General features: G+C 45.5%; 1 protein-coding gene across 1 annotated transcript; it reads right to left on the bottom strand.

Moving 5' to 3' along the window:
• Window positions 1–9,119: 9,119 nt before the first annotated feature.
• Fbxo32 (F-box protein 32) lies at window positions 9,120–56,818 on the bottom strand. The gene is made up of 9 exons (XM_004661356.2): window positions 56,510–56,818; window positions 50,001–50,113; window positions 48,826–48,875; window positions 46,516–46,608; window positions 25,012–25,105; window positions 24,074–24,258; window positions 17,539–17,721; window positions 15,896–16,039; window positions 9,120–14,922 (listed from the first exon to the last, which is right to left on the bottom strand). Exons 1-9 carry the CDS (start codon window positions 56,623–56,625, stop codon window positions 14,833–14,835), a joined length of 1,068 nt encoding a protein of 355 aa, XP_004661413.1. The 5' UTR covers window positions 56,626–56,818; the 3' UTR covers window positions 9,120–14,832.
• Between the last annotated feature and the right edge of the window lie 14,876 nt (window positions 56,819–71,694).

A 71,694-nucleotide genomic window follows, 5' to 3' on the forward strand; every position in this document is an offset into this window, starting at 1 on the left:
GCTGGAAAGATTGCTCAGTGGTTAAGGAGATGGCTGCAAAGCCAAAGGACCTGGGTTCGATCCCCCAGTACTCATGTAAAGTCAGATGCACAAAGGGGAACATGCATCTGGAGTTCATTTGCAGCAGCTGGAGGCCTTGGCATGCCTATTCTCTTCCTCTCTCTTTCTCTTTGTCTCATTCTGTCTGCAGATTAAAAAAAGAAACATTTAGGGATGGAGAAATGGCTTAGCAGTTAGGGTGCTTGCTTGTGAAGCCTAAGGACTCAAGTTCAATTCCCCAGTCCCCATGTAAAACCAGATACACAAGGTGATGCATGCTCCTGGAGTTTGTTTGTGGTGGCTGGAGGCCCTGGCATGTCCCATCTATCTCTTTCTCATCTGCCTCTTTCTATCTCTCAAATAAATAAATAAAATATTAAAAAAATTATTATTGACAAATTCCATAATTATAGACAATAAATCATGGCAATTCCCTCTCCCTCACTTTGCCCTTCACAACTCCACTCTCCATCATATCCCCTCCCCTTCTCAGCCTTTTATTTTGATGTCATCATCTTTTCCTTCTATTATACTGATCTTGTGTAGGTAGTATCAGGCACTGTGAGGTCATGGATATCCAGGCCATTTTGTATCTAGAAGAGTGCATTGTAAAGAGGTAAAGAGTTTTACCCTTCCTTTGGCTCTTACATTCTTTCCGCCACCTCTTCCTCACTGGGCCCTGAGCCTTGGAAGTTGTGATAGAAATGTTTCAGTGCTGAGCACTCCTCTGTCACTTCTCAGAACACACACGCGCGCGCGCGCGCGCGCACACACACACACACACACACACACACACACAATTTAAAGTAAGGACTGGAGAGATGACTTAGTGGTTAAGGCATTTGCCTGAGAAGCTTAAGGACCCATGTTTGACTCCCTAGAACCCATATAATCCAGATGCACAAGGGGACACATGCATCTGGAGTTAATTTACAGTGGCTGGAGGACCTGGGGCACCCATTTTTTCTCTCTCTCTCAGAAATAAATAAACAAACAGAAATAAAAAACAAATAAGCAAAGATGGCCTGGCATGGTGGCAGATGCCTTTAATCCCAGCGCTCGGGAGGAAGGCAGAGGTAGAAGGATTGCTAAGAATACAAGGCCACCCTGAGACTACATAGTGAATTCCAGGTGAGCCTGGTCTAGAGCAAGCCCCTACCTTGAAAAACAAAACAACAACGACAACAAAAGTAAGCAAAGACTAACATTGTGGGGGCCAATGGTTGGTTGTTTTTCTTTTCTCTCCCAGAGCACAAAAGGCAAAATAAAATAGAAAGTAGACCAAATAAATAACGATAGCTATTTCCATAAAGCTTTTTCCATCTCAAATAACCACATGGAATGTATCTAATCACACAAAACCCATTGAGTCAACTGCTCCTCCCAGCAAGGGTGGGTGACAAACATTGTCGTCATACCCATTTTTCAGATGGGGCGGGTGAGGCAGGATGAGGTGTGGCATACTGAATGAGCTAGGAGGCATGGGCTGCCTCTACAGTTAGCTTTCAGTGCTCTGTTGCCTCTTGGAAGGAAGTAGGGAAACTTTAAATAGTTTTGAAGTGAAGAAAAGGCTGGAGAGCAAAATAAATATAGTTAAGACAATTGAATGCAGGTTTAACAAGTCCGGGAAGGGAGAGTCACAGCACATTTTTTTTGTAGGTCAAGAATGGCTCTGTTGTCACTCCCCTTGTCATCTGCCAAGCATGATTTCTCAGGACGTGGTGGCTGGCTGCTTGCCTTTTGTGGCCACTAAATTCTGCTCTCCCTTGTCCTTTCCTCTGTGCGCTCAGAAGCTGTCCATAGACTTTCTTCGGCCTTGTTCTCTTTCTAGGAGTAGGAGTCAGGGTTCTCCAGAGAGACAAGCGGTGGGCTGTGTCTGTATCTGTCTGTGCAGAAATAAATACACAATGTTTTCTTTTTTTTAGTATATATTTATAGCTTTATTTTGATATAATTTTATTCTTTAGACTAAAAGTCCCAAAGTAAAAAATTTTTTTAAAATTTTTTATTTATTTATTTGAGAGAGACAGACACAGAGAGAAAGACAGATAGAGGGAGAGAGAGAGAATGGGCGCGCCAGGGCTTCCAGCCTCTGCAAACGAACTCCAGACGCGTGCGCCCCCTTGTGCATCTGGCTAACGTGGGACCTGGGGAACCGAGCCTCGAACTGGGGTTCTTAGGCTTCACAGGCAAGTGCTTCACCGCTAAGCCATCTCTCCAGCCACCAAAGTAAAATTTTAATCCTTAAGATAAATCTTGGGGCTGGGAGATGGCTCAGTGGGTAAAATGCTTGCCATCCCAGCATTTTGAGTTTGGGTCCCCAGAACCCTTGTAAAAACTAGGCATGGTAGCATAGGTCAGTAATTCCTGCGTGTCATGGAGGTGGAGACTGGAGGCTCCCTGGGACATGCTGGCTGGCTGGTTTAGTCAAATTGGGTGAGCTTTGGGTTCAGTGAGTGACCTTGTCTCAAAAAAAAAAGTAAGGTAGGATGTTGGATGTGGTGATGCACGCCTTTAATCCCAGCACTTGGGAGGCAGAGGCAGGAGGATTACCATGAGCTACAGGCCATCCTGAGACTACATAGTGAATTCCAGGTCAGCCTGGGCTAGAGCAAGACCCTATCTCGAAAAACCAAAAATAAATAAATTAATTAATAAAGTAGATAACAATTAAGAAAGCACCCAATTTGACCTCTTGTCTTTTAAAAAATAATTATTTATTTGAGAGAGAAAGAAGCACGCTCACACTTACACACACAGAGAAAGAGGCAGATATATAGAGAGAACGGGCACTCCAGGGCCTCCAGCCACTGCAAACGAACTCCAGACGCATGTGCCATCTTGTGAATCTGGCTTACGTGGGTCCTGGGGAATCGAGCCTGGGTCCTTAGGCTTTGCAGACAAGCGCCTTAACTGCTGAGCCATCTCTCCAGCCCTAGACCTCTTGTCTTCACACACAAATTACACACACACACACACACACACACACACACACACACACAGATAAACATTAAAGATGATAAACCTTGAAGAGTCTACATGGTCATTACTTACTTTTCGAAGTAGAATTCCAAATTCTTTTTCTGGCATTTCTGCTACGGAGGAGTTGAAAGCGTGGGGTGTGTTGTGGTGGCTGACTGTCTCTTACTCTTTGTGTTACTTGGTTGTGACTCGGGTATTTGTGCAGATGGATGTTTTTCTCCATCTTTTATTTATTCCCCCTTTCTCCCTCTACTATATTTAGCTATTGCTTTTGTCTTCTGTAGTCCTGTTAGTTTCCCATAGATGTATATTTCTATGAGTTTTTTAGGAGGTAGGCCCAATGCTGAGTCCTGAAGCTATTATTGCCAACATACTGTTAGAATAGCTTGGCTACTAGAACTTTAACATTCATATTAAAAAACAAGCAGGACGTGGTAGAGCATGTGTTTAATCCCAGCACTAGGGAGACAGAGGTAGGAGGATTGCTGTGAGTTCGAGGCCACCCTGAGACTACATAGTGAATTCCAGGTCAGCCTGGGTTAGAGTGAGACCCTACTTCAGAAAACCAAAACCAAACAGAAACAAACAAAAGAAAACAAAACAAAAAAACTAACCAAACAAACAAGGGGCTAGGGAGATGGCTCAGCAGTTAAAAGTGCTTGTAAAACCTGTTGGCCTGGGTTTGATTCCCCAGTACACAAGTAAAATCAGATTCACAAAGTGGCACATGTGCCTGGAGTTGGTTTGCAGTAGCAAGAGGTCCTGGCCTCCTCATATTCATTTTCTCTCATAAATAAATAATAACAACAACAACATCAATATAAAGTAAGACGACTATAAAAACCAAATCACTAGGGCTAAAAAGAAACACAGAGAGAAGACAGAGAAAAGGAAGGAGAAAAGACTAGCAAGAAAAAAATAAAAGTAACCAACCAAACAAATATGTTTATCTCTACTGATAATTGTATTTCAAGCTCACGCTAGCCTACTGGGTCAGGAGAAGGCCACAAGGCATCTTCTTCTTTGTTAATTTCACTGTCGTCAATTATACTTTTTAGTTCTTTCATTGCACTTTCATGCACATAAGCCCTTTTTTCTGATCATGACATCGTTTTGGTCATTGCTGTTGTTGGCATATCTTAGTTTCATGTCAGGTCAGATTCAAACTTTAGGAGCTTCTTGACCAAACTTGCCTTTGTGACCCACATAGTAAAGTAACACAGAAACTATACATGGTCAGCAAAGGACAGTCAAGGCCTAAGTTTAGGAACAGACCATATTCCCTTGTCTGTGCTCTGTACCCATGTATAGAGCATGCATGGTGGGTGGACTAAAAAAACTCTTGCTGTTCAATGCAGACACACCTGCTCATTCATGTTGACTGAAATACTTGGCTGTGGCCAGGTTGTGTACTCAGCCTATGTGGCTAGTAATTGATAAATGGACAAAGGAAATGTGGTTTATATCCACAGTGGAATTGTATTCAGCTACAAAGAAGAACAAAAATATGCTATTTTCAGGCAAATGGGTGGAATTGGAGATCATCAGAAGTGAAGTAAGTCAGACCCAGTAAGAGAAATAGAGCCTAGGTTTGACATATCATATGTATTCATTTATTCACACACCTACATGACATCAAGATAGAAGGAGGCTATTTGGGAAAGGAAGGGCTAGGAACGGGGGAAGGGAGACAGGAGAAGGTAAGTCATCAAAGTTCATAATGCACTTGAACAAAACTGCCATTATGAAACCAATCTTGGGAGCTGGGGAGATGGATTAGTGGTTATCGATGTTTGCTTGCAAGCTGGCTGGTCAGAGTTCTATTCCCCAGTACCCATGTAGAGTCAGCCGCCCCCAGAGGCACGTGTCTAGAAGCCCAGTGGGCGTGGAGCCAGGAGAAGCTGCAGCTCATGGGCCAGCTAGACTGGTGCACACACACACTGAAAACAAGGGAGGCCTTGTCTCAAGCAAGGTAGGAGGAGAGGCAGACACTTAGAGGTGTCAGACACATGCACTGTGACATGCACGTGACCCCCCTCCACATAATACACGTATACACACATAATAAAAACCCTATATTTTGTGGTGCTTTGAATTAGATGTCTTCCATAAACTCATGTGTGCTGTATTCTTTTTTTAAAATTTTTTTTTGTTTATTTTTATTTATTTATTTGAGAGCGACAGACAGACAGGGAGGCTGGCCTTGATCTCATGGCGAACCTCCTACCTCTGCCTCCCAAGTGCTGGGATTAAAGGCGTGTGCTAGACACTGGTAGTTTTTAAAGAAATAAAATATGCTTATGCTTAATTGTTAAATTTGTAAGCTATAAATTAATTTACTTAGGAGTGCTTGGCTCATTAAGGGTGTAAGTGTATCTCAGTAAGTTTTAAAGTGTTTTAAAAAGCAGGTACATTAGATTTATGACTGGAGTGCTAGAATTATTATGTTTCAATTATAAATTTATTTAGATTCATAATTGCAGCTTTAAATTAACATTTTTTGAATAAATTTGTAAGACTTATTTTGTAAAGGAACTTTGGTCTGTTCAATTGGAGCTTTAATGATAGCAACCAAATGCTCTCTTTTATTCTATTAAAATCTACTAGACTTAAAAATAATTTACTAGACTTGTCAATGGAATACCAGGACTCATTAGTTGAATGCAAATGTTAATGAAAAGTAGGTGTCTATGGTTATTACTTGACTAACTCATGGGAATATTAAATCAGGAGACCATAAAAATTGTGTTCATGCCTATAAATAACTTCACACTGGTTCTTCTTCTTGTTAAGGGTTAGTGTGCGATTATGATTCTCCCAAGAGCATAGTATGAATGTATGTGTGGCTTTATTTTTATTCTGTGCTAAGCTATTGTTATGTAGTCCAAGAGTTCACTATGTAGTCCAGGCTAGCCTCAAATTTGAGATCCTTCTGCTGCAGCCTCGTAATGCTGGGAATGCAAGAGTTCACCACCATGGCTGATTTGGGCTCATGAATTTATTCAGCTCAGGTACTGTGCTAAGTACAATGCCACCATTACAAGTAAGATGACAATAACAAAGCCTAGGGACACAGGGTTGTGGGAGATGAGATGTATTCAGTTTGGGAAGGCTTTAGTGAGGAAGACGCCTTCCAGAGCAACAGGTGCTAAGTAGACAGACTACTTATGGAGGGTGAGATTTCGTGATCCTAGTGGAGTTTAAAATGATCTCCAGGGGCTGGGAAGGTGGCTTGGTGGGTAAAGGGCTTACCTCGGATCTGAACTTGGATCCCTAATTCCTATGCAGAATTCTGGCATGGTAGTACATGCCACTAATCTTAGCCCTGGGGAGTCAGAGATAGGGAATCTCTGGGACTTGCTGGCTAGCTAGTCTAGCCAAATCAGTTCAGCAAGAGACCCAGTCTTAAATAATAAGGTGGAGTGGGCTGGAAAGATGGTTTAGTGGTTCAGACAGTTGGCTGTAAAGCCTAAGGACCTAAGTTCGATTCCCCAGTACCCATGTAAGCCAGATACACAAGGTGGTATATGTGTCTGGAGTTTGTTTGTAGTGGCTAGAGGGCCTCACACACCCACACTCTCTCTCTGTGCTTCTTTTTCTCCCTCTCTCAAATAAATAAATACAATGTTAGAAAAAAACAAGGTGGAGCGAGATAGACACTCATCATAGACTTGTGGCCTCCACATACATGTGCGCATATGTCCACCTGCATGTGTGCCTACACACATATAAGCATACCACACATATGTAAAAATAGTCTCTAATTTCTCTCATGTACCTGCATGCCATTTTCTGATGGAGAATTAGTGGTAGGATCTGGGTGTGTTTCCGAGTGAAAAGTATCAAGAAAGAGTTCCACCAGTAAGCAAGCTGTTTTAAGTCACAGCCAATTGAGCATATGCAGTTCCTGACCCAATTCCCAACTCTGGTTGCTCAGGGAGTAATAATAATGAACACTTCACGAGTTCCTCTGGTGTGCCTGGTTCTAGGCGTTTGACACGCATTGATTCATTTAACCTTCTTGTGGTTTGAATGCGAAAAGTCCCCATAGGCTCATGAACCCTGCTGTCCCCATCTGGTGGCTCTGTGCTGGAAGGCTGCAGCCTTATTAGAGGAAGCCACTAGGGGCGGGCTTTGAGTTTGACAGCCTAGCTCCACTTCCGGTAGCTCTGTGCTGCTGCTGCTTCTTTTTTTTTTAAAATTTTTATTTATTTATTTGAAAGCAACAGACAGAGATAAAGAGGCAGAGAGAGAGAGAGAGCAGACTGGGCACGCCAGGGCCTCCAGCCTCTGCAAACGAACTCCAGACGCGTGCGCCCCCTTGTGCATCTGGCTAACGTGGGACCTGGGGAACCGAGCCTCGAACCGGGGTCCTTAGGCTTCACAGGCAAGCGCTTAACCGCTAAGCCATCTCTCCAGCCCTATTTTTTATTTTTTAAATTATTTATTTATTTGAGAGCGACAGACACAGAGAGAAAGACAGATAGAGAGAGAGAGAGAATGGGCACGCCAGGGCCTCCAGCCACTGCAAACGAACTCCAGACGCGTGCGCCCCCTTGTGCATCTGGCTAACGTGGGGAATTGAGCCTCGAGCCGGGGTCCTTAGGCTTCGCAGGCAAGTGCTTAACCACTAAGCCATCTCCCAGCCCTGTGCTTCTTGACTGTAATTGCCATGTGACTCATGCTCCAGTTACCACCCCTTCTCCAACAGCCAGGACTGCATCCCCTGTTAAACTGAAAGCCGAATAAACCTTTCTTTCATTTGCTTCTTATCAGGCACGTTGCTACAGCAATGAGGAAAATAACTGATACACGTCCTCTTGATAAGGCGCTCTCACCATCACCATTTAGAATCCAGGAGACTGTGACAGTGTGGTTAAGGTGAGAAAAATCCCACTGCAGGTCAGTGGTAGGTCCATGATTTGAAACTCACAAAAGTGGTTCATTTTTCTAGAATTTTTTTTTTCTCTTGGTTTTCTGAGGTAGGGTCTCACTCTAGCTCAGGCTGACCTGGAATTCACTCTGTAGTGTCAGGGTGGCCTCGAACTCATGGCAATCCTCATACCTCTGCCTCCTAGGTGCTGGGATTAAAGGTGCATGCCACCACGCCCGGTGTGGTGGTTTGATTCAGGTGTCCCCCATAAACTTAGGTGTTCTGAATGCAGGTTCCCAGCTGATGGAGATTTGGGAATTAACGCCTCCTGGAGGGAGTGTATTGTTGGGGGCGGGCTTATGGGTGTTATAGCCAGTTTCTCCATGCCAGTGTTTGGCACACTCTCCTGTTGCTATTGTCTACCTTATGTTGGCCAGGGGGTGATGTCTACCCTCTGCTCATGCCATTGTTTCCCCCTGCCATTGTGGAGCTTCCCTTCAAGCCTGTAAGCCAAAATAAGCCTCTTTTTTCCACAAGCTGCTCTTGGTTGGGTGATTTCTACCAGCAATGTGAACTGGACTGCAACACCCGGCTAGAATATTTTTACCCGCATTGTTCGGAGGCTCCTGAACTATCAGGTCTCAGCTTCCTCAGATATGAAGTGCCCAGCCCGCCGCAGACAATCTCCTGGCTCATCCCCCTTCATAACACTTATTACAAGTTATTTTTGTCCACTTAGTTCTATTTACTTTTTTTTCTTAATCTTTCTGACTATAATCCAAATTCTGTCAAGGCAGAGACCATTTCTGTCTTGCTCACCACCTGATTCTCAGTGCTTTACACAGGTGTAGCATACAGTAGCTATTTTATAACTGTTTGTTGGTGAATAAACAGTACTGACTTCAATTCACTTTCTTCCAATAATTCTACTACACAAACAGTACATGGAAGTACCCCACTTAAGCATAATGCTGCATTTTGGACTCTGGTTGGTATTTAGCCACAAGCTTATTTTTTTCCTTGTATATTACTGGAAATTTTCCAATCTTGGCAACTAGTTTCTGGGAGAAGGAATATAATTCTCAAAGGCAAAAGACAAACACGTTCATTCTGATAAAAAGCCAACTTGGATTGACACACACAAAAAAGACACCAGGGTGTGTTGATGGAAAACATTTATTGCAATTCAGTGTCAAAAAAATTTTTTTACAAAAATATGCCACTGTCTGGTACAAACAACTTAAAAAAGTCAGTTTATCATGCAAGAAAAGTGTGCAAATAATTTATATAGGACTCAGATCACACAATATTAAATAAACCTCTTTGTATGTATTTGGTCTAACCATACAGTTTCAGTTACAATGTTCAACCCACTCGAATATTTTTCATTAAAAAGTACAGCAAAGCTTCTAAGCTTCGACGGGCTATAACATACACCCTCTTTGACCAGAGTGATTGACATTTGCTAAGATAAAGACTCCCAAGTGTAGAACAAGGCTTGGAGCCTTCTTTTTTTATACCTTGTGCATTATTAAACAAACATGTCTATACCCAAAGACAGAACAAGCCATGTTCAACTTCCAGAAGTAATCCTGCATGTAGCACACTGAAGCAGCCATCCAGCCATTTTTGACCAAATGGAGAGGGCGTAGGTTTCGAGATATTTCTCTGGAAGCTTTGCTTCCTGAATCCAAGGACACTTGGAAAAAGGCCCTGCAGGCAAAGTCATGGGTGTCCCCATCCCTTATCCTTGCTCTCTCATGGGACAAACTCTTTGCTTACTGCAAGTGAGGTTGAAAAGTGAGCTTCCACTCAGTGGAGCCTCTCTGGATCTTGCAGCTGGTGCCAGAGGAAGAGGGCAGGGGATGGATGGCTTAAATGAACTTCTTAGTCTCGGGGGAGAAGACCTACTTGGTAACCAGCCAAACCTCAGTTTCCAGCATGCAAGCTGCTGCTCAACCCTTGTCTGTTTTTATAAGGTTCACGTTTGGAATTAAACTGTTAAGTAGCATGTAAGCGGCATGCTTTTCTGTTGTGGAAGTGTTTGTTTCTTGCTATATGGTCTAGGTTGGAACTGGAGATTCTCCTGCCGCCACTTCGTGAATGTTGGGATTTCAGGCCTGTACCACCATGTCGATTACCTTATAGCAAGAAGACTATACATTTGAAGACTCTAATCACAGCAGTCAGATAACGTAACTCCTTAACATCTCCACTAAGAATCAGAGACTTAAAAGGTTTGGAAAACTTAGTGACCCATCACATGGTGCTCCTCCCTACCTGCCACCGTAAGGGTCTTGAGGAGAATCACACTGGGTGTCACGTTCCTTTAGCTATGCCACAGAACGCTTGCGTGGGAGGTGGTGGACTGGCAGCCCTGGCTCAGGAAGTTCAGGTTTCTGTCCAGCTCCACCACTGAGTACCAGGGGGTGCTGGGGCACATGCCCTACGGATTCTGGACAGGGTCCCTCATCCTGAAGGCGGGAGTGTCAAGAGTCCATCCTCTGCTCACAACCCTTCCTGGTATATAGTCGGGGGAAGCAGTTTCTTTCATTTGGAAAACCACAGGGGTTTTATCCTTTTCAATAACACAGGGAAGAAAACCTCTGCAGAAAACAGCAAGTTCAAAGGAATTACGACCTTATTTGCTGAAGCCATCAAGGGCCCAGGATGTATCCAAGAGCAACGTCTCTGCATTTATTTACTCCAGAGCTTCACGTGTTTCTGTCTGCTTTAAGCACTTAATAGGTTTCAGGCCAGCATCCAGTCAGAGGAGATAATTCCCAGACTCAGAGAGTTGGAAACAGATTAAATAAAAACAAATCAAAGCATAACAAAAAAAAAAAAAAAAACCAACCCCAAAACACAACAGATCTCAACATAGAAAATGATGAATTTAGCTGAAAAATGCACACGTAAAATGTTAGCTAAAAACCTCGCACATAAGATAGAGTGTTTGCATAGCAAGATGTTACTGCCCTACAGCCTGGCAGAAAAAGAAAAGTAAACCCAGGTGCATGCTTTGTAATAAACACCGTTGAACACTGAGGATGATATGAGAATGATATAAACATGTCCTGCAGTGATTTACCTCCGTGGGAATCATACCGCTTCCTTGGGCAATCAAATTGCCAGCCCTTCCTCTTCCTTAGAAAAACACCAGAAACAAGGAGCCCACGCTCGTCACGGAGAAGGGCTTGGGAGTCGCGTGGATGAGGCCTGTGGCCAGAGCAAAGGACGCACACCAGCTGGCTGCACAGTTGCAAATCGACCCACCCTCAAGTTGAGTTTCTGCAATGTAAATCCCGTCTATTAAAAATGCATCTCTGGGTTAGAGAGATGGCTTAGCTGTTAAGGCGTTTGCCTGCAAAGCCAAAGGACCCAGGTTCGATTCCCTGGGACCCATGTAAGCCAGATGCACAATGCGGTGCACACATCTGGAGTTCGTTTGCAGTGCCTGGAGGACCGGACACGTCCATTTCTCTCTCTCTCTCTCTTAAATAAATAAAAAATAAAATATTTAAAAAATGCATCTCCTCCTTAATATCAAATTTGATCAAGAGTAATTTTGCCTTCTGTAAGAACAGAAAAAAGATTCTGCTGTCTCTTCCTCCCATTCAACTGATTTGCCAGCTCAAAGTAGCAGTGTGAATGATACGATTTAGTTGAAAATGTCATGGATTTTTTTTTTTCTTCCTGGCTCTTGATATTACAATGAGCACTTCTAGACTTCACATATTCTTCTCTTAGGAGGAAAGATCTAGACTGACTGTCCTTGACCCTTTGAGTAAGCAGCCCCTTGGATTTACTCATAGGGCTTGGGTAGGAGCTTCTCCTTCTCTAGAGATCAGAACTACTTCCTGACGAACTTCTGTTTCTAGTTTACCCGGCGCACAGCATGGAGCGTCCCGCATCTTCTCTCTCCTAGCAAGTCCCGTAGCTCTGCCCTTCCGCCTTCTGTACCGGTATTTCTGAGATTCTGGGATTCTTAGTTTTAGTGTTGTAAGGCTAGTTCGGGTGGGTGTGCCAAAAGGAATGTTAGGAAAAAGAATTATTATTAATTTTTTTGGTTTTTCAAGGTAGGGTTTCGCTGTAGCCCAGGCTAGGCCAGAATTCACTCTGTAGTCTCAGGCTGGCCTCGAACTTGCAGTGATCCGACTACCTCTGCCTCCCGAGTGCTGGGATTAAAGGCGCGTGCCACCACGCCCGGCAGAATGATCTTTTTAACCCCCTTTTTATGCGAGACTTTGGACGTGGCCCAACAGATGTCTTGCCTGCCTTGGGCTCTCCATTGTCTCCCACAAGCCACGGTATCAAGGATACACCGCTTCTATTCTGCTCCCTCGCCCTCTCCACCTGCCATTTCCTTCCTCTTTCTCCCGTCCCAGTGAGAGACCCATAACTGTTCGTTTCTTTTTCATCCGTAAAAAAAATTCCTTCAACTGCATCACACACCATATCCAATCACATCAAACGACATGGGAGAATCTGCCAGTAAGTATTTTAGGAAGCCAGGGCCCCTCCCTTGGTGCTGGGGCCATTTTTCACAGATGGAAGTTGTTGCCTGGGGTATGATGTGTGATTGTCCTAGCTGATACTCTCAATGACACTGGTTCACTAGTTTTGTGCTGACAGTCTGAAGATGTCCCTGGGACTGTGAACCCCAAGGTACCCACGGCTCTCCATCTCGTGAACAGAAAGACAGAGCAGAGGCCACAAGTTGGCAGAAAAATGTGAAAGGCCATGATCTCCCAATTCTAAAAGTGTTACTTAGGACTTTCTGTAGCAATGGCAGATCTAGCTCCACCCTACGCCACGAAGGAAGGTGAGATATTTGAGAGAATTTAATAATTATGGGAAAGTGACTTTTTATGTAACAGTCTAGGTAGGCCCTACATTCTTGTTTTTTTTTGAGACAGGGGTCTCACTCTAGCTGAGGTGGACCTGAAATTCACTATGTGATCTCAGGGTGGCCTCGAACTCACGGCGATCCTCCTACCTCTGCCTCCTGAGTGCTGGAACTAAAGGCGTGCGCCACCATGCCTGGCAGGATCTACATCCTTAATGTAAAAAAGATTCTGGGGAGAAGTGTGAAAGAACAACCCCCCCCAAAACACCCTTTAAGCTGTCACAATGCTTGTAGCCCTCCAAAGTTCAACCTTATAATCAACATATGATTTTTTTTTTTTAGAAGGAGAATTTAAATTTAATTTCCCTCCTGGTGATGCTGAACAAGGAAATACTGAGGGGTCCTGGGGCACACGCCAGCACACACCATGGGGGTACCACAGACCCCTCTCCTCAGAATGCTTGTGCGTGTGCGGGCTGTCTGCTATCGGAGGGAGGCCATGGTGAGGTGCTCGCTCACTAGCTCTCTCTGCCTCGGATGCGGGTGTGCTCGGCCATCTTCCCCTCCTTGGAGGGTCACCCCAAGCATCTGTGTCCCTCGACATGAACATGGCCCAGATCTCTATTTCTGTTTCACTTATTTGCCAAGGGCATGCAGAGTGGCAACTTTATTTGGAAAAAAAAAAAAAAAAAGAATACAACTGCAAATATATGTACATTGTAGAAAACATTCTATAACATTCTATAAAAAGTAAAAAATGAACACATTGCCCCCACCCCAGGAATATCTGACAGTTAACTCCGTAAGTCCTGAGATTTCCTTTCTTCCACAGTGACTTGCTCATATTCACCTCAACAGATCCCCCGTGATCTTTTATGTCTCAGCTCTCTCTCTGTTAACCAGCCGGCCCTGGAGCAGATTTAAGATGAATTCATCTCCCCGTGTGGCTGGGTCATTTGAAATTATGCTCGCAAAAAATCCCAGCTCAGGATGACTCAAGCTTGACGCCGGACCTAAAGAAAAGCACTTCAGAGCTCATTCCCCTGCCAAGGGGCACGGCAGCTGGCAGAATGTTTAACTGGCTGGTACGTAAAACTTGTCTCTCCAGCCCTGCACTTGGGCTCCAATGGGCTCACAGTCATCTGCTTATCCATGAAGATACCCAAGAAAGCCCCGCCAAGCCTGGCAGGTAGGCTGGAAGCGTCCTGTGCTGGCAACAGGAAAGAAAGAAAGAAAGAAAGAAAGAAAGAAAGAAAGGAAGGAAGGAAGGAAGGAAGGAAGGAAGGAAGGAAGGAAGGAAGGAAGGAAGGAAGAAAAAAAAAGGCACGGGTACTTTGAGGAAAGAAAGAAGGTCTTATTTGCTTAAGGAGGAAGTCTGACCCAGGAAGAAAGTTGCTTCTAATAACATCCTTCCCATCTGAAAATTGCTTTTTAGGCAGATGAAAAACTTACAAGGAACACAGACGTTGCCTGCTAGGTCACGCATGCTGTCCAAGAGCACTCTATGCTTTCAGAGGTAGACCACGGTGTGGCATCGTCATAGGAGAGGACCTTGTGCTCATGCAGGTTCGGGGTGGGTGACACTGTCTTGCCTTCTTCCAACAAGCCCAGGATTCAAACCAAAGCCCAAGGCTTTCACTTATTTCCTCTTCCTCCTCATTTTTGTCTTGATGAAATTTTACATTGTAAACAAAGAAGATTCTAGCTTGCGTTTTAGTTTTTTTTTTTTTCTTTTTTTTTCTTCCTAGGGAGCTACAAAGGAGTTTCCATGAACATCAAGAGAATTCCATTTGCACGGCTGACACATACTTCTTGCCCTTATAGTCTTGCTGGCAAGTTGTTAGGGGGAAAAAAAAAGAAGTTTATTTACAGTAATTTCTGCTTTTCCGTACCAGTTCTAACGTGAAGTTCACATTTGTAAATCCCCATTGGCAACTGCGCCTCTCCCCTCCAACATCCTCCTCTTAGTGACCTCTCTGAGAAGTTTCAAGCCAATGTTTGAAATGTACACTATTTACAAATGAAGGGTCCAAACTCCCCGACATCCGATCAGAAGGGGACCTTGTGAAGTGCTGTCACGTGCTCGGGTTCAGAACTTGAACAAGTTGATAAAGTCCTGGGGTGAAAGTGAGACGGAGCAGCTCTCGGGGTTGTTGGCTGTGCAGGGATGGTCAGTGCCCTGGAAAGTTAAGAGTGTTCTGGTCAGACTTGAGTTCTCAGAGGCAGCTGACTGTAATTTTGGCACTGCAAGGCATTGCCCAACTTCAAAACAATTCTCTGTCAAGAATGCCACAGCCACTGGGGGGTGGGGGGTGGGGGTTACGGGAGACTGGTATTTTGGCAGGTAAAGTCTTTGCCTTGTGAGCATGAAGATCTGAGTTTGGGTCCCCAGTACCCACATAAAAATGCTGGATGTGCCTGTAACCCCACCATTGGAAAGGCAGAGACAGGAGGATCCCTAGAACTCACAGACCAATGAGAGACCTTGTCTCAAATGATTAAAAAAAAAGTAGCTGGGCGTGGTGGCACAAGCCCTGAATCCTAGTACTCAGGAGGTTGAGGCAGGAGGATCACCATGAGTTCAAGGCTAGCCTGAGAGTACACAGTGAATTCCAGCTCAGCCTTGGCTAGAGTGAAACCCTACCTGAAAATAAACAAACAAAAAGTAGTGGGTGGTCCTAAGGATAAGAATATGGTGGGATGAGGGGCTGGAGGGATGGCTTAGCGGTTAAGGCGTACGCCTGAGAAGCCTAAGGACCCAGGTTTGATTCTCCAGGTCCCACGTAAGCTGGATGCACATGGTGGCGCATGCATCTGGAGCTCGTTTGCAGTGGCTGGAAGCCCTGGCGTGCCCATTCTCACACTGTCTCTCTATCTCCTTCTCTCTCCAACTCTAATAAATGAGTAAAAATAAATCTTAAAAAAAACGAATATGGGATGAGTGGGTTTCAGAGACAAATCAACATAAGGGGGAGAGGGAGGTGAAGGTCTTGGAGTTTGTTTTTTCTGTCAGTTTCATCACCCTCTTGGGCTGGGGGCTGAGACAGCAAAAGAATAGGAAAGCATGGGACAGGATCTGGCTTCTCATCGCCAGCACTGTAGCCTCTGAGGACTGGTTCAGTGCCCGTGGCAGTCACCTCCGGGATGCCTACCTTCCAAGAAAGAATGTGGCAGTGTTTGCAAAGCTGCAGGGTGTCTCCATACTGCTCTTTCCGTGGGTAGCATCGGACAAGCTTAAAATACATCTTCTTCCAATCCAGTTGCCCTTTGTCTGACAAGATTAACCGCTTGCGAATCTACAAATCAAGCGAATAAATGTGATTTCAGCAGCGATCACAGAAACGATAGTGTGGGGTTTTCTGGTTCCAAAAAGTTCCGTTCACACTTTCTTCGCCCTCCTACCCCCACACTCCCCCCTTTTTTCCTTTCAGATCTATGCCTTGCAGTAGCCAGGGAGAAAACTGTCACGATATAAATCAGTACATTTGTAGCTCCTTCTATGCATTCAGTAGCTTTTAACCAGCCTGTGAAAGAAACAGGTGGCTGGTGACACCTTCCTAGTGATTGCTAGCTACTACAGCGCCTGTGGAGAGGTCTTTAAAGTTGAGGTCACCTTCCATGGTGGTTTGATTGAGGTGTCTCCCACAAACTTAGGTGTTCTGAATGCTAGGTTCCCAGCTGATGGAGATTTAGAAATCAATGCCTCCTGGAGGCAGTGTATTGATGGGGGCAGGCTGATGGACGTTATAGCCAGTTTCCCCTGGCCAGTGTTTGGCACACTCTCCTGTTGCTGTTGTCCACCTGATGTTGGCCAGGAGGTGATGTCCAGCCTCTGCTCATGTCGTCATTTTCCCCTGCCACCACGGAGCTTCTCCTCAAGTCTGTAAACCAAAATAAACCTTTCTCCCCCCCCCACAAGCTGCTCTTGGTCGGGTGATTTCTGCCGGCACTGCAAACCTGACTGCAACGCCTTCATAAAAAGACTTCAACCTCCCCTTGCTGTGAATGCCTAGTTCTAGCAAGATGCAGTTACCCGCACTGGGGCTGTTTTATACTGAAATATCAGTGGCTTCGTGAAAAGAACCACTTGAATTCATACATCTAAAAAAGTTGGAAAAACAGAAAGCCCTTGTAACGAGAACAGGCAGGTCTAGGATTGATATCTGAAAGACTAAATTTAAGTTCAAGGTGATGTAAATGCACAAATTTGGATATACTGCTTCATGATTTGTGGCCTTAGTCTTTTCATCTGTTTAAAGTGGGCTTGATAATGCCCATGCTTCTTGGGCTGGGCCAAAAAAAAAAAGGACATAATGCTATTAAAAAGCACCATAAAATGTATTTGTTCTCTCTCTTTCTCTCTTTTTATCTTTGTTTTTTTGAGGTAGGGTCTCACTCTAGTTCAGGCTGACCTGGACCTCACTTTGTAGTCTCAGGGTGGCCTCGAACTCACAGCGATCCACCTACCTCTGCCTCCCGAGTGCTGGGATTAAAGGCATGCACCACCACGCCCAGCTCTCTCTCTCTCTTTTTTAAAAAAGATATATGCCAATTTGTGAATTTTGGGGATGAGTTGTAAAATATGATTAATAATAAATAATATAAAGAACAGCAACAGCAAACCAAGAAGCAAAACCCCCACATCCCCATTTAGAAATTCCTTACGTAGATCACTGCTTCCCGGTCAAAGCAGGCAGCCCCACCTCATGCTGGAGAAGGACCGGGGCTCAGAGGGGCACCGACTGGAGCACAGCAGGCTGTGCCCGCCCCGCGGCAGCCCACGGGGCCCACTGACCTGCCGCTCGGAGAAGTGGTACTGGCAGAGTTTCTTCCAGAGCAGCCGGTCCTCGCTGAGCATGTGCAGGTCGGGGGCCGCCTGGCCCAGGCTGACCAGGTCGCGCCCGTCGCTGAGCCTCTGCATGATGTTCAGTTGTAAGCACAAAGGCAGGTCGGTGAAGGTGAGGCCTTTGAAGGCAGGCTGCAGGGGAAAGGCAATGATCAACTGGGCGCTCCAGGGAGGAGCCATTCTCCAGGTGACATCCCCCCTGGGGAAGAGGACTCTGTCCCCTCAAACTCCAACTCTCAAGCTATTTTGTCAACTGGAAACCAAACCTGGTAGTGCATGCATGGGTCCTACACGCATGTTGGCTGAGCATCTCAGGTAACAGTGTGGAGCGGCTTGTGGGGGCTGCTGCCGATGTTTGTCTCACAAAACCTACAGTTCTAGAAGGGTCCCTGCCTTGGAGGGAGAGCTCAGTGTGTGTGTCTCACTGCCTTCGTGTGTGTGTGTGTGTGTGTGTGTGTGTGTGTGTGTGTGGTGTGACCACGGTTCCCTCCACTTACGGGTACTCACTGGCACCCACATATAGCTGGCTTACATGTGAGCAATACCCTTGCCCTGTCACCTCTCCCGTCCCTCAGATCCACTTCAAGCCCAGTTCCTGTGACCAACTTTTTCTGCTTATGCAGCTCCCTCATGCCATGTTCATTGTTTTATTTACCCAGAACTCCTATGATCTCCTTCAAACACTCTCTGCAACATCCCCTTTTCTCTAAGGTAGCACAATTTAAAGAAACCCAGAGTGGAACATTCCTTCCAGCACTTGAGCTCTGCGAAGGCAGGTACCTTCATATTGTTCCACTGTGCATGTCCCTGGTGGACAGAGAGCGCTCAGACATACGCAGACACACAATAAATGAAATATGTCAACGAGAACAATGTGTGTGAGTGTTCTTGTGTATCTATGTGCACGTATTGGGAATGGCTGGACCAGAACCCTATCAATTGAGGAAGCTCTGTTCAAACCTGGGGCTCCATGGAAGGTTTTAGAAACTGCTGATATATGGATAACAGATTTTCAATTTGCAATAAGCTTAGAAATTAAGAAACTTCTACTACACCCCCATGCTTGTATTTGAACCCTTTATCATCTTACATTTTTCATGACCTCAAGATACTTCATGCAGACCTACAGCCTTGAAGGCAGGACCTAACTTGAATGACCTGCAGAAGAGCCCAACACAACCGTTTTAGCACTTACTATGGCCTGGTGCTGAGCTGCTATGATGAGCTCTTCCAAAAAATAAGCAAGAGACTCAGGAACTGCACCTTTAAATGTTGCCACAGAGGGCGACAGAAAATGCAAGGGAACAGTCTGCCCAGGGCGATCCTTTGCTAATACATCATGAATAGCCACAGGATGCTGCATTCAGAAGTGAGCCCACCCCTTGGGACCAAGATTCCCTGCCCTGGCTAGTTCGAGGTGTTTGTCAATTTTGGACCACTGATATTTTTAGTTCAATGTTCTTTCACATCTGAGAGATTTCCAGGAAAAAAGAATATAGCAAAAGAAGCCTTTCCTTAGCTCATGGGCAATACCCTGGGAATGGGTATTATTTCTCTCATCAAGATCTTAGGGAAAGAAATTGCTGGAAGCACAACAAAGCGTAAATATATGGTGGGGGAAGGCTTAGCAATTGCTTGTGTCCCCCGTGAGGCAAGACGGGTGGGGCTAGTGGGGGGGCAGTGGAAAGAGCCACGAGAAGGGGGGACTGTCGAGAAGAATGGATGGAACATCAGACGGACAGTCAGCAGATCTGGCTGCCGGATACCATAGGGAAGTCTGGGTTTGGGTTTTCCTAGGTCCTGAATGTCTGGCTTTAGAAGACTGGCTGATCCCTGTAGCTCAAACCATCTTGGACTTGCAGTGACTTGGCCCTTTAGTTTTGTCAGAAGTGTCTGTGAGTTGACAATTTCTCCCACTCACTTCTCCCCTGGGCTGCTGGGCTGAGCTTTCAAGTTGTTTGCAACATTCAGGACTTTGGTTGACTGTAGCAAGCCCTTAACCTATTTGTCATTTATCATCTGCTGCTGATCATATGAGCTAATAAAACTGCCATGAGCTATTCTTTTTGCTTCCAGCACTTCAAAGCCTCTGCTTTTTTTGGTTAAAACTCCTAGGCCAATTATTACATTAACTCCTATTAAAGGCAAGTCGGCTTGGCAGAGTTCGCTCTGTCAAATTTTCAAACCTGAACATTTCCAAAATCCTTGCCCAGACCCGATGCCAAGCCCTGACTCCTGATAAATGGTTAACTGCTTGCATACCTTCTTCTTTTTGAATATAAACATATAAAAGAAAAATATGTCATCATGCTTCTCTAGTCAAGCATGTGGCTAGAATCCATTTATGTCTACCTCACCCTCCACTTTCCAAAACACTACTTGCCCACAGAAAGATAATTATATTTCATTTCTCCTCTGCAAACCAATTCTCTTAACTTTTCCCTTCATCCTTCATTATATGAATTACATTTGCCAATAAAAATTGGCTTCAAAGAATTTGATATGAAGAGTTTGAAGGAAAACAAGATTATATGCGGGGAAGATATGGGCAGGACCTTGGCAAACAGAAAACATTCATTATAAAAATCACCTTAATATTTTCATGGAATAACATATTTCTGTTTGAGACAAACTGTTGAAAAATATGTTTGATTTTAGTGCAGAGTGAAGTAGTTGCATTAGAGTGTGTGTTCTTTCTTTCATCCCTCTCCTCTCCTTTCCTCTCATCTCTTTTCTGCAGAACTGGGATTGTTTTTCCCTTTTGTTGGAGACAGTGCCTCATTTAGCCCATTCTGGTTTTTTGGTTCTTTTTTTTTATTTATTTATTTGAGAGCGACAGACACAGAGAGAAAGACAGATAGAGGGAGAGAGAGAGAATGGGCGCGCCAGGGATTCCAGCCTCTGCAAACGAACTCCAGACGCGAGCGCCCCCTTGTGCATCTGGCTAACGTGGGACCTGGGGAACCGAGCCTCGAACCGGGTTCCTTAGGCTTCACAGGCAAGCGCTTAACCGCTAAGCCATCTCTTCAGCCCCCATTCTGGTTTTTAACTCAATATATAGCCAAGGTCGTCTGCCTTGAACTCCTGACCCTCCTGCCTCCAGATTGCCAAGAGCGGGGGTTATAGGTACGCTCCACTTTGCCCTGTCAGAGATGGGAGTTTATGTGAAAAGCTCTCCTGGGATCATGGGTGTTTGCATAGCTCTCAGAGTCTTGTAGAGCTGAACAGAGGCTATAAAGGAGAACAGTGGATACAAATGTGGCCTTTAAGCCGGGTGTGGTGGCACACACCTTTAATCCCAGCACTGGGGAGGCAGAGGTAGGAGGATCAGCGTGAGTTCGAGGCCACCCTGAGACTACAGAGTGAATTCCCGGCCAGCCTGAGCTAGAGTGAAACCCTACCTCGAAAGACAAAAACAAACACCAAAACAAACAAAAAACAACCACTATAAATGTGGCCTTTGTACAGTTCTGTGGAGACCCTACCCATACCAGTGTGGGGTCCCCAGCAAAATTCACACTCTGTCCTCCATATCCTGGGGTTCTGCATCCTTGCATTCAACCACAGATGGAAAACACTGAGAAAAAAAAAATGCCTCTGTACTGCACATCTACCCTCTTTTCCTTGTCCTCAACTTCTGTGCCCATAGCTTTGATTATGCACTGAACGTGGTCTAAAGGAGGCGTGAGGTGCAGAGGAGGATGCGTAGGTTGCACAATCACTCTGCCCTTTTTTATAAGGCACTGGAGCATCCACAGGCTTTGGTATCTTCAGGGTGTCCTGGAATCAGTCCACTGTAGAGACTGAGGATGACTGTATTCTTAACTACTCAGTCTAATTTTTCTCATTTATACAATGAGGAAATGTATATCTCCCAGTGTTGCTGGGTAGAGCAGATGAGATAATGCTTAGAAGCACTTAGCCCAGTCAATTAGTGCCCAGTAAACTTTAACCACTCATCTTAATTACAATTATTCACTGAGTTAAGTAACGCATGTGAAAGACAGAGTGTGTGCACAGGCAAGCCCTTGATAGTAATGACATCTAACACATTTATATTACATACTAGGCACCAGACACCGTTCCAGCTGCTGTCTACATACTAATGCACGGGTTTACATACCTATGTGAACTCTCACACTGAGGTGGGCACCCCTGCCCCTGTTTTCCAAATGAGGAATGGAGAGAGTGAATAGAGAAAAAGATCATGCACTTTCCTTAGAGGGTTTGTAAACCAGTGGGTGGAGATGGAGGACAGAGGGCATGAGATCATTTCAGCTGGTGCTGAACACCATGTGATAGGTGCTTTACTAATTCAGGTGGCCAGGGAAGGTGGCAAGCTAAGAGGCCCCAAGGCAGTGTGGTGAGGAGTGGGGCTCTGCTGGACCACCTGGAGGAGAAGGGAGAGGAACTTCTGTGTTGAATCCCTTCTGCATAGGGTTTCACTAGATTAAAACATTTTGTTTTTCTAAAAGCTGGATCAGTGGATAAATAGTTGGAAGAAAGCTAGATGGGGAAAAAAAAAGTTTGGAAACCACCGATGTTAAGCATGCTTGGCCATTTTAGGAATAAGTAGTCCAGAGTTCTGACTTCAGATCTAGCCTAATTGCAATGTCACACTGGCAAAGCCACTGGGCTTCTCGAGCTCCCTACTCCATCCCTGTCCCGTGAAGGGTAATAGTAACTACAATGGCTATCTCCCATGAGTGGGTAGGAAAGTAAGTCCCCGGAAGTGCAAGAAATGGGAGCCAAGAGGGGCTCCTATGAGGGGCCCAGAGGGAAAAGGGTAAGCTCCGGGTAAGTGGGAGCATCTAAATGGATGTTCGAGTTGCTGGCGGGAAGCTGTCCCTAGAACATATAGGACTTGTTCATTTCCATTACTGGCTGGGCAATTCCTACCTGCTACTTAGACAGCAAATATTATGTCCAGGTCACAGAGAACCCTAGCAATTAAGGAGAAGGCATAAATGGATTTTCTGTGTAGAAGAATGGAATTTTGGATTTAAATATACATGATCAAATTATGTCTATATTTCAGAGATGAAAATGGAGTGTTTTCAGAGTAAGTCAGGTTAATCAAAATAACTGCTTAGGGCTGGAGAGATGGCTTAGTGGTTAAGCGCTTGCCTGTGAAGCCTAAGGACACTGGTTTGAGGCTCGATTCCCCAGGACCCACGTTAGCCAGATGCACAAGGGGGCGCACGCGTCTGGAGTTCATGTGCAGTGGCTGGAAGCCCTGGCATGCCCACTCTCACTCACTCTCTCTCTCTATCTACCTCTTTCTCTCTCTGTCATTCTCAAATAAATAAATAAAAATGAACAAAAAAAATAAAAAAAACTGCTTAATTCTCTTGGGATAATCAAATAATTGGGGTAGTTTCTCAAAGATGTTCTACATTTATACTCTCCCCTGGGTGTACATGTATGCGCATGCATGTGCGTATGTGGGTGTGTGCATGTGGGGGTGTCGGCCTAAGTGACCTTAAGGAAGTCCCATAACTCTGAGGCTTCTAATTTCCCCCCTGATTTGAAGCTTAAGAAATCAAGACATAGAGAAGTCACTGACAGGGAAACAAATAACACTGCATTCAAAAACTTTCCATAGCAGGCTAGTGATTTATTTATAAGAGGTGTGTGTGTGTGTGGGGGGGGGGCTGCATGCTACCTTCTCCTGATACACAGTTCAGCTCCCAGCTTTATCAGCGTGGGTCCTGGGGAGAAGCCACTTCACCAGCTCCGTGGGCGATTAGATAAGGGAGCAAAGCACTGCATGAGCTTCCTGAGCATGTCAGTCCCTACCCAGCCCTGAGCGATTACGCCTGTGTCTCTTGTGCGCCTCAGGCTTCCTGCTCCCCATTAAGAGGACAAGATTCAGAGGTGAGCTATATTCGAAAGCCAAAAGAAATGATAATTACATATCAGTCATCTCTTTTGCTTTTCAAATCTATAGTGCCACACTTTGCTGGGAATAGGGATTTTCTTGCTTTGGGTTGAGAACTGATCATCGTTTCCCAGTCTTGAATCCAAGTCTTCCTTTGTTGTAACTGCCAACGAGCAGAACTAGCATTTTGAAAGGCTGGTTACCTGTTTCCCAAGCCATTACCTTCCCAGTCTATTGCAGTCTGTGGCATTCATGGCAGCATCCCCAAGCTGGAAGCAGCTCTCTCTTTATTAGGAAGTGGGAGAGAGATCCTGAACCCTTACTGAAGACAGCCAGCAACCCTATTCCCCTCCCCCTGCCTCTGAAAACCATGCTCCCGCTTTCCCGTGATGTTCCAGTTGGCTGTCAACTTTCACTTTCTTTGACCCTGTTCTTCCCACCTCCCTTTCTCAGGAAGCCCCCAGGCCACACACAGCCCTGGCATAAGGTATAAAATCAGAAGAGACCAGCTCCTCCATCACCAGGATGGACTTGAAGTCCTGGCCGGCTGCCGGCATCTGAGCAGCGCAGGCGAGGGCCTGGAGGAGGCCAGCTTCCGCTCACCCTGGTGATCTGGATGCTGTTCAGCTGCTGCTGCCAGTGCAGGATGGTCTCCATCCGATACACCCACATGTTGATGTTGCCCACCAGCACAGACTTGCCGACTCTTTGGACCAGTGTACATAATGATGTATAGAGGGTCTGGAGTAGTTCCCTTATGAGTCTAATGTTTTGCTGGTCTTCAAGGACTTGAGTGGGAAAGAAAGAAAGAAAGAAAGTTCACGTTAGGATACTGAACAGCGTGCATGTTATAAGTGGACTTTCCTAAATCTCCATCCGCTCCTGTTACCTCTGGGGATACGGTTTTCTTTCTCACTGGTGTTTGTGCAGCACTTGGCCAGGCCTCTGCACTCGAGGCTAACGGGTCGAGTTTCCATTATCTAGGTCCCTCTTTGTTCTCTCCTCCTGGGCTTCTCAAAAGCCCCTTTCTCTTTCCGTTGCGTCAGCGCCAATGTCCACCCATCAGAAAGCTGCTTCTTTTGTTCAGCAGTGACCAGTGACATCTTTCAGTTCTGCAGTTCTGGGCCTTGGAACTCTGGGCTCTGACTAATCTTTCGGGGGGAGGGTGATTACAGGTATATTATTTCTAGTCCCAGAGATAGATCTAAGATCCCCTCTGGCTCAAACTATCTAGCGATAACTGTACTCTGTCTCCATTCAGCTCCATTTCTGAGGGTCCAAAGCCAAGGGTGGGACCTGTGTCCTCACTGGGAAGCCATCCAGACTTTTAGCAAGGCAAAATTATCATCCTAAAGAAAAGGCGGGGGGCCATGTATGAGCGGACCCCCTTTTCTGACCTGAGATCTGGCACCCCTGAAATGCAGTCATGGCTACACACGTCCGCTCACTCACACGGCTTTCTATCTAGTAACATGGTACTTGATCAGGAAATCCACCTGCCCATCCCCGCACCTATAAAAAGGGGCAAGAGAGAAGCTCACCTTTCAGTACTACTTTTTCCAAAATGTTCATGAAGTTCTTTTGGGCGATGCCACTCAGGGATGTGAGCTGTGACTTTGCTATCAGTTCCAACAGCTGCGGATAAAAATAGAAGTTGCCAGCTTAGAATACAGAGATATTTTTCTCCTCTAATCTTCACTTTCGAGTCACATGACACGTAGCTGTGACTGACAGGAGAGAAGGAGATACATGGCAGGCAGGGCCACCGGGCCATCAAAAAGCAGATGCTCAAAGTGAAAGACAAATGGAGGGAATTCAAAATCCAGGAGTCAGGCAGAATATTTAAATTTTTTTTTTTTTTTTTTTAAACCTACAAAGAGTTGTGGCTTCAGCCAGGGCTAATCCATTTTACTTGAGAGAGGGGAGCTGACAGTATTCTGAAGGGAACAGAGCCTCCTGCGACCTGTGAATGATGAAGCTCTGCATTATCACCCCCAGTGGGAACTGCTCTGCCTCCACTTGAACTTCATTTCCCCCTCCCAGCACCCAGTGCACCCAAGACACTGCAAAGCCCGCGTGGCAACCACGTGCATGTTGGGAGGAAGTGGGATCTTTTCCATATGTCACCTGCTTCTGTATGTTCAATAAATCTGTCTAAGGTTGGAGAGGTGGCGCAGTGGTTAAGGCCCTTGCCTGCAAAGCCAAAAGACCCAGGTTTGATTCCCCACTACCCATGAAGAGTCAGATGCGGGCTGGAGAGATGGCTTAGCGGTTAAGCGCTTGCCTGTGAAGCCTAAGGACCCCAGTTCGAGGCTCGATTCCCCAGGACCCACGTTAGCCAGATGCACAAGGGGGCACACACGTCTGGAGTTCGTTTGCAGTGGTTGGTGGCCCTTGCGTGCCCACTCTCCTCTCTCTCTTTCTACCTGCCTCTCTCTCTCTCTCTCTGTCACTCTCAAATAAATAAATAAAAATGAACAACAACAACAAAAAAAGGGTCAGATGCACAGGGTGGTGCATGTGTTTGGAGTTCATTTGCATTGACTGGAGGCCCTGGCATGCCCATTCTGTCTCTCTGTATCTACCTCTTTCTCTCTTTGTCAAATAAATAAATAAAATATTTTATTTTATTTTTTGTGCAAGCAAAGAGACAGAGAAAGAGGGAAAAGAGACAGAGAGAGAGAGAGAATAGGCACCCCAGGTGTGGAGCCACTACAAATGAACTTTAGATGTATGTGTCACCCTGTGCATCTGGCTTTACCTAGATACTGGAGAACCAAATCTGGGTCATCAGTCTCCATAGGCAAAACCTTAACCACTGAGCCATCTCTCCAGCCTAAATAAAATATTTTAAAACATAAATCTGGCTCTATTAGAATCTCTCATGGTACTCATCTTCCCATTGAAAAAGGCTAACCAGGGACGGCGAGATGGCTTAGTGGTTAAGGCGCTTGCCTGCAAAGCCAAAGGACCACGGTTCAATTCCCCAGGACCCACATAAGTCATATGCACAAGGGGGCACATGCATCTGGAGTTTGTTTGCAATGGCTGGAAGTCCTGACATGCCCATTTCTCTCTCTTCTCATCTATTTCTGTACCCTCTCTCTCAAATTAATAAATATTAAAAAAAGAAAAAGGCTAATACAGGGAGAAAGACAAATTAAAGGATGTTCAGTGTATACCTATTTCTCCCTAGAGGCTCAGATGAGGGTCCCTGGGGCTGATGGCTGTGATGAAGTCCTAATTTGATCACTTATTAGCTCTGTGTTCATGTCACTATTTTGTTTTCTATTTTGCTGTTTCGGTTGCATTTCTATGATACTCAGAAGCCTCAAGGTTGCTATGAGTGTCATGCACATGAAGCCTGTGGTAGTTTGAATGGCAAATGTTCCCCACAGCCTCCAGTGTTTTGTACTTAGGCCCCAGCTGGGGGCAATTTGGGAGGTGGAGCCTTGCTCAAGGTGTTGCTGGGGTGGGCGTAGGGGTGTTACAGCCAACTCCCTTTGGCCAGAGCTCAGCTCACTCTTGTTGTTTTCTGCCAGCTTCTATGGCAAGAAGTGATGCCCACCTTCTCCCATCCTTTCCTTGCCACGAACAAGCTTCCTCTGGAGACTGTAAGTTACTTTCGGTTGGGTGTTTTGTCCCAGCAATGTAAACGTAACTACAACAAAGCCCTTCACAGGGGCCTGGCAAGAATCAAGTGCTAAGGAAAGATCTGTTTGCTTGTCGAAGGACTATGTCCATTCCTACTACCTTTGTTATTGCCAAGGAAAAGGAAAAGAAATAAAGAAAACAGCAGTTGGTACATTCTTAGTTCAATCTTCCTTCCTTCTGCAGAAAGATTTGGTCAGATGTGGCATGATCTTAAAAAATAAGCAGAGATTCTATGGTTGAAAAATGGGACTTTAGATAGCAAGAGGTCTCAGAAGTCATCTTGCCCACCCATTTCTCAGATGAGCAAGGTAAGGCTTAAGAGCATAACTCTTATGAGCTATTCTATAACTAATGAGAGGACTTAGTCGTGTCTTTCCCAACCCAGGAGAACAAGAGCAGACACTTCATGTTTCCAAGGTTAGCATGTCAATGGGTTACTATAAAGTTAAACCAATTAATTTCATCAAAATGGAGACAAACCAAGCCTCCACTAGACTCAGGCTTAGTACAAAAACCAAGACCTTTCACGTCTTGGACTCTGCGCCCCTATGAGACTTTCTGCGAATATCTCCTCTGGTCAGGTCCTCACCAGGCTTTATCTCAGGTCTATAAACAATGGACTGCCATCCTGTGTTGGGTGCTAGAATCAAGGCGGAAGGAAGAAATGCGATGCAGTATAAACACCAGGGCTGCAAAATCAAAACAGAATAAAAGAAAGGAAAAAGAAATAAAATAAAAACAGGCCCACAGAGGACAGCTGCTGTAGGATCAATGCCGCAGGCAGGTCACAGCATCTCTGCTTCCCAGGCGCTTCTTTCTATACAAATTCTGTCCTCACTGAGCCCTTTCAATCCCTCACAAACCTCATACAGCCTGAGCATAATTTTGCTTTAAACTGGGAGACAAAAAAAAAATGCCCAAACCCTAAATGTTTTCCTGCCTGGCACTGTATCTTTCCCGTGTGCAGGGCCAGGTGCGACCATCTGACCAGGCGAAGGCAACGTTGCTGTGTTGGGATTAGCCGACCTAACAGTGGAGTCAGGAGCTGACAAAGGGATGTGACAGGTGATGAGTAAACACTAGTCGAGGCTACCACACAGGGTTGTCTTGCCACCAGCTATCATGTGGTAAGTCAAGAGAGGAACAAAACGGTGCAAAAGGAACGTCTAAAGTAAACCTTTCATCTTCTCCCTGACCAAAAGCAGGATCCAGAAGGCAAGAGCTGATGGTTTATTAATACCCAGAGCCTCACATGACCATCATAAAACAAGATGAAAGAAAACAAAAGCCAAACCTGCTTATGCAGGGCAGATGCTGAGCACTGACTCATCGCTGGGTGGGAGGTGGGCAGGGGGAAGGAGGAGGGCACAAGGATCTTGGCCAGAAATCTATCCAGAATCCAGGTTCCATGTGATCACCAGCTCCCGAGGATGCCCATCTTAATCTTTTTTGAAAATAGCCAGAACACTGTGTAGGCTATAACAAAGTATTGAAGAAGCCTCTGCAGGTTGTGGCTGTGCATTTAAGGGGAAATAAAAAGCCTTTTGGGGGCTGGAGAGATGGCTCAGCAGTTAAGGCTGCAAAGCCCAAGGACAGGGGTTCGATTCCACATAAAGCCAGATGTACAAGGTGGCTTATGCTTCTGGAGTTTGTTTGCGATGGCTGGAGGCCCTATTGTGCTCATTCCCTCTCTGAAAAATATGTAAAATTTTTTAAAAACTCTTTTGGGGGCTGGAGAGATGACTTAGCAGTTAAGGTATTTGCCTACAAAGCCAAAGGATCCTGGTTCAGTTTTCTAGGACCCACGTAAGCCAGATGCACAAGGGGGCACATGTGTCTGAAGTTCATTTGCAGTGGCTGGAGGCCCTGGTGCGCCCATTCCCTTCCTCTCTTTGCCTCTTGTTCTCTCTAATATAAATAAATAAAATATATTTTTAAAAAAGTATTCAGGGCTGACTGAAATTATTTTCCTTGATTGAGGTGGGGACGTAAAGGAGTGGCAAAATTTTGTGCCTGGTGGCAGAATGACACAGTAGCTGTTCTGTTTCACCCTGTCTGAAAGGAAAGTCCCTGTTTTTACTGCGAGGCAGCTGTGGAACCCTGAAAGAAGAGATCCCGACTCTGCGGCCATGTGACCTTTACAACTGCCATTCACTTAACAAGTATCTCTGAGTGTCACTCTATCCTAACACTGAGGTGGGTGACAGGTGTATGATGGTAAAACACATGATCCTAGACTCATGCAGTTTTCTGTCTAGTCATGTAGCCTGTTTCTTCATTTTTAAAAAGACTACCACAGCATTGTTAAAAGAACAAGTGAGATATGTATGTAAAAATTCACTGCAAAGATCAAACATAAGGTATCATCATTATTATTGGTGAAGTTACTTTCCCCAATTCTAGTCTTTTAGAGCAGTTTAAAGTTGACATCTGAGGTTGCCAAACTTCTATAAAGTGCCCGATAATAAATATTTTAAAGTTGGTGGGTCAAATGGTCTTTGTAGTAACACAGCTTTTGCAGTCGTAGAGCAAAAGCAGCCAGAGACAATATTTAAGTGAATGTGCATGTGTGAGTGTGTGCCAATAAAGCTTTATTTGCGAAAACAGTGGAGGGCCAGATGAGATGCTAGGGCCACTTGTGGTGCATATCATTAGAGTTTAAGAGTGCAGGTTCCAGAGTCAAACTGCCTGCTTCAGTTTCCCAGTTATAGTCTATGCAGAATAATAGTACCTACTTCAGAGCTGCTGATCAGATCCAGTGTGTTGCTAATGCATTCACGCTGTGCCTGGTACCAAGAATGTACCTCGTAGATGGTTATCATTAGCTTTCGTAATACCGCAGAGAACCTGACTAAGTAACATCATTGCCAGGTAGAAAACAGTGTTAACTGGGCGAAGCATGGCTTGTTTTCAGTTAAGTGCTTACACTTTTAAAAAAAATGTTTCTGAGGCATTTAACATTGCTCTCTACTTGTTCATAAGGGTCAATGTTACTGCATTTTATGACTTGCATAGCTGCACCTACCCTGCAGCAATGGGTGGCTACTAAGTGCCAGAGACTATGCTAAGCACTTCAGGCTTATGATCTCCTGTTTCATCCTCAAGGATGACCCAATGAGGTAGGTTCTCCATCTCACAAATAAACTGAGATTCAGTGAAGTTCAGTAGCAGTAGCAAATGGAGGAATTAGGCTTGAGCCCAGATATGTTTAATAGTGAATATGTATTTTTTAAACTGGATATATATATATATATATATATATATATATATATATATATATATATATATGTAAATTTTACTTGAGAGGGAGAGAGAAAGAGAGAGAATGGTGCATCAGGCCTTCTAGTCATTACAAATGAACTCCAGATGTACGCACCACATTGTGCATCTGGCTTAAGTAACTGGGTACTGGGGAAATGAACCTGGGTTCTTAAGGTTTCACAGGCAAGTGCCTTAACCACTGAGCTATCTCTTTGGCCCTGAATATGTATTATCATAAGCACAAAGACCTCAGTTGTGAAAGCCAATCCATTTAGCAACGTAGGGCCAAATTTTACTCCGAAAATAATACTGTGGGTGGTTGTGGTCTGGGGAAAATCTTAAAGTTTTTTTTTTTTTTTTTTTTTTTTTTTGAGGTAGGGTCTCACTCTAGCTCAGGCTGACCTGGAATTCACTATGTAGTCTCAGGCTGGCCTCAGACTCACGGCGATCGTCCTACCTCTGCCTCCCGAGGGCTGGGGTTAAAGGTGTGCGACACCATGCCCAGCTGAAAGTCTGAAAGTTTTATATCAATTCTCTGTGGTGACAGGTAATTGGCTTTTTTAAAAAAATTATTTTATTTTATTTATTTGAGAGAAAGATGCAGAGAAGGAGAGGGACAGAGAGAAAGCGAAAGAGAGGGAGAGAAAGAGGGAGAGAATGGGCAGGCCAGGGCATCTAGCCACTGCAAACAAACTCCTGACACATGCGCCAACTTAGGCATCTGGCTTATGTGGGTGCTGGGGAATTGAACCTGGGTCCTTTGGCTTTGCAGGCAACTGCCTCAGCCACTAAGCCATCTCTCCAGCCTGAGTAATCAGCTTTTGATATTAAGGAGAAATAACGCCCAGAAAGTGTTAGTAGCATATTCAGAAAGGGGCAATAGTTTTGGTTAGCCAAGGGGTCAACCTCCTATATCAGCGTGTCTCTACCATTAAAGAAGAGGCTGGAATCTGTCCATTTCATCTCTGTGTAGGGACAGCGGGATGTGGGGGGGGGCGGGGGAGGCGGTAGGTTTGTATGTAGCAATTTGTTTACCAAGACAATTGAGCCAATTGGATTCTTGGCTCTTAGTCACAAGAGGAGGAAAATGTCTTGTTTGGAAGTGGCTGTTTTCTGTTGGGCAAATTTTAGCCCAGGTGCCAGTAATTTGTGGCTGTGTTGAAGGAGCGTCGAGGGTGAAGAGGAAGAGGGAGGCGGGTCTAGGCTGTTCCTGAATGCCACCGTGTCATCACCGAGTTGGCAGTGTGGCATCTCCCATGGTGTGCAGGGACTCACTGTGCAGTTAAGAGAATGGGGCTGTACCACTGGAGGGAGGTGTGGTCACCACATGCCCAAACCACATCCTGTCTTTCAGCCCTGGCTCAGGAGAGTTGGAGAAACAGAGTTGCCAGCAATGCCGCATAGCCAATCTCGGACAGTGAGTCAGCCACAGTTTGGTGTGATATGCGGAGGGCGACTGGGAAAAGAGGTACCTCTGCCATCGCCCTCCACTCAACAGCAGCTTCTCCTCTCACCAGCTTGCTCCAGCACAGCACTCATATTTTATTTTTATTCTTATTTTTGAGGTAGGGTCTCACTCTAGCCCAGGCTGACCCGGAATTAACTATGTAGTCTCAGGGTGGCCTCAAACTCACAGCGATCCTCCTACCTCTGCCTCCCAAGTGCTGGGATTAAAGGCGTGCGCCTCCATGCCTGGCATAATCACTCACATTTTCAAAAGTGTATCAATTATTGTCACTCACCCGCTTGAAATTCTCAAACGGTTTCTCTTTATACTTAGAAACACCCTCAAGCTCTTGAACCTGGTGCCTTTCTTTCTCCAACCTCATTCTGCACAATGGGCCCACATTCATTCTGCCCCAGATACAAAGTCCCACTTTTATTTTATTTATTAGAGAGAGAGAGAGAGAGAGAGAGAGAAAGAGGGAGAGAGGGAGGGAGAGGAGAGAGGAGAGAATGGGTGCACCAGGGTCCCCAACCACTGCACATGAACTCCAGACGCATGCTCCACCTTGTGCATCTGGCTTATTTGGGTACTGGGGAATCGAACCTGGGTCATCAGGCTTTGCATGCAAGCACCTTAATTACTAAGCCATCTCTGAAGCCCCAAAGTCTCACTTTTATTCCTTGAATAGGCCAAGTTCATTTCCATCTCTGGACCTCTGCCTCTTCCACATCTTTACTTGTTCAGCTCAGTCCCATCCCTTAGGTCTCCTCTTCAATTGTCACCTGCCGGGAGCTCAGAGAGACCTCCTCCAACATCTTCATGAAAACAATCCCCAGCCTCTTGATCTTCCTGGCCCTTACCTGCTCCCTTTAGGTGTAGTTACACAGAACTTCATATATTTGCTATTTCTACAGGAGATTTGCCTCAAGACCCCAGGGGCGTTTACCACTCTGCCCCCATCTGGCACATTCCAAACACCCAACACACATTTAGAATCAAGGAATATTATATTTGGAAGGGACCTGTGAATCAGTCAGCTTGAATTCCCAGCTACTTTGGATGAGGCCAGTCCTCATGGTCAATGCCACAATCAAGGTCGATAGTAGATCACCTAAACCTTCAGGCCAGTGTTCCCATGGGGACCGGCGCCACCATGATGCTCTAGGAGCAGCATAGCACAGGGGTCTAGGAGAAAGTTCCCTGTCATGAAAATAGATCTCAAACACTTTCCGGAAGTGCAAGCAGTTTGAGCCCCGGAGGGATATTATCTGGGCCTTTAGCAGTACCAACAAAGACAGCGGCTTCCCCTGCCTGTGAGTTTAAAAGGTTAAAACCATGTGGAGGCTAACCATTGATATTGTTGCCCAGGCACAGAATATTGTTAGGAACACAGGGCTGGAGAGATTGCTTAGTGGCTAAGGTGCTTGCCTGTGAAGCCTACAGACCCGGATTCAATTTTCCAGTCCCCACGTATGCCAGATGCACAAAGTGGTGTGTGTGTCTGGAGTTCGTGTGCAGTGGCTAAGAGGCCCTGCTGTGCCCTTTCTCTCCCTGTCTCTGCCTCTTTCTCTAAAGAATTAAAGAGAGAGAGAGAGAGAGAGAGAGAGAGAGAGAGAGAGAGAGAGAGAGAGGGAGAGAGAGATCATACATCTCCTAGGAAGGGGGTTTTCTCAGCTTGCTTGGAGAATCTGTGACCAGAGGCAGGAAAGAGTACCAGCTTCCAGAACCCGAAGCTACGTCTCACGTGCTCAGTATCCAAGCCAGTGCCCACAGGAAGGCTGTGCCTTTTGTAAGAAATTCTCAGTTACACTAGACAGTGCCCCTGCCTGTGTGGAGTGCTGGGTCCTTCCAAGATCCTTATTTACTCAGTGGAGAGCACAGATTACAAACCTGGAAAGCCTTGTCCCGACTTTGAGTTTGAACACTGACAGGTTGGAAGAGGAAAAATTTCAGCAACATTAGTAATCTCCAGGCATGTCAAGATTGGGTAAATATTATTTGCAAGTGAAACATCTAACTAGGGGACTTATTATTTTAATAAGGACGGCCAAGTTTACATGAATTAATTCTATCTTCAGCCAGGAGACATTTGTCTCTCCATCTTTCATCTAGCCCACTTACTTTGCAACTTGCAAAGGGGGGATTAATCCCTGCTGTTGCGGCCTGACAGCCACGTCTGCCTCAGCGACCCTGTTTAAACTCTTCGGGAACCCCACTTCTACTCTGCTACACCTCACCTCTCCCATCACCTCAGCTTCAAACCATCACTGCTTCCCACCATCTCCATAGTTCCTGGACAGAACCAAACTCCAGTGGCTTCCTAAGTAGCTATGCCTTGACGTCAAGCCCAGAAGTCCCTGGTAGCAGGTGTTAGGACCCACACGATTCTCAAGTGGCCAGGACACAGTGACTGGTGGGCTCAGAAGAGGTTAGGGATTCAAAAGCATTCACTTGGGGGATGGAGAGATGGCTTAGTGGTTAAGGCGCTTGCCTGCAAAGCCAAAGGACCCAGGTTTGATTTCCCAGGACCCATGTAAGCCAGACGCACAAAGGGGCGCATGCATCTGGAGGTCGTTTGCAGTGGCTGGAGGCCCTGAAACACCCATTCTTTCTCTCTCTCTTCCTCTGCCTTGTTCTCTCTCTCAAATAAATAAGAATAAAATAAAAACGCATTCACTTGAAGTAATTTACCATGTATGTCAATACAGAATGATGATGATGATGTGACCTCTCTACTCCCTGATGCTGGGGACCTCTTCCTTTAGTAGAACAGGAGATGCTCAAAGCACAGCATGACATACCCTCCCCATCCTTCCTTGGACGGGCACTGCACTGGTGTTTAAAACTCAGCTCACCTGTCCACTCTGACCCATGACTCTGTGTAATAAGCAGCTAAATAAAGCCTAGAATCCAAGGGGATTCCAATGGAAGATATTTATTTCTGGACCTGTGTTAGTGTATGTGTAGAATCTGAGTCCTCAAGGAAAAAAAAAAAAAAAGCAAAAAGGGCATGCTTCCTATTCAGTGGTCTCCAAAGTGGGACAAGAAAGGAAATCATGGGCTGGAGAGATGGCTTAGTGGTTAAGCACTTGCCTGTGAAGCCTAAGGACCCAGGTTTGAGGCTCGATTCCCACGTAAGCCAGATGCACAAGGGATCTGCATCATGCATCTGGAGTTTGTTTGAAGTGGCTGAAGGTCCTGGCATGCCCATTCTCTCTCTCAGTATATCTGCCCCTTTCTGTCTGTCTGTCTGTCCACTCTCAAATAAATAAATAAAGGCAAACAAAAAAATTATAAAAATAAAGAAAATCAGGTTGAAAAACAAAATCACAGAGTCATTTTTGAATGGGAGCTATGAGGATGTATACAGATGTCAAGCTGACAGGATCCAGAATCACCTGGGGGGTTATCTTGACTAGGTTAACTGAGGTGGGAGGACCCACCCTAACTGTAACCATTCCATGGACAGGTGGGCCTGGACTAAATAAAAAGGAGCGAGCTTGGGCTGGAGAGATGGTTTAGCGGTTAAGCGCTCGCCTGTGAAGCCTATGGACCCTGGTTCGAGGCTTGGTTCCCCAGGTCCCACGTTAGCCAGATGCACAAGGGGGCGCACGCGTCTGGAGTTCGTTTGCAGAGGCTGGAAGCCCTGGTGCGCCCATTCTCTCTCTCTCCCTCTATCTTCTTTCTCTCTGTGTCTGTTGCTCTCAAATAAATAAATAAAAATTGAAGAAAAAAAAAACATTAAAAAAAAAAAAAAGGAGTGAGCTGCTTTCTCACTGTGGACTAGACGTGAACAGCTCTGTTACAAGCTTCTGCCACCATGCTGGACTGCAACTTGGAACCGTAAGCTGAAATGAACCCTTCCTTCCTTGACTCCGTTGTTCCTGTGAAGGCTGGCCTCTTTCCCTGTATCTCAGCTACCACGATTTTTAAAACTCTGCTTGCTGAGGCCACCCTCCCATCAAAGGGAGGCCACCAAGCAAGTGTATGCAGCACCAAATTAAACCAAGGTCACTGTGGCCGAGAAACCTGTATGAAGGGCCAGCGGTTCATACACATCCCGACCCACTGGGGATTGGCAACAGCAGGTCCTTAATTTTAGGCACTGGGTTTAAAGTTGACGTGTTGGGCCAATACTCGGTCTCTAGTTTGCCAAGCCACTGGTCAACTTAAGCTAAAACATGTTTTTGGAAAATGCTTTTGAGGGGTGGTAGGAATGCAATAATTTGCTGGAAATATTCAGATAGACTTTGGGTGGTGATGTGGAAAATAAAGAGTGCACATTTATCGAGGTGGTGGTGCTTTTTGTTGCAGAGGGCATGGCAAGTTTTATTTGTCCTTCCTGATCTGATAGCACACAGGGGTCAGTCTGTCCCAGTTAGGAAGTTGGTACTCAGTTATACATGGACATCCTGGGTGGATAGTGGTAGCCACAGGGGCTGGGGGAATGGCTCAGTGAGTAACAGGCACAAGGATCTGATTTCAGATCCCCAGCACCCATGTAAAGAAAAACGTTGGATAATGGCAGCTACAGTTACTGGGAAATTGGTCTCATCCTCATCCCCTAGTTATGCTGGGAGCAATGGTTCAGCTCATCCTGGCATGATGGGCATCTTCATGCAAATACTCCCATGGTATAAAATCAGGCAGGCTACATTTTGCATTTGTTTTTCCAAGCACACGGGAAGTGCAATGGAATGAGCATGGGACGGTGGCCGAGAGGACCAGGTTTAGGTCCTGTTTGTCCCTCTGTACTTGTTAAGAATTTTACTTATTTACTTGAGAGAGAGAGAATATGGGCGTGCCAGGGCCTTTAGCCACTGCAAATGAACTCCAGATGCATGCGTCACCTTGTGCATCATGCTTACATGGGTCCTGGGGAATTGGACCTTGGTCCTTAGGCTTTGCAGGCAAGTGCCTTAACCACTAAGCAATCTCTGCAGGCCCCCTGTATTTTCTTCTTCTTCTTCTTTTTCCTGGTTTTTCAAGGTAGGGTCTCACTCTAGCTCAGGCTGACCTGGAATTCACTATGTAGTCTCAGGGTGGCCTTGAACTCACAGTGATCCACCTACCTCTGCCTCCAAAGTGCTGGGATTAAAGGAATGTGCCACCACGCTTGGCTCCCCATGTATTTTCTTTTTCTTTTTTTTTCAGGGAGGGGGTATTAAAGGCATGCGCCATCACATCCAGCACTATCTAATTATTTTATTTATTTATTTGAGAGTGACAGAGAAAGAGGCGGAGAGAAAAAGAGAATGGGTGCACCAGGGCCTCCAGCCACTGCAAAAGAACTCCAGATGCATGCACCACCTTGTGCATCTGCCTTACTTGGGTACTCAGGAATTGAGCCTCAAACTGGGGTCCTTAGGTTTCACAGGCAAGCGCTTAACCACTAAACCATCTCTCCAGCCCTCCCCTGGATTCCCCCCCCCCATTTTCTAAAAAAATATTTATTTATTTGCAAAGAGAGAGAAAATATGAATGGGTGCACCAAGGCCTTTAGCCACTGCAAATGAACTCCAGATGCATGCACCACTTTATGCATCTGCCTTACATGGGTACTGGGGAATCGAACTGAGGTCATTAGGCTTTGCAGGCAAGTGTCTTAATTGCTGAGCCATTGCTCCAGCCCCATGTCCTCTGTATTTCTTTCAGGCTAGGTAAGCTTGTGCACACCCCTTACTTCCACGACCTCTGTTCCTGCAGAGCTGAAATGGATTCATAACGCGGTGTATTATACAGTTTGGCTGTGAATCATCAAGGGGGCAGATGTTCAGTGACGGAAGAACTAAACTGCAGGATGGCAAAGTGATAAGTGATGAAGATGATGGTATGTGGGAATGTCAGAAGCCTTATAAATCATAACTTTCTGGAATAATTGCTTTTCCAAGGTCCTCTGTTCCTTGTCTGTTTTTAATTCCCTGTGGAGAAATGTTGCATCAAGTAGACTCGTACTGTAAGCTTTTCCTCCAGTTTCTCTACTTGAGCAGCTGCACTTAACAAGGGCATCATCACCAACGCTCATGACTCATGCATTATGAACTGCGTCTCTCACTTGGTGTTAGGTGCAGCTGGGAGAGGGGTTCTATGATAACTCCCCCATTTATATACCTGGATGATTAAGGCTTTTCCAGGAACACAGGTAGCCAGCACTTCAGCTGATTCCGTATTCTAAAAGCACCCGTTGGGCTGTGATAGATTGCTCGGTGGTTCAAGGCTCTTGCTTGCAAAGACTGATGGCCAGATTCAGTTCTCCAGTACCCATGTAAAGCCAGATGCACAAAGTGACTCATACCTTTGGAGTTCATTTGCTGTGGCAAGAGACCCCCCGAGTACCCATTCTCCCTCTCTCTCTTTTTCTCTGTTTGCAAATAATAAAATGTTCTGCCCAATGGTCTCTGGACAGACGTGGGTCCTACCTGCCTCCTCTAGTGCCCCTGAATTCTACTACTACTCAATCAAGCACTGTTCAAACACCCACCTGCTCCTGGGAGTCTTTCTAGAATATCCTATCCCATGAGCCCACCTTCTGAGACTTCATTCAACATACTGGTACTTTCAAAGTATATCTTAAGATGATGGCTCAAGTTACTTCCTGCAATGCATAGTTCTCAAATAATCAGCTAGATGGTACAGTAGAGGGCAACATTTTAAAGCAATGTTTAATAATAATAAGTATCTTCAGGGCTGGAGAGATGGCTTAGTGGTTAAGGTGCTTGCCTGTGAAGTCTCAGGACCCAGGTTCAATTCTCCAGGTCCCATGTAAGTCAGATGCACATGGTGGCGCATGCATCTGGAGTTTGTTTGCAGAGGTTAGAGGCCCTGGTGTGCACATTCTCTCTCACTCACTTTCTCTCCCCCCATCTCTAATAAATAAATAAATGACAATAAAATCTTTAAAAAAGGTATTTAAAAGAGCAATTTAAAATTTTTAATTAAAAATTTTAAAACAAATTAAAAATTAAAAAATTAAAAATTTAAGAATAATCTTAAAAACAATAAGTATTTCAGTTTGCAGGCCATAAGAACTCTGAAACTCAACTCTGACTTCAACTCCTGGGGTACCATGAGTGAGTGTAGCAGAAGCTGATAAAACCGTGTGGACGCTGATACCAGAGTAGTGCATAATTCTCATGTCTTATAAACTGCTATGCTTCTTTAAATTTTTTTTTTTCCCCAAGATAGGGTCTCACTCTAGTCCAGGCTGACTTGGAACTCACTATGTAGTCTTAGGGTGGCTTCGAACTTACAGTGATCCACCTACCTCTGCCTCCCAAGTGCTGGGATTAAAGGTGTGTGCCACCATGCCCGGCTTCTTTAACTTTTTTTAAATAGTTGATAAATGTACAAATTATTCTTAGCTTGTGGTCCAGACAAACACAGGCAGGAGGCTGGATTAGCCTGAGGGCCAGGAGCTTGCTGATTTTTGCTGTAGATCTTTAAGGAAATATCACATCTCATTTAGTATATTTTAAAAATATTTATGTACTTATTTGAGAGAGAAATAAAGAGAGAATGAGCATGCTAGAACTTCCTGCCACTGCAAATAAACTACAGACTCATGTGCCATTTTTGCATCTGGCTTTACATGGGTACTGGCGTACTGAACCCAGGTCCTCAGGCTTTGGAAGCAAATGCCTTTGGTTGCTGAGACATCTCTCTGGCCCTCTATTTTAGTTTTAAAAAACATTATTTATTTAAAAGAGAGAGAGAGAAAGAGAGAGAGGGAAAGATGGGGGGTAGAGAGAGAGAGAGGGAGAGATGGGGAAGAGAGAGAGAGAAAGAGAGAGAGGGAGAGATGGGAGAGAGAGAGAGAAAGAGAGAGGGAGAGATGGGGGGAGAGAGAGAGAAAGAGAGAGAGGGAGAAATGGGGAGACAGAGAGAAAGAGAGAGAGGGAGAGATGGGGGAGAGAGAGAGAGAAAGAGACAGAGGGAGAGATGGGGAGAGAGAGAGAAAGAGAGAGAGGGTGAGATGGGGAGAGAAAGAGAGAGAGGGAGAGATGGGGGAGGAGAGAGAAGACACACAGAGACTATGGCATGTCAGAGTCTTCTGTCTTGCAACCAAACTCCAGATGCAAGTGTGACTTTGTGCATCTGGCTTTACATGGGTACTGGAATCAAACCCAGGTTGTCGGGGTTTTGTAAGCAAGTGCCTTTAGCTGCTGAGACATCTCTCCAGCCCTCCATTTTATTTTTCTATTTCCTTCACTGGCTAATGGCAGGAATAGATGAAAATATCACAGATTTGGAAGTAATACAGTCTGAACTCAAGTTCCAGATCCAAATTACATTGGCTTTATGCTCTTTTTAAGCCACATATATGTGTATACAGAGACACATATAGAGAAGAGTATATTATTATATTATGTAATAATAGATATTTTCTGTGCTGGGCACGGAACTTACGGCATCACACATGCTGGGCAAGAACTCTACCACTAAGCCACATCCCCAGCCCCAAGCCATTTTTTAAATTGATACTGCTTGGTTTAACTTAGTTCCATTTTATCCCAATAATGCAGCTTTTTCAAGTGATTCACTGAGGGAGCAGGGGTAGACGTTTGGGTAAATAAATGTTGGTGTGTTCTGTCATTGAGCCTCACTGGGAAGAACATGGCAATTTTAAAAACATGCACAAAGCCAGGCGCGGTGGTGCACGCCTTTAATCCCAGCATTCGGGAGGCAGAGGTAGGAGGATCACTGAGAGTTCGAGGCCACACTGAGACTCCATAGTGAATTCCAGGTCAGCCTGGGCTAGAGTGAGACCCTACCTTGAAAAAATGAAAAAAAACAAAACAAAACAACAAAAACCCAAAAAACAAAAAAACATGCACAGCCATTTGAAGAACCTCAGAAGTGCCACGGCAAATCTTTGCCCACTGCATCTGGCCGACAGCTAAGACTTCTGGTTGTTGTCCCTAGGAATGCTGAGCACGCATACATCTTGCTTCCTCCCTGAAAAACACCACAGTGCACTTGGAAACTTATCTTACATCTTCACACCCATTATCTTCATTTTCCCATTTTTATAGAAATATAGGTATGATGACCCTACTTCTATAGTTTAGAGGGACAAAGTTATTGACTTACCGAGAGTATCACAGCTAATACGTTTTGAACTTCTGAGCTGGAAAGTGGAAGGGGCTCCCCGCTTCCCACATGCTCTCCTGAAGTCCTGTCTAGCATTTGAGGCCTCCGTGTTGGAAAACTAACTGGGATACTCTGGAAGATATTGAAAAGGTGGCAATACCTGGGTGGCACCTTCAGCCGACTGAATCAGAGCTCTGGGGATGGGTGCCCATCATCTGCAAGCCTTGTGGGTAAGTGTGATGTGCAGCCAGCCGGGGCTGACATCTGCTTTGGTCTCTGGCCTCCTGTGCCCTGGTAGCCAGAACTCAGTGGGCATTCCTAGTTACCATCTTCCAACCCCTCCCTGCCTGGTTTAGCCCCAACGGCAGCTGGTCTAGAGATAGAAGTAAATTGTTTTTGTAAATGGCCTTCCACAAATAGGTAAGTTGTGGCTTTAAAAGATCTTAAATTATCTTTCTTTTAAAAATATTTTTATATTTGTTTTATGAGAGATTGAGAGAGAGAGAGAGAAGAATGAAAATGGGTGCACCAGGACCTCTTGCTACTGCAAAGAAACTCTAGATGCATGTATAACATTGTGTCTGACTTTATGTGGATCCTGGGGATTCGAACCTGGGCTGGTAGGCCTTATAAGCAAGCACCTTTAACCACTGAGTTATCTCTCCAGGCCTTTTAAATTATCTTTAAGACACATAGTTAAGCGGTATTTAATTCACTGGGGATGTGGAAGGGAAGGAACAGGAATAATGCATATAGTTTGAAATCAATTTAAATGATACACAAATGTTATATAATCATCTTTTCAATTTCTAGTAAAAAATTTTCAGATCCTAAAAATTTTATGAAATGTTCAGACCAACTGATAAAAATGATCAATTAGAGACAGCAATATTGGCCATCTCTTATTTGTGTTTTTTTTTTCCTTTGGAAGATGACAGCTGGTATAAATATATGAAATTTAAAAATAGGTATTTTGGCTTTAAAAGCTTTTAACTTTTCTCTCCCCCCTCCCCACTTAAAACTGGTTTAGCTCCTTAGTGGGACGGAGCAATCACTACAGCCTTAAAACACCATTTGGTCAAAGGAATAAGATGGGATGATATGCTGGCAAGCTACTTTGCAGAGTTGGTTTAAGGATAAGAAGAATATATGAAAAGTTCTTAAGAAGAAAAACCGCAGAAACAGTGCCTATCATTAAAGTGTTTTAAATTCTCTATCAAAACAACGTATTATTCCTCAAATTACAGAGGCCCCTGACAGTGAAGGGAAAAAAGACTGTCCTTTCCAAAATAGAAGTATTTTTCCACTATTTCTGAACCCATTGACATTGAAAACATTCAGTAGTTCCTCTGATTTTAAGTTTATTTCAAGAACATTGCTCATAAGATATGTAGTACTGAGGTGCTGTTAAGACTCCTGCTTACAGAGAACTTTGTGGAGCTGGTAAGAATATGGGTTTTAAGGATACTCAATTTCCATTTTGTTCCTTAAGACCTTGGAGAAGTCATTGACCTTGCTGTACTTTTTTTTGAGGCTGATCTGGCATTCACTCTGTAGTCTCAGGCTGGCCTGGAACTCAGTTATTCTCTTACCTCTGCCTCTCAAGTGCTGGGATTAAAAGCATGTGTCACCATGCCTGGCTCCCTACCACTTGTTTAATTGGAGATAATAAAGGTTCTTTGCTCTTAGTCAACTACCGGCTGCCTCAGTTGTTTTATTATTATTAATTAATTATTATTATTGTAGACAGGCCAGTCTCAACCTTATTATGTAGCAGACGCTGACATTGAACTCCTGATCCTGCCTCTGCTTCCTGAGTGCTAGGATTATAGGCGCGCATCACCACACTCAGCTTCTTCTTTTTTTTTTTAAATTTTTTGTTTATTTTTATTTATATATTTGAGAGCAATAGGCAGAGAGAGAAAGAGGCAGAGAGAGAGAGAGAGAGAGAGAGGAGAGTGGGCGCGCCAGGGCTTCTAGCCACTGTAAATGAACTCCAGACGCTTATGCCCCCTTGTGCATCTGGCTAACGTGGGTCCTGGGGAATTGAGCCTTGAACCGGTGTCCTTAGGCTTCACAGGCAAGTGCTTAACCGCTAAGCCATCTCTCCAGCCCTTAGCTTCTTCTTGTTGTTAGTTCTTAAGCAGAAAAATGTTTTTCTTAACTAAATAGAAGAGGTATTTCATAGGGATTCAAAAATAATTTTTTTTTGTTTTTTCAAGGTAGGGTTTCACTCTAGCCTAGGCTGACTTGAAATTCATTATGGAGTCTCAGGGTGGCCTCGAACTCACGGCGATCCTCCTACCTCTGCCTCCCGAGTGCTGGGACTGAAGGCATGTGCCACCACGCCTGGCTCAAAAATAAATTGCTTAGGGCTGGAGAGATGGCTTAGCGGTTAAGCGCTTGCCTGTGAAGCCTAAGGACCCCGGTTCGAGGCTCGGTTCCCCAGGTCCCACGTTAGCCAGATGCACAAGGGAGCGCACGCGTCTGGAGTTCGTTTGCAGAGGCTGGAAGCCCTGGCGCGCCCATTCTCTCTCTCTCTCCCTCTATCTGTCTTTCTCTCTGTGTCTCTCGCTCTCAAATAAATAAATAAAAAAAAATTGCTTAAAAATATTTTTAAAAATTTATTTGAGAGCAAGATATACATAAATAGGCTCGGGGGAGAAAGAGAGAGAAAGAATGGGTGTGCCAGGGCCTCCAGCCACTGCAAACGAACTCCAGATACATGTGCCCCCTTGTGCATCTGGCATACGTTGGTCCTGGGGAGTTGAACCTGGGTCCTTTGGCTTTTCAGGTAAGCGCCTCTCTCCAGCCCTCAAAAGTGATTTTTGACAAGCAGGTGACATGAAATATTAGGAGCATAGTAGATTCTAACCTGCAGAGTTCACCCATATATAAGGTATTAGTACATTTCCACATCCTCCCTATGAAATTGGGCACAGTTCCTCTCACAGAGGAGGAAGCCAAGGCTGAAACAGTTATAAATGAGTAGAGCTGGAACCTGACTTTAGGATATTTTAGTTAGACTCCTTTTTTTTTTTTTTTTTTGGTTTTTCAAGGTAGGGTCTCACTCTGGTCCAGGCTGACTTGGAATTAACTCTGTCATCTCAGGGTGGCCTTGAACTCATGGCGATCCTCCCACCTCTGCCTCCTGAGTGCTGGGATTAAAGACGTGCCATGCCTAGTTTAAGACTCTTGCTTATATAGAACTTATTGCAGCAGAAGAGTATGATCTCTAAATATATAGCTTCAGGCCTGGAGAGATGGCTCAGCAGTTAAGGAACTTGTCTACCAAGCTTAAAGACCTAGGTTTGATTCCCTAGATCCATGTAAAGCCAGACATACAAGTGGCATATGGTTCTGGTGTTCATTTGCAGTGACTGGAGGCCCTGAAATGTCCATTCTCTCTCTTTCTTCAAATAAATAAATAATTAAAAATTTTTTATTTTATATATAGAGAGAATGGGCACACCAGGGCCTCAGCCACTGAAATTGAGCTCCAGACGCTTGTGCCGCCTCAGTGGGCATGTGCAACCTCGCCCCTGCCTCACCTTTGTGTGTCTGGCTTACATGGGATCTAGGGAGTTGAACACAGGTCCTTAGGCTTTGCAGGCAAGCGCCCTAACCACCAATCCATGTCTCCAGCTCCTAAAATATATTTTTTAAAAAACTATCTAGGCCTCAAATCTACATTTTTTTTTTGTCCCTAACATGGCTTTGTGACGTTGGAGGAGTCATTTGCCTCACTGGACTGTTTGTTTAAGTGGAGATAATACAAGTATTCACATTTCACAGGAACTGTGGGAACCTGAGTTTGGATCCCCAGCCCCCATGTAAAATGCTGGACGCCTCCCTTCTCACCGTGGGCATGCTTGGATGACACACCAGAGCTATAGCGTCCAGCAGAAGAACCATCTGGAAACCTGCAGGCCAGCTAGTGTGGGGAATGCAGAGGTGGACCATGGAGCGACAGTGCTACCTCAAACATGTGGAACGTGGGGACTGACACCAGAAGTTGTCCCCTGACATCCACACACACACACACACACACACACACACACACACACCCCTGTGGGAGGCAGAACCCACACTCTCACACATGAGCACATGACACCCCCAAAAGGGTGAAAATGCACCCAGTCCCATGACATCCATTTTCACCATGGCCATCTTGCTACTTAGCATTGTAGTACTTCTTTGGAAAGGAAATGTAGGTAGGAAGGAAAACCATCTAAAAATGGACCATTTTGATGATCATTTTGTAAGAAGAAACCAGAGCTCAGTGTCTTCTATAACACAGATGATGGAAACTATTCGTATTCTTAGCAACAGAAATTTCCAGATCTCCCTGGGCCTCTTTCCAACCAGCCAGACTAGTTTACAGGCACTAGGAGGACTAGGTGACCTCCTTAAAGTGGCAGAGTCATGCTGAGTGACAGGAACATTTCACCCAAAAAGGGCTCTTATTTTTATCCCTCTTGGCCTGAAGAAGGGCTCAGCTGGAGAGCGAACGGTGTGCTTATGTGACATGGGCTCAGCCCAGGGCTTCTAACCTGCTGCGAGCAGACTGCGATCTTACCCGGTCAGTCCACACAGCCAGCCTGCATCTGCCCAGATGACAGGTGAATGAGCCAGGCCTCAAGGGGACTGGAATGTCATCACTCTGGCTGCGAATCTACAGTCATCTGACTGCAGATGACGGGCTATGAGAAGCCCAACCACCCAGAGCAAGGAAAAGTCACACCAGCCAACACCCCCAGGGAGAAAATTCCCTCCTGATTTCAGTGAAGAACACCTAAGGAGGGCTTCCTCCCAGGGTGTGAGCCACCCATAAAAATGCACAAGGGACTCTGTGTGCATGTGTGGAACCACCACCCCATTAGAAGCACTCAAGGGCTTGAAAGTCTGTTAATGTTATTTGCTGTACTGCATTATTGTTTTGCTAATGTTTAAATTTTTTTTTTCTCAAAATAGGATTTAAGTTGGAAGGCAATAGATCCCAGCAGTCTGTGGGGACTAAGGTACTCTTGGAACCCTTCCTCGCTGGTGGTGTTGCTGTGCTCTCCCCTTTATCCGTGGGGTGGGCATGGTGTGAGTTTTCATTTGAGACTGGCTGGCTGACCGATGGACAGAATTACTGAGGAACTAGGGCTGTCCCTGTCTAGGTTGAAAGGACAACTTCACAGGATCCACCTAGACCCTGAGTTACCTCAGGAAGAGAGAGGTCAGGGCACGTTTTCTGCTAGTCTTGAAACCTCAGGGCTCTGAAGAGATTTTTCTTTTCTTTTCTTTTTTTATTATTACTGGCCTATAAAATTTCATTTGCTTTCTTTTCCTTTTTGATTATCACCTTTTATTTATTTATTTTTATTAGCATTTTCCATGATTATCAAAAAATATCCCATGGTAATTCCCCCCCCTTCCCCCCCCCACTTTCCCCTTTGAAATTCCATTCTCCATCATATTACCTCCCCATCTCAATCATTGGAGATTTTTTTTTCTTGGAAGAGTTTTAAAAATGAAACTAGGCCAACATGAACATCCACAATGTACTTCAAGAATCTAGGTAAGTTTTTGGACTCTTGACACTCACCCGTACTACATAGTTGAATCTTCTGGAATCCAAGATGGCGGTCGAGAAGTCCAGTCTGTTGAAGGCTTCCCCCAAAGTACAGTATCCGTGACGCTGAACATAGGACAGAGGTACAAATGTTACTCCTGCCACATGGAGGCCATTTTCTAGTCTGACTGGATTCCACTGAACCAGCTTGCTCCCTGGCTGAGGGCTTTCTTCCTGCATCTCGGTCTGGGGGAATGGGGTGCAGCCCACAGCTACAGGCTGAGACTAACCTACAGAGTTACCCCTTTTTAGGACTTGCACCACCAGAACCCTTGTTGTCTATAAACACTATACTGGGAAAATGTATGCAGGCTCTGAGTATCTGATGTGTGGGATGGTGGCAGCTGATAAAGGTTTAGTACCAGGAGGAGGGTAGATGTACCTGCCTCAACTGTGGCACCACCCTGCTGTGTGCCAGTGATGCTTTTTAAAAGAATCTTTAAAAAATTTATTTGAGACAGTGAGAAAGAGGCAGAGAGGGTGAGAAGGGGAAAAGAGAATGAGCAAGCCAGAGCATCCTGCCACTGTAAGTGAACTCCAGACACACGCTCCACTTTGTGCATCTGGCTTTAGTTACTTGAACCTGGGGCCATCAGGTTTTACAAGCAAGTGCCTTTAACCACTGAGCTATCTCTTCAGGCCCAGTGATACTTTAGAAAAATCTTTTATTATTATTATTATTATTATTATTTAAATTTTTATTTTGAGAGCGACAGAGAGAAAGGGGTGGGGGGGGGGAGAATGGGCACACCAGGGCTTTCAGTCACTGCAAATGAATTCAAGTTGCATGCACCCTCTTGTGCATCTGGCTAACGTGGGTCCTGAGGAATCCAGCCTTGAATCAGGGTCCTTAGGCTTCTCAGGCAAGTGCTTAACTGCTAAGCCATTTCTCCAGCTCTATTATTATTATTTTTTTATCAGAAGGGAAGTGTGTGTGTAAGAGAGTGAGAAAGGAGAGAATTGATGTGCTAGGGCCTTCAGCCACTGCAATAGAACTCCAGACACGGGTGCCATTTTGTGGGCATGTGCAACCTTGAACGCTTGTGTCAACTTATGTGTCTGGCTTACACGGGACCCAGAGAACAGAACATGATTCTTTAGGCTTCTCATGCAGGTGCTTAACCACTAAGCCATCTCTCTGTCCCTCCCCCCTCCCCAGGGATGCTTTTTAAAAGGCTTTATGAGGGGCCAAAGAAGTTTCTATCTTTTTTTAAAAAAAAACTTTTATTTATTTAGGAGAGAATGGGTGTGCCAGAGCCTACAGCTGCTGTAAACAAACTTCAGCACATGTACCACCTTGTACATCTGGCTTACATGGGTCTTGGGGAATAGAACCTGGGTCCTTTGGCTTTGCAGGCAAGTGTCTTAACTGCTAATCCATCTCTCCAGCCTGAAGTTTCTATCTTTTACTTAAGAAAGCTACAGGCATTGGGAGCGTAGAGCTGCTTCTAGTTTCTGGGTAATCCCCAACCCTCTCTGGGCCTCAAACCACAGAGGAACAGAGTATTCTGTAAGGTCCCAACATTCTTTCATGCTGCCTTGTATCCTGGTGAGTTAACTGTCTCCACAGGTGGAAAGCTTACACAATGGGTTTTTTTTTTTAATCTTTTTTTTTCTTTTTTGTTTTTCGAAGTAGGGTCTCACTCTAGCCCAGGCTGACCTGGAATTCACTATGGAGTCTCAGGGTGGCCTCGAACTCACAGCGATCCTCCTACCTCTGCCTCCCGAGTGCTGGGATTAAAGGCATGCGCCACCACGCCCGGCTCACAATGGGGTTTTTCAAGTGCCACAGAGTGCTGTTAATATAGGATCTTGTCCCCTCCTACATCACATTGAGCAGGCACTGAAAATGTCTGCTAGATTTAAGAGATTATCCTCTTCCAGGGCAAAACCTTGGCCAAGCTGCAGTCTGAAAAGATCCTATAACCAAAGGCAGGCACTGTCCTAAAATAAAATCCAGGGCTTTGTAATGATTCAGTGGAGATGGGCATACCAACCTTAACAAAGCACTTTTTTTTCCATTTAAAAAAAATTTTTTTTTTCTTCTCACGCTTTTTATTAACATTTTCCATGAACAAAGCACTTTATATACATGAGCTCATGGGATGATGGGCGTCTTAGTGACGTCTGTCTCTCGCTGCCTCCTAAACTTAGATGGTCAACAAGGGCATAGGCTGCTGGCCACCTCTCTCCTCCTGTTAGACTCGTTGTTGCCTAGGCTCCCCTGCACTTCAGTAGATGTAAGTCTGAGTGTGATGGTTCAATATGTGGAGGGTTGCTCACCTCTTTAGTGCTTCCTTTGTGAACATAAATCCATTTTTCTTGATGGAAATCTATAAAGACCAACAAAGACAAATCTGTGGTAAGCCCGAGATTTTAAACATGACTCTTTTTTTCATTTATTCCAAAATTTACAAAGTTTTGACACAAAAATAAAAAAGATAATCTAGCCAGGCATGGTGGCACACGCCTTTAATCCCAGCACTCGGGAGGCATAGGTAGGAGGATTGCTGCGAGTTTGAGGCCTCCCTGAGACTACATAGTGAATTCCAGGTCAGCCTGGGCTAGAGTGAGACCCTACGTCAAAAAACAAACGAACAAACAAAATCTAAGATCTAAGAGGATGTAAATGCTAAATGCTCAATGTCCACAGTGTAAGTAGGTATTTCTGAGGATCTGTAATTTGCTGTGTCAGAAGTATTTTGGGTCTTTGATAGACTTGAGATTACTCAGTGGTTACATGTACTTGGCTGCAAAGCCTGTTGACCTGATTTGATTGCTCAGTGCTCTTATGAAGCCAGATTCACAAGGTGGTGCATGTGCCTGGAGTTCGTTTGCAGTGGCTGGAGGCCCTGGCATGCCCATTTTTTTTCTCTCTCTCTCCCCCCTCGCTCCCTCCTTCCAAATGAATACTTGTTTTTAAAAAATCTAACACCCAAGTACAATGGTTTTAAGTACCAATCTAAAACATAAGACCATGAAAACAGAACTAGGACAGATAGCATGAAGAAACCATGCAGGGTAAATGGATTAAATGAAGATATAGTCTATAATTCCTGCTGATTGACAGAACTTCATGTCCTCTGCTAATACTTAAGGCATCTAGACATGTGAATAAGATTTATACAAGGAAATCTAATTTCAAAGCCTCAAAACACAGTTGAAAATAAAACTGCCCTCTGGAATGGCTCCAGCTGACCACATTACTGTCCAATAACTATCTTCCCTATGTCAAATGCAAGAGATAAACAGGGACAAACATGCCCAGCTGACAGTGACTTATAAACAAGACTATAAAGAACACGTTAATCTTGCTTGTGAAGTGCACAGATCCCAGTGACCTCTGCTGGAGCAGCAAAAAGCATTAAGGCAGCTTTCTGGGATGGGAAGGGCCAGTTACTTCAAGAGCCAGTGGGAAACCAACTTTCTTCAACTCATGTTCCAAACGAAAGGCTTACACTGAGTTTTGGTCTTGCTGTTGAGGATGTCCTTCTTTCTCTTCTTGGCTGCGACATCACAGTTCAGGCTGTTAAACAGATTCTCCTTCTTGTACACCTCCTTGTTGCAGTAACTGTTAACAGAGGAGAGGGCTGTAACAGCAAGACTTCCATCAGCACCTCACTGGGTTAAAAAACCCACTAACACGGATGCCAGCCAAACAATAAATCAGTAAGATCATTGCCCAGATGAACGTCCAGTCAGGCACAGACCTCTTTCTTTCAGGACAGAATAGGGTCACATGGGAGGTGAAAGGCAGGGATGGGGGCTTCTGTTTCTTTTGAATTCCCTAACAGGGCCTGCCATTGTCATTTGATACCCAGCACCACACTCTTTAACTAGGGGCAACGCAGGGCACTACAATGTCACGTTAAACAAAAGTGTTGAATGCGGGATGGTTGGCGTCACTCTGTTACACAATGCCTTCATTTTGAAGAGCATCTGCTCCAAGCTGCTGCGTCTCCCTCCTCCTCCCCAGTCTCTCTCCCACTGCTGTTCTCGACTTGGGTTTTGCTGTACAGCCCAGGCTGACCTTGAACTCATGATCCTCCTGCTCAACCTGTACTATGCTTACAGGTGTGAGCCACTACACCTGGCTCCTCTTCCTCCTCTTTTTTTTTTTTTTTTAATCTTTATTAAGATATAATTCACATGCTATTCAATTCACTCATTCAAAGGGTACCTAAGTTGCTTTAACTAGCATGTCTTAAAAACATCATCACACTTGTGAAAATTCGACTCACAAACTCCCCTTCTGGTTTGTGGATGGTGCTGGTTGCTTAGGCCCTGACCAACACCGGACCTCATGTCACAAGGCAAAAAAAGCTGGGTCCTAACAGAAACTAGGTAAATTCATAATCCATACATTTAAAAGGGCAGTAAAGACTTGGAGCACACCTGTCCTATTCACAAGTCATGGGAGAGTGGGCACCTTGTGTTCGTTTGGCTAGATGCCCATTTCCCTCAGTAGGCTGCACTGTCATGGGCGGTGGGGTTCTGTTCATTGAGCTGTGCAGTCAGCCTCTCAATAGTTTCTACAAAAGGGACTGAAGAGGAATACTGAGGTTTAATCAGATAGGCTCATAATCAGATAGGCTCCTTTCTTTGCAAGGCAGGAGTTATCAGGACAACTGGTATACCACAAATTAGGGGATTTGTGACAGAATCAATATACTAAGAGTCCCTTAATTTTCTGGTTTCCTCCACCAAATTTAAAATGAGATTTGATTTATATGTTTTTTTTTTTAATTTTTAAAAAGAATATTTGCGAGCTGGGCGTGGTGGTGCATGTCTTTAATCCCAGCACTCAGGAGGCAGAGGTAGGAGGATTGTCTTGAATTCGAGGCCACCCTGAGATTACATAGTGAATTGCAGGCTAACCTTAGGAAGAGTGAGACCCTATCTCGAAAAACCAAACAGAAAAAAAAAAAAATTGCAAGAAGAAAGAGAGACAAAATGGGTGCACCAGGGTCTCTAGCTGCTGCAAATGAACTCCAGATGCACATGTCATTTTGTGTATCTTGTTTTATGTGGGTACTGGGGAATTGACCTGGCTCATTAGGCTTTGTAGGCAAGTGCCTTAGGCACTGAACTATCTCTCCAGCCCCTAACTTATACATATACATATACATACATATATATGTATAAATATATAATATATTATATATATATATTTATATATTACTGTAATTTAAGGCATAACTGTACTTCTCTACTTCTTGCTCTGTTTAAGTGGTAGAAGTGAGAAGAGGTCTGGAAGCAAGGGCCAGTATCATTTTGGTATCAGTTTCTTGAGTATGCTTCCACAAATATAACAAGTATCTTACTAAAATGATAGTATCACCAAGTCCTCTCCGGCCCTGAGCTGCTTTTTTGGACCCATATAGGGCAAGAATCTGACAGACCATCAGTCATTTGTTAATCTTCCTTCCTAAAGCCATACTTAATACCATTTATTGAGTTTCCTAATATCTTCAGCCTTCTCCTTTTCATTCAGGGAATCGGGATATTTTTAGGTTTCAGATGGGGTATTGCAGAAATGTCCTCTCTCAGAAACACTTTCTTAAGCAAGCCAAGGGTGAATGTTTTGGGACCAGGCTTTGTGTAACGCATGAGTATGTGTTTGTCTACTTGAGGGGTACCAAGTTACTGACCAGCTGATGATCTGCGTCAAGGTCAGCACAAAGAAAGAGGCAGAACAAAAACAGAACAGAACTCTGAGTCCCTGCAGACAACTTAAGCAATTTCAACCGAAGCTGAGGAAAAGAGCAGTCCATGATGTCTGAAAGCCTTAGAAAGCAAAACTAGAACATTCTGTGTTCAAAACTTACTACATGAAGCATTACTTTTAAAGAACACATGCATGTACCCACAGACCTACCAACAACAAAATCTACTGTAAAAATGTCACACTTCAAGAACCATGAAATGAAGCTGCATCATTCTCAATCACACATTGCAAGGTCGTGGGACCTTTGCAGAGCCTGGGCTATAGGCTGTGCACTGTTCCGAGATATCAAGTATTTACATTTCATCTTATATTTTCCTAATGGGGGTATTCTTCAAGGGACATTATACACTTGCCTTCTTCACAGAAGCCCTACTGACTTGTTTTAAACCCGAGTGAGTCAGTTTAAAAGTCAGCTCAAGAAGACATGTACATAATTGATGCTGCTCTCACTGGAGAATGAAAGGGTTTAACCAAAGGGAAACCATATACTTCTTGTTTGGTATTAGATTTTGAATTCTGGAGGTGGGGCCTGGAAGGAAGGCTGTAGGGTTTATTTGTGTTGCCGGATTATATTTTCTTTTAAGCAATAATATATGCAGAGGCTATTTTGAGAGTTCAATTATGTCCACTTCAAGGAAATGCAAAACCAATGGAAAATTACAACTGAAAATTTTAATGAGAAAAACCACCACCATTTACAAATTGTAGAATAAGAATTTCTTTTTAAATAAGGAAGACCACTTTGGGAAGGCTTTCTTCATTATTTTGTAGTCTGGTTTTACTAACCTTGATTTTTATAGGCACAAGGCTAGAATACAGAAAAGAGACCCTTCCCCGCCCAGAACCACACTTCCATCAAACTAAAAATCCTTCAAGGCAACTTTAGAAAAAGTGGAAAGATTTCAAAATAAGACCATTTTGGCAGCAGATAAAGGAGAAAATGGGGAGAAAAAGAGCTTTATTTCTTATTTCATTTGCAATAAATAATAAAGCCATTATTTTGCCCCAAAGTAGTTCTATAGCTTTGACCACCAGTGAGTGTTTAAAAAATTTATTTATGAGAGAGAGAGAGAGAGAAATGAGAGAATGGGTGTGTCAGGGCCTCCAGCCACTGCAAATGAACTCCAGATGCATGTGCTACCTTGTGTATCTGGCTTACATGGGGACTGGAGAATCAAACCAAAGCTGTTGGGTTTTGCAGGCAAGAGCCTTAACCACTAAGCCATCTCTCCAGCCCACCAGTGAGCCTGTGATGTTCTTTTGCTCTGTCATATACAGATTGCCAAACCCATAAAGGCTGCTTCCCACATTGCTCCAGTGAAACAGCCAGGTGTACAGAATTCCTAGAATAGCATCTTGCACATAGTAAGCACTCATAAAAAAAACCTTACGGATTATTTTTTATCCATGGCACCAAGGCCAACTTCCTGTATCCGGGTCCAACCATAGCAACACAGTAAAGCACCATCGGAGTGAATTTTCACTGCCGAAGTACAGGTTCAGGGAAGACGGCTTAGGGTGCCCACCCTGTGGGACAGGGCACGGTGGCGGTTGTGGGTAAGGGGACACTGCAGGCCATCTGTGCCACCAACTTCCTTGAGCATTTTTGGATCTCTCCAATTCATGCTCTGTTCTTTTTTTTTTTTTTTTTCTTACTTTTTATTTTTACTTTTTGGAGGCAGGATTTTACTCTAGCCCAGGCTGATCTGGAACTCACTCTGTAGTCCGAGGTTCCTTTCCTGACAGCTTTAATCTGCCTCACCGTTCCTCTTCTATTTCACATCGTTTCAACGTCTTGCGAAGGACCCTGCTTTCTGCTTATCTAAATCCTCTCATGATCTCAGGAGGCACTTGGCTGCTGTGCGACCTTAACACTCCTCTTTTGGAGAATAAGGCCGTGGACACCACAGAGTCTATGGCTGGAGGAGTCCGGAATAGGTATGTTGTGCAGACAAACTGTGACACACTCTGGGCAGTCGCCTGACCCAGCGTATTCTTGTTGGGCACTCGAAGGGTGGCATGTGGAATCAGAGATGTGTCCCTCATCTTCCCTTATTAAGGACCTGCCTTTTGTTGTCTCAGAACAAGAGAGGGCATTCAGCTCACCTGTGAAGCCAGGCACAGGGCCCAAATCTGATGTCACAGAGAAACCAAGCCGAAAAACAGTGGGATATTTGAGATCACAAACCCAGACCTCAGAAGGCCAACTGCTTTTAAGAAGTTGGCAGGCTCCTCCTGCTAAGTGAGGGAGGGATTGTTTACAATTGCTGGAGAAAAAAAAAAAAATACACCACAAACAAACAGCCAGCTGCTTTGCAGAGATCTGAACCAAAACATTCCTCAATGTTGACTCATCGAAGGACCGCAGGTGGTCACGTACTGAGCATGGCTGGGGGAGTGACCACTGCAAACTACTGACTGCTGAGTGAAAAGGCTTCCATTCACAGGTGTGAATGGCCCAGAGGGCTCAGAAATGGCTCAGAAAGAACGATTTGAGGGAAGCTATCTGATTCCAGCCTTGTTTAAACTTCTGGGGCAAGTTGAACTCGTTTTCAGGTTTTCTGTAATAGGGGAAGTGAGGTATGGCTGTTTGTTTCTTCCAGCCTATCCTATGGAGGGGGTGGGGATGGATAAAATGAACTGGAGGCTCTCCATTTTAAGTCCTCACCCGCTGAGCACAGTCTGCTCATCTTGTGGTTCTAGTCCAGTGACCCACTGAGACACAGCTGGTCAGACCCCTGCGGACACCTTCCTAGAAAGAACCTGAGCTTCTATACAGAGAATATTAGACCATGAATCTTAGAAGCCTGCACTCTAACCCCTTCCCACTTAGTTAAGGGAAGAGTTTAGGCATAACTGGTAACTCCAGCGCCTGGAAGACAGCAGTCTTTTTTTTTTTTTTCTCCCTGTGAATAAGTTACATAATATTTTATGAATAAGAGTACTTTATAGTGCTTCCAAACTCCCTTGGGACTGCCTCAAAGACCCTAACAAAAAGGTTAATCCATTCCAGGCTTTCCTGGCAGACACCCCCACCCCCCATTCAGTGATTTATTTCTCTTCATTGAGAGACAAAGAGAATTTGATGCATTGCAAATCACAAACAAACTGGAGGCTCTGGAGGTCAAGTTGCCAAAACAGCCACATTTTCTTGCTAATTTATTGCCCAGCGGAGCCTTCATCCAAACAGCCCTGTGGCCAATCTCATTGAGCGGGAACCTGACCCCCCCATCCCCAGCCTCTCTGCTGAAGTTAAGGGCGCAGGAGCTGGGAGAGGGGGTTAATGAAAGGTACCCAAGGGTGACCGCAGCTCCACCAGTCCTTTCTGGACTCCTTTTTTTTATCACCTTCTTCACGCTGGCCAAGTGGCCAGTCTCAGGGAGTCAACTGTCCAGGTTGGGGATTGATTTCCAGACCACATAATTTATGGGTGACCTCAGACTTTTCCACCGGGCAGAGCTCAGGTGAGGCTATCAGTCTGGGTGGTCTTTCCGCCACATCAGAAACGGGAGCTCGCTCGCTGTACAACACGACCCCTGGGAAGGGCGACAGAGGGAACAGGTGCAAGCGCTCCTGGCTCCCAGAAGCCCAGGGCTTGTGCATTTGGTCCCCAAGTCCCTGCAGTCCCCAAGAGGTACCTCGGCCCGCCGCCAAGTCCCCCCCCCGCAAGGCTGTGATCCTGGGGTCATCGGCCTCCTCTAGCGGTTACTCCTCCTCCCTGCGCACCCCACTGTCGCCTCGCGTGGGAAAAGCCTAGAGGCGCTCAGAGCTGGACCCACGTCCCGGCCCGTCCCTCTGCTTGTGACCACGGCGCTCGGGCGGGCAGCCAGACGCACAAGCGCCACTCGCTCGCGCCCACTTGCAAGCAGAAACTGCAGTTTGGGGGTGCTTGGGGGTGGGGGGATGGGGGTTGTCCAAAGGCGGTGAGCCTCGGAGGTGTTTGCTTAAATTTGAGCATTTAAGGGGGGGGGGGGACAAGGCTGCCAGATTCTCAGCACCGGGGTCCGAGTTTGGAAGGAACCCCTTACTCCGGAGACCTTGGGCAGAAAGAGAAACCAAATCCCCGGCGCCCATTCCTCCAGTGACTTCTGCAGAAACCCGGGCACCCCACTCCCATCCTCTCCCTCCCCAATCCTGTCCCAGGCCTGCTGGCCTTCCCCGCGGGCCGGCCGAGCCGCCCCCAGCCCTGCCCAGCCGCTTGGAGGGTCGGGGCTGGGGTGGGGTGCAGAGTCCCCTCACCTGCCGAGGTCGCCCACGAAGCCGCCGCTCTTCTCATCCAGGAAGCGCTTCCAGCCGTCGGCTGTCTTCACCCAGCTCTGCCCGGGGGACCGCCAGTCCTGCCCGAGGAAAGGCATGGCACCGACCGACCGACCGACGGACGGATGGGACGGACCGATGGACTGATGGAAGGCAGCGGTCGGCCTGGAGGCCCGGGGATGGGGTTGCAGGGGTGATGCGCGGCCCTGGGTGGAGGCTGGCGGAGATGGGGGGGCGAGGACCAGAGCCGGGAACGGGCTGCGGATCCGAGGGACCCCCGCGGCCGGGGAAGGCAGGCCGGCTTGCGCGTGGCCTCGGGCTCCAGGGAAGTGCCAGGCGCCGGCCGGGGCCGCAGTATTTATCCCCGGGGCCGCTGGCCGCGGCTCTTTGTTGCCGGAAGAGCCGCCTGCACTTAGCCCGGCCCCCCGGCCCCGAGGCCACGTGGCTTTGTTTATGGGGCTCGCCTTGTTTTCCTAGGCGCCCGCCGCCCTCGCTCCGCTCCCCCCCCCCCCCCCGTTGCACAACCTCGCGCCGGTGGAAACTTGAAGCCAAGTAGCCAGGACAGATCTGTCCCCCCCCCCCAATCCCCGGCCTCCGAGCCCTCGGCTGGGGAAGGGGCGCTGCTTCCAGGGACCTCTTTTACTGTCAGTACCCCTTCCCCTCCAGGGAGTGGGGGGGGGGACAGCCCTCACTCAACCCCCACCCCAGAGCTGTCATTCCCAGTCTGCTGTCAGGCCTGACTCCCCCAGTGGCAAAGGAAAGGGAAGGATGGGGAGGGGTAAAGGAATTGATGAGCTGGGACAGTCCCAGGTCCCCGAGGTGGGGGGAGTGGGGGGTGGACGAGAGAGCTGGAAAGGGGCCTCTGGGCCAGGGTCACACTGTCCAAACCCCCTTGAGGGATCCAGGGCTGGGCTTCTGTCCCAAGGGCCCCCAGAAACCCTCCTCGTCTTCCTGCTGGGCTTCCTTCCAGAATTCTGGCTGTGAAGGTCCTCTCCTGGGAATCCTAGGGGAGCTGAAGTTTGTGTCCATTTTCACGGGAGGGACTAGATGGCGCCTGGACGTAGTCACTCACCTGAGTTAGGACCGTAACTCTCAAAGGACCAGGATGAGTGTCATCCTGGTTTTTAGGTGAAGGGGCCTGGAGAGGAGTAAAGTCAGTAACTCCCCAGGGCCTCAAGGCGCCTTTATTTTAAAGCAACGCTGCTTTTACTTTCATTCTCAGGCGTGTTAGCCCAGCTCCTGCTTCCTATAGCCCCTTCTTGTGTGAACAAGTGAATGGATGTGGGAGACCATTGACATTAAGAGTGGTTTCACACCCTTTATCATCTCTAGTTAGGAGCTGTTTACTTCCATCCATCTGGTGACTAGGTGCCACGGGGTAAAAAAATCCCTCCCTGGAGAATTAGCTTCTATACTCCCGTCTCTGCCGTCACTGGCAGCCTCTTAGGCTGTCTGCAATGAGGCTGTGTAAGCAGAACTCTGTGTGCCCTGTGGGCTATATGTTGGAAGAGGGAAGGAGATGTTTTTAATAAAGTCTGTTTTCAAGTAGCCAGGGTTTTCAGATTTTGGTTTCCCACCGTAAATAATTTATTGCTGTAGCAATAGTGAAAACTGCTCGTTAAAACACTGCAGAAGGTCGGGAACAAATGTTAAATACTGATTAGGCTAAGAGATGAGGCAACGTTGGGTCTGGACTTTGTTGGAAGAGTTGATATCCACAGGACGAGCAACTAAGGCACTAGATTATTAAAGATGCATGTTAGGGGCTGGGGAGGTAACTCAGCCGGTAGACACGAGGGCCTGAGACTCCCTGTTTTATTTTTTATTTATTTTGAGAGAGGGAAAGGGGCGGGTGAGAGAATGGGCAGCTGGGGCTTCCAGCCACTGCAAACAAACTCCAGATGCATGTGCCACCTTGTGCATATGGTTTAGTGGGTCCTGGGGAATCGAACTAAGGTCCTCAAGTGCTTTAACCTCTCAGCCATCTCTCCAGGAGACTTCCTGTTTTTATCTCCCCAGCACCCACATACACAGGTAGGAATGGCTGTTCATGCCTGTAACCCCAGTCCTATGGGGGGGCGTGGAGTCATGAGAATCACTGGTCAGCCAGCAAGAGACTCCATCTCAAGGAAGCACATGGATGATTGAATGGAGGAGGACACTCAACATTCTCCTCTGGCCTTTCTCTGTACACATGTGTGTGGGGTGCAGACATCTTCACACATCTGCATGTACCGCACCACACATACATACCACACCACACCACACACACACCATACCACACACACACATACACACACACAAGCACAAAAAGATGCATGCTAGTTATGAGTCAGGGCCAGAAAGTAGATTTGAATTCTAATTCTGTTAAAGCTCTTCCTTGGGTCATTAACAGGAAGCATCACTTACTCAAGGCAATTGGTGCCCATGATGACAGCCTTTCGGGATCATCTGGAAAGTGTGGTAGGTGGGTGACTAGTTGCCAATTCTTCCTTCTCTGTAGTAGTGTCACACATCTGCACCCCTGCCATGAACTCTGGGTGAGCGATGATAGCCACTGTGGTTGGAATATAAAATGTCCCCCCTACGCTCATGGGTTGAACACTTGGTCCCCAGCTGGGAAGGTTGTGGAAACCCTATGATGTGGAGACTTGCTAGAGGAAGTGACTCACTGGGGCTGGGCATCCGGGCATTTTATAGTCGGGTCCCACTTCTGTTCATCCTCTGCTTCCTGACCGAGTGCAGTGTGAGAGGCTGGCCAGCCTTGCTTTCCTTGCCAAGGAACTGTAAGCCAAAATGAGGTTGTGGTGGTTTGAATGTAGAACATACACTCAAGTGCTAAATACTCAGTCCCCATTTGGTGCTGTTTGGAAAAGTTGTGGCTCCCTTTGGAGGCGGAGCCTTGATGGAGGAAGTGTGTCACTGGGGGTGGGCTTTGAGGGGTCACAGCAAAGTCCCACCCCAACTATGCTTCACTCATTCTTTCTACTTCCTCTCTGCTCATGTGATGATGTAAAGAGGGCTTTTTGTGCCTGTCACGACTCCTCTTTATTGTAAGGACACTTCTCCTTGAAACTGTAGGCTGAAAAATAAACCTTTTCCTTCCTTAAATTGTTTCTGGCCAGTATTTGTTCACAGCAATGGGAAAGTAACTAATACATGTACTTTTGCAATTCTCAGTCACGTGACTTGTTTTGGCTAATGAGAAGCTATTGGACACGGTGTGAGCAGAGGCTATGGAACTTGAACTTGCCTGGCAGGGCTTGAGCTCTTGCTTTCTACCAGTTCTGTGAAAAGAGCCACACTGGTCAGCCGCTACTCTTTAAGCTACGTGAGTGACACTGTGCTTTGTAGACAGTGTCACAATGCAGGGATGAACATGCAAACCAGGTATAGTTTAGGGGAGGAAAAGATTTCTTTCAAGCTTAGCTCCAGGGGGAAGTTCCATCAAATGGTGGGGGAAGAGGCTGCTTGACTACATCCTAGCAGAGAGAAACCACCGAAGAGCCACCAAACAGCCAGCAAAAACCAAACGCAACAAAAACAAAATCACATCAAGCAGGAACTCAGGCAGAGCTCCCCCACCTCTCTGCACCCCTTTTGGCTGGAATTCAGATTTGCCCCCAACACACATTAGGGCTGGACTCCAGGACTTACCCCCCCCCCCCCCACTGACACCTCCTCCAGCCAGGTGGCTGGAGATCCAAGTTACAAGCTTTATGGGGTCATGCATTCAAACTACCATATGCTGTATCCTGGGGTGTGATACATGAGGCAGGTAACACAATTACCCCCACAGATATATGGGCAAGAGGTAAGTGTTTCTTGTTGAAGGCTACAGGATTTTTTTTTTTTTTTTTTTTGGTTTTTTGAGGTAGGGTCTCACTCTGGTCCAGGCTGACCTGGAATTAACTATGTAGTCTCAGGATGGCCTCGAACTCACAGCCATCCTCCTACCTCTGCCTCCTGAGTGCTGGGATTAGAGTGCACCACCACGCCTGGCAGGCTACAGGATCTTTGTACTCTTTTATTTTTATTTTTTTTTATTATATAGCATTATTGTCTCAAAGGCTGACTACTGCAGTCAAGTGGCTTAAAGCTGCTGATTTTTGAAAGAACTGTATGAAATTTCAGTCAGGTGTGGTGGTGCATGCCTTTAATTCTAGCACTTAGGAGGTTGAGGTAGGAGGGTCACTGTGAGTTGAGGCTAGCCTGCATAGTGAATTCTAGGTCAGCCTGGGCTAAAGTGAGACCCTACCGTGAAAAACAAAGCAACAACAAAAAATTATTAAAAAATGTATACAATTCCAACACAAGAAGGAAATCACATCTTTTGTCCCTTGATACCCACTTTGTTTAGGGTTAAGAACTTGTCTCAGGAAGCCTCAGTATTTGTCTTGAGTCCTTTATCATTCTTCTTAAAAAAGTGTGGCTATCAGGGCTGGAGGGATGGCTTAGTGGTTAAGGCATTTGCCTGCAAAGTCAAAGGATCCAGGTTCAATTCCCCAGGATCCACGTTAGCCAGATGCACAAGGTAGCACATGCATCTGGAGTCCCTGGCATACCCATTCTATCTCTCTCTCTTCCTCTCTCTTTGTTAAATAAATAAACAAATAAATATTTAAAAAAAATGTGGCAATCATACCTTGAGACTTCTTTTAAAGTATGATTGACTGCTTTATCAAAATCCAACTTGGTACTTTTTTCGAACACTTGGTTTCACTTAGGCAGCCTTGGGATGCTGGACCCTTTAAAGTAAAGAGTGTGGGCTGTGTCTGGCTTCAGGTGCAATTACCTTCTCATCATATGCTGGTTTGACTTTGCAAAGCGTGTGATTGAAAGTCTTATCGTGGCCGAACATTTGAGAGTCACTAGAAAAAAAGGGTGTGATAGCTTCGGGCTGAAGATACAGAGGTGGATGTACCTGGAGGATTTCGCAAGGCGCAGACCCATTAGGACCTGGGGTGGCTTGGGCAGTGCCCATGTTATGACCGTGTGTTCTGCTGCCTGGACACTGGGTCAGTACTCCATAGCTCCCTAAAGCAGGTCCCCCAGTTAGCATGGTGGATGTATTGGTTACTTTTCTCACTGCTGTCACCATATACCTGACAAGAAGATGCTTACTTAAGGGAAGAAGGGTTTGTTTTGGCTTACAGCTTGAGGGAATGCAGTCTGTCATGGCGAGAGAAGGCGTGCTGGAGACTGCAGCCCATGGCATTGGTGCTGCCCAAAGTCAGGGTGAGTCTTCCCACTTCAGGTGACCTGAGGTAATCTGAGGAACCCCTCACAGACATGCCCAGAAGTTTGTCTTTTAGGTGATTCTACAGTCTGTCAAGTTGACAATCAAGATTAATCATCAGGGCTGGAGAGATGGCTCAGTGGCTAAGTAGCTTGCCTGCAAAGCCTAATGACCCAGGTTCGATTCCCCAGTACCCACATTAAGCCAGATGTACCAGGAGGTGCAGACATGTGGAGTTTATTTGCAGTCACTAGAGGCCCTCACATGCCCATTCTCTCTCTCTCTGCAAATAAATAAATAAATAAATAAATAAAAATTCTAAAAAAATATTAATCATCACAGTGGGCATTTGACTTTTTTGTTTTTTGAGGTAGAGTTTTGCTCTGGCCCAGGCTGACCTGGAATTCACTATGTAGTCTCAGGGTGGTCTCAAACTCACCGTAATCCTCCTACCTCTGCCTCCCAAGTGCTGGGATTAAAGGCGGGCGTTACTACGCCCGGCTTTGACTTGTTTTTCATTTGTGCTTAGCTCCTTGATGGTTGGACCATGTCTTAGCAGCTTAGTTACCACAGTGCCTTGCACGGAACATGCGACCTGCCCAGCAAGTAATGGAGAATTGAACAAATGCTGCCGGGAATGACCTAGAAGCTGCTGTTCTATGTATTCACCCAGGTACATCTTCCTAGGGTCATGGTAGTACAGTCCTAGCCCTGCCCCACAGCTACCTTTTCTTTCTTTCTTTCAAAATTAATTAATTAATTCATTCATTCATGAGAGCGAGAGAGAGAAGCGCATAGGGAGAAAGAGAAAATGGGCATGCCAAGGCCTCTAGCCATTGCAAATGAACTCCAGAAGCATGTACCACCTTGTGCATCTGTACATGGGTCCTGGGGAATCAAACCTGGGTCCTTAGGCTTTGCAGGAAGCACCTTAACTGCTCAGCCATCTCTCTAGCCCTTTAATTTTTTTAAAATATTTTTTAGGGTTGGAGAGATGGGTGAGCAGTTAAGCGCTTGCCTGTGAAGCCTAAGGACCCCGGTTCGAGACTCAATTCCCCAGGATGCATGTTAGCCAGATGCACAAGGGGGCGCATCATGAGTCTGGAGTTTGTTTGCAGTGGCTGGAGGCCCTGGCACGCCCATTCTCTTATCTATCTGCCTCTCTGTCTGTCACTCTCAAATAAATAAATAAAAATAAACAAAAATTTAAAAATATTTTTATTTATTTGCAAGGAGAGAATGAGAGAATGGGCTAATATACATGCAATACTTGTAACAGTGCTAACACTAATAGTAGCAATTGTTATTATCTTTTTTTAAAAATTTATTTATTTATTTGAGAGCAACAGACACAGAGAGAAAGAGGCAGATAGAGAGAGAGAGAGAATGGGCGTGCCAGGGCCTCCAGCCACTGCAAATGAACTCCAGATACATGCGCCCCCTTGTGCATCTGGCTTACGTGGGTCCTGGGGAATTGAGCCTTGAACCGGTGTCCTTATGCTTCACAGGCAAGTACTTAACCGCTAAGCCATCTCTCCAGCCCAGTTGTTATTATCTTTAGGCAAAACTCACACCTTCACTTCTTGGTTAAGTATACATCCATCTTCTCATTCAATGGCATGTTTTTTTTTTCAATTTCAATTTTTTTCTTTTCACAATTTTTATTAACATTTTCCATGATTATAAAAAATATCCCATGGTAATACCCCCCCTGCACTTTCCCCTTTGAAATTCCTCAATGGTATGTTTTTAAAAATTAATTAATTAATTAATTAATTAATTAATTAATTAATTTGAGAGTGACAGACAGAGAAAGAGGGAAAGAGGGAGGGAGAGAGAGAGAGAGAGAGAGAGAGAGAATGGGCACGCCAGGACCTCCAGCCACTGCAAATGAACTCCAGATGCAGGCGCCACCTTGAATGGAATGTTTTTTAAAAAGTAGTTATTTATTTATTTGTAAGCACAGAAGGAGAAGCAGAGAGGGAGGGAGAGAATGGGCGTGCCAAGCCTTTAGCCTCTGCAAATGAACTCCAGATGCATGTGCCGCCTTGTGCATCTGGCTTTGCATGGGTACTGGGGAATCAAACCCAGGTTGTTAGGCTTTGCGGGCAAGTGCCTTAACCACTGACCCATCTCTCCAGCTCCCCAATGGCATGTTTTGAAGGCATGTTGCATGGTTCACTCAACTATCTTCCAGAAGTAGGGAAACTGTCTATTGAAATAAAAGTATAGCAAATGATAGCTTACATGTCATTAAGCACTTTTTGTGTGTGAGTAAAGTAAAAGAGATTTACCCAGAAAAAGATGGAAGGACTACAAAGTGTCAGGACAAGAATGCTTGGGGCTTCAGCCAGCATCCAAAGAAGCGGGGGTGGGGGGTGGGAGAAAGAAAAGAAAAGAAGGAAAAGTTATACATTTTCAGGCACAAGTCAGCAAAGCAGGAAGGCTCCATGGAGGAGCAACTGCCCATTAATTACTAGTGATTGCACTTGAACTTGAAGTAGACTTCCGTACACATTTATTCTTCCCACTTTCCTCCTGGCACTGTTTAGAGACACTGTTTGTGGAGTGGACCGTGAAAACATTATAATCCCCCAGCGATCCGTTGCTTCTCGGTTCAAAAGATGTTAATTTATGACTTTGGTGGAGGTACTGATGGCTTCTCACTGAAATGCAATGGTATTTTGTAGTCCATAGTTTCTGTTTTGGAAAGGGTGTCTTATTTGAATGTGAAAAATCCTTATCAGCATTCGTTGTAAGTTAAAAATAACTGCTGGTGGGGTGAGGAGGGGCAGGGCCTGGAGTTAAGCAAATCTGTTGAAGCTGCAGTGGCTTTTATAATGGAGGGGCTAAAGGAACAAGGGGTACTGAGTCCAACCTCCTGCGGGTGTCAAGGGAATGTGTGTTTAATGTCACAACAATTTGCATATGACCTTACACCCACTGGTCTAGGGTGGGGCACCCTTGAAACAGTGTGAACGACGTCTGGGAGGTGTGTTTCAGCAGAACTGGCCAGCTGTGAGCTATTTTTGGGTCTCTGGCTACCACGAGTCCCGCCAACTAAACTGAAGTTGGTCAGACACATGTCACTGGAAGTATGCTCATTATTTTAATGAGACTTGTTTGGCATTCCTCAGTGGGGGCCTGACTCTCTTTATGAGAGAGGGGCCAAGGGCACTGCTGCTAGAATCTTCCTCCTTTCATAGAACAATAACGCAGTTTTAATGAAAATTCTTTTCTTCTTCAATAAGAAGCAAGAAAGACTTGAAGGGCTGGAGGGATGGCTTAGCGTTTAAGGCGTTTGCCTGCAAAGCCAAAGGACCCAGGTTCGATTCCCCAGGACCTACCTTAGCCAGATGCACAAGGGGGCGCATGCATCTGGAGTTTGTTCACAGTGGCTGGAGGCCCTGGCACACCCATTCTCTCTCTCTTTCTCTGTTAAATAAGTCAAAATAAAATATTAAAAATAAAGAAAGACTTGATGACAAGGTGGCTGACGTTTATATAAGGAAGTAGATGAAACTGAAACATTCACCATAATGGAAGGTCAAATTCCTAGTAACTTCTATTGCCCTTTATATAAAAAAAATTAGGGGATGGGGAGATGGATTAGCGGTTAAGGCACTTGCCAGCAATGCCTAATATCTGGGTTTGATTCCCCATTACCCACGTAAGCCAGATGCACAAGGTGGTGCATGGGTCTGGAGTTCCTTTGCAGTGGCTGGAGGTCCTGGCACGCCTATTCTGTCTTCCCTCTGTGTGTGCTTGTCTCTTCTCTCTATCTCCCCCTGCTTGGAAATAAGTAACTATAAATATTTTCAAAATTAGGATATATATGTATATATATTTAAGACAGGGTCTTTTATAACCCGTATTGGCCTCAAAATCTCTGTGTAGAGTAAAAGATGTTTTTGAGGTCTTGATCCACAGACCTTTTCCCCTCATGTGCAAGGATTATGGGTCTACACTACCAACCCCAGTTTAATTTTTTTTTTTTTTTTTTGGTTTTTCAAGGCAGGGTTTTACTCTAGCCCAGGCTGACCTGGAATTCACTCTGTATTCTCAGGGTGGCCTCAAACTCATGGCGATCCTCCTACCTCTGCCTCCCAACTGCTGGGATTAAAGGCATGAGCCACCAACCCAGCTAATTTTTTAAATTCATTTTGAGAGAGAGAGAGAGAGAGAGAGAGAGAGAGAGAGAGAGAGAGAGAGAGAATGGGCATGCCTGCAAATGAACACCACAAGCATGCACCACCTTGTGCATCTGAATTATATAGGTCCTAGGGAATCAAACCTGGTTCCTTTGGCTTTGCAGGCAAGCACCTTAGCCACTAAGCAATCCCTCCAGACCAAGACTAGGTTTTAAAAAAGGGATATAATGGGCTATAGAGATGGCTCAGTGGCTAAAGGTGCTTGCTAATAAAATCAGGATAGTAAATTTGTTATATATACACAGCTTGTAATGCAAAATTAATCCTTCAAATGGTATCTTAAATAGTTGGGTAGCAAATTTAGGTGTGACATCTCACATAAGCAAATAGAGCTTGCGCTGAAATCCATGTAGACACTGTGACTGGTTGTTTACTTAATATCAAAAAGTGTTTGCACAACTTTGCTACTTAGCTGTTTATATCTCCATTTTATAGATGAAGAAACTGAAGGTCAGGTGTGACATCAATGTATGGCTTACCTGAAAATCAGAGCAGACCTGAGAGGCAACCTTTACTCATAAGAACTGCTAAGGCCCAAAGGACAGAGACTCAGCAAGGCACACAGTGATATCATAGTAGCTCTGGCCATTGGGTACCACAGACAAGCCAGTGGGGTTAGACCATTCCATTAATCTTGCTACACTGACCAGTGTTCCTGAGAAACTCCAATTTTATAGTAAAATTACAATCGCCTGATTTACACATTCCAGTGACAGGATTTTATGAAAACTCATCAAATGAGTTATGAGAAGAGCAAGAGCAGGTATCTGATCCCCTGAAGAGGTTTCTCATCAAAGGCCCCCAGGGTCTTAGAGAAATAACAGTTTTGGAAACTCAGGTGCTTGGAAGGCCTTCCCTGGCCAGCAGAATGGGTGCAGATCTGAATCTGTTTGTCATTTATTTCGACAAACTGTGTGTTGACTGGCTGACCTTAGTGACTGGGTAAGCGTGTAGTGAGTCAGGCGAAGTGTGTTTCCTTGTGTGAGTCAGCTCCGGGTTTGTTGAATCCTGAGGTCACTTAACCTGTTTTCTGTCCTGGTTTCATATTTATGCACACATACCTGTCACAGCCGTGATTCTGTGACTTCTCAGCATCACTGATGGAAGGATGATCATTAACAACGATTATAACTCCATTGGGAAATAGAAGAACACACTTTTCTCCTCTCATTTTTCTTGGATGCTTTTATTACTTTGGCCTGTTGTATTTATTTATTTATTTATTTTCCTACAGAAAGCTCCATTCAATAGATGTACCCTGTTTCTTGTTGCCTACCTTGCGCCTGGTGCATATACAGCCTCGTGTCTATGAAAATGAGTCTCCCGGGCTGGAGAGATGGCTTAGCAGTTAAGCGCTTGCCTGTGAAGCCTAAGGACCCCGGTTCCAGGCTTGACTCCCCAGGACCCACATTAGCCAGATGCACAAGGGGGCGCACATGTCTGGAGTTTGTTTGCAGTGGCTGGTGGCCCTGGCACGCCCATTCTCTTTCTCTCTCTCTGCCTCTTTCTCTGTCTGTCACTCTCAAATAAATAAATAAATAAAAACGAAAAGCCACCACGCCTGGCTTCTTTAAAAAAAAAAAAAAAAGAAAAGAAAATGAGTCTCCCACTTGTATTCCAGCAATTGTGGCCTATGGACTGCAAACCATTTTAATACTTCTCTCAGATGATTCAATAAAAATAGAAAGAAAACAAGCTCAGGATTTCTTTTAAACAACAGTACGTTCACTTCAGGAAGAAGGAAATAATTTACAAAGAAGTACAGGAAGTTCATCTTCCTTTTCATCCAGACTGCAGCCTGAGAAATTTGGTCCCTTAAGGGACATTATATGTATGTGTGTGTATATATATATATATTTTTTTTTTTTTTCTTTTTTTCCTTTTCAAGGTAGGATTTCTCTGTAGCCCAGGCTGACCTGGAATTCACTATGTAGTCTCAGGCTGACCTCAAAGTCATGGCAATCCTTCTACCCCTGCTTCCCCAGTGCTGGGATTAAAGGCGTGCGCCTCCACGCCTGGCTAGGGACATAATAATTAAATCAGCCTTTACTGTTGATGGTAATTTAAGAAGTAATTTAGTCTTTTAAACATCTCCTTGGTAAAAGTGTTACTCCATAAAAGCACTTTGCTAAAAGTCTTCAATTGTGTATTTATTTATTTTAGTTTTTTTGAGGTAGGGTCTCGCTCTAGCCCAGGCTGACCTGGAATTCACTATGTAGTCTCAGGGTGGCCTTGAACTTATGGCGATCCTCCTACCTCTGCCTCCTGACTGTTGGAACTAAAAGTATGTGCCACCAAACCAGTCAACTGTGGATTTCTTGATGAGGTGCTACATTCCTTAGATCTTCCCTCTCCTCTGTCAGCTAAGGGACGATTATCTTTCATTTTGGCTTTGACCAGTTTACAGGTAGTAAGATTTGTTCAAGAATACCATGCTTTGACCTCACAGTGCCTGATACTACCTACACAAGACCATCATAAGAGGAGGAAAAGATAAGATGATGACATCAAAATAAAAGTGAGACTGATTGAGATGGGGAGGGGATATGATGGAGAATGGAATTTCAAAGGGGAAAATGGGGGGAAGGAAGGTATTACCATGGGATATTTTTTATAATCATGGAAGATGTTAATAAAAATTGAGAAAAAAAAAGAATACCATGCAATGCCTTTAATCCCAGCACTCGGGAGACAGAGGTAGGAGGATCGCCATGAGTTTAAGGCCACCCTGAGACTACAGAGTGAATTCCAGGTTAGCCTGGGCTAGAGTGAGATCCTACCTCAAAAAACAAAACAAACAAACAAACAAAAAACCAAAACCCCCCCACCATGAGCAGTGTGTTGTGGTTCATGTCTGTAATCACTACACTCCAGAGGCCTTGGCAGGAGGGTTGCAAGTGTGAGGCTAGCTTGGGCTGGAGCGTGAGTTCCAGGCTAGTCTTGGCTACATAGTAAGAACTAGCTTCCAAAACAAGAATCAATCATTGTCTTGACAGGGCTGCATCACAAGCTTGCTATGTTCCTGAAATGTTCTAAATACATCCCGGGGACACCAACACACGTTGAATTTTAGGCTGTAAGGAGAGAACTCTAGAGTGTGTTTATCTGAAGCCTAGGAACACGTGCCGGAGAGAGGTGGGTACGGGTGTTATTAGACACCCACGAGGGCTGTTAAGGTTTAAATCTGGAATGTTCCCCCCTAAGCTCTTATTCTGAGTGCTTGGTTCCCAGTTTGTGCCATTTTGAAGACTATGGGGCCTTTAGGAGGTGGGGCCTGGCTGGCCGAAGGAGGTCTAGGGGGCTGGCCTTTGAAGGCTACACCCACACCTGTCTCCTGTCTTGCCCTCTATGCTTTAGGGTCCTCTGACATGTGAGGAGATTGGGCCTGGTTCTCCTGCAACCCTCAACCCCTCCGTGCCACGATGCACTGACATTCCTCAGAAACTATGACCCAAACAAACCTCTCCTCTCCTCACTGTTTTTACTGGCTATTTCAGTCTCAGTGGCATGAAATAACTAATATCAGAACAAAGCAGCTAAACCAGCCTGGGATAGTTAGAAAAAGCTGCTGGATTTGCTCCTGAGATTGGTTTTCAAGGCTGAGTGGGAGCTGACCAGGCCACAGGAAGTGAGGGGGGCTTTCCAGGTAGAGGATGGCAGTAACAGTATTAAGCACTGGGATGCTGATGGAGGGAACGCGAGGCAGGGAATGAATGTGCTGACAATGAGAGATCCAGGCAGGTGTTGCAGTCAGGTTCACGTTGCTGGTAGAAATCACCCAACTGGGCTGGAGAGATGGCTTAGCAGTTAAGCGCTTGCCTGTGAAGCCGAAGGACCCCAGTTTGAGGCTCGATTCCCCAGGACCCACGTTAGCCAGATGCACAAGGGGGCGCAAGTGTCTGGAGTTTGTTTGCAGTGGCTGGAAGCCCTGGCAAGCCCATTCTCTCTCTCTGCCTCCTTCTCTCTGTCTGTCACTCTTAAATAAATAAATAAAAAATAAACAAAAAAAAAAATTAAAAGAAATCACCCAACCAAGAGCAGCTTGTGGGGGAAAAAGAGGTTTATTTTGGCTTACAGCCGTGAAGGGGAAACTCTATGAAGGCAGGGGAAAATGATGGCATGAGCAGAGGGTGGACATCACCTCCTGGCCAACATCAGTTGGACAACAGCAACAGGAGATTGTGCCAAGCACTGGTAAGAGGAAACTGACTATTACACCCATAAGCCCACCCCCAACCATGCACTGCCTCCAGGAGGCATTAATTCCCAAATCTCCATCAGCTGGGAACCTAGCATTCAGAACAGCTAAGTTTATGGGGGACACCTGGATCACACCACCACAGCAGAGGCCAGTGCGAAGGGCTGTGTGGGCCTTAGCAGAAAGACTGGGCCTTATCTGAAGTGGTGGAACCCTGGGAGAGGCTGGACGAGGGGCATGGATAAAAGCAGCACATGACAGGAAGCAAGAGACAGGTTAGGAGGATGGCGCTGTTTCAGGGAGCAGGTGATGGGCGCTGGAGCCCCACAAAGATCTCTCCAGATGCGTTGGAAGACAAATACAGCGGGAGCCACACATGGAAGGGGAGGACAGGGGAGCCAACTTGGCTGGATTTAGGATCGCTTAGGAGATACATCCCTGGGGGTGTATATGAGGACGTTTCCAGAGAGATTTAACAGAGGGAAAGACCCCCCCCCCCATGTCAGTGGCACAATCCCATGGATTGGATTCTGGATTAAATGAAAGGGAGAAAGCTAGCTGAGCCCCAGGACTTATCTCTGGGCTTCCTGACTGTGGTGCGTGTGACCAGCTGCCTCATGTTTCCACCATCAGAGTTTAAGCTGCTTCTAGCACTCTGCCATGATGGACTGACTGTACCCTCAAATCGACCCCAAATAAATCCTTCCTTCCTTAAGACTTTTTTCCAGGTCTTTTTGGAAAATATATATTTTTAATTGACAACTTCCATAATTACAGGCAACAAGCCATGGTAATTCCTTCCCCTCCTTTCCCCTCTGCAATTCCACTCTCCATCATATCCCCTCCCCCTCTCAATCAGTCTCTCTTTTATTTTGATGTCATCATCTTTTCCTCCTATTATGATGGTCTTGTGTAGGTAGTGTCAGGCACTGTGAGGTCATGGATATCCAGGCCATTTTGTGTCTGGAGGAGCACATTGTAAGGAGTCCTACCCTTCCTTTGGCTCTTACATTCTTTTTGCCGCCTCTTCCACAATGGACCCTGAGCCTTGGATGGTGTGATAGAGGTATTTCAGTGCTGAGCACTCCTCTGTCACTTCTTCTCAGCACCATGGTGCCTTCTGAGTCATCCCAAAGTCACTGCCATCTGAAAAGAGAACCTTTTCTAACAAAAAATGAGAGTGACATTAATATATGGGTATGGACATTAACAGAAGTATTTACTGGGCAGTTTGGTGAGCATAGTATATACATTTAGCCAGATAGCAGCAGATGTTACACTCCTAGGGCTCATGACTACCCCTGTTGTAGGTTTTCAGTATCAGCCATGTATTCCCTCCCATGGAGCGGGCCTCCAGTCCAATTAGAGAGTGGTTGGTTTACCCCATAACAGACATTCCACTATTGTACCCATTGACTCATTTTGCCTGGCTGGCCAAATTTAAGGCTTGCAGTGTCCACTGTTTATCTTCACTGGTGATTTCTCTCTCTCCCATGGAACTGCATGCAACATAGCTTTT

This window comes from Jaculus jaculus, chromosome 2, assembly GCF_020740685.1.
Source record: "Jaculus jaculus isolate mJacJac1 chromosome 2, mJacJac1.mat.Y.cur, whole genome shotgun sequence".
Taxonomy (NCBI): Eukaryota; Metazoa; Chordata; class Mammalia; order Rodentia; family Dipodidae; genus Jaculus; species Jaculus jaculus.

Excerpts from the sequence above, each read along its gene's own strand:
- Fbxo32 (XM_004661356.2), bottom strand. The coding sequence starts at position 56,625 with ATGCCTTTCCTCGGGCAGGACTGGCGGTCCCCCGGGCAGAGCTGGGTG. Across the intron at positions 17,722-24,073 it reads ACAGCATCCAGATCACCAGG|CCTGCCTTCAAAGGCCTCAC; the intron begins GTGAGCGGAAGC and ends TTTCCCCTGCAG. Across the intron at positions 14,923-15,895 it reads GCCACATTCTTTCTTGGAAG|GGCACTGACCATCCCTGCAC; the intron begins GTAGGCATCCCG and ends TTAACTTTCCAG.